The 65,015-nt window shown below is 41.3% G+C and overlaps 3 protein-coding genes and 1 long non-coding RNA gene across 4 annotated transcripts; 1 reads left to right on the top strand and 3 right to left on the bottom strand.

Annotated features, from left to right (window-relative positions):
- Nucleotides 1-2,743: 2,743 nt before the first annotated feature.
- Nucleotides 2,744-7,233, bottom strand: LOC104957670 (oxysterol-binding protein-related protein 1-like). Its single transcript, XM_010785326.1, has 10 exons — nt 7,211-7,233; nt 6,824-7,023; nt 6,574-6,641; nt 5,762-5,806; nt 5,250-5,323; nt 4,844-4,907; nt 4,609-4,710; nt 3,899-4,024; nt 3,698-3,776; nt 2,744-3,024 (listed from the first exon to the last, which is right to left on the bottom strand). Exons 1-10 carry the CDS (start codon nt 7,231-7,233, stop codon nt 2,912-2,914), a joined length of 894 nt encoding a protein of 297 aa, XP_010783628.1. The 3' UTR covers nt 2,744-2,911.
- Nucleotides 7,234-7,416: 183 nt separating this feature from the next.
- LOC104957669 (oxysterol-binding protein-related protein 1-like) lies at nt 7,417-9,141 on the bottom strand. The gene is made up of 5 exons (XM_010785325.1): nt 8,746-9,141; nt 8,562-8,647; nt 7,879-7,953; nt 7,589-7,700; nt 7,417-7,508 (listed from the first exon to the last, which is right to left on the bottom strand). The coding sequence occupies exons 1-5, from the start codon at nt 8,867-8,869 to the stop codon at nt 7,417-7,419; spliced, it is 489 nt and encodes a 162-aa protein (XP_010783627.1). The 5' UTR covers nt 8,870-9,141.
- A 9,954-nt stretch (nt 9,142-19,095) lies between these two features.
- On the top strand, nt 19,096-25,883 carry LOC104957661 (histamine H3 receptor). Its single transcript, XM_010785313.1, has 3 exons — nt 19,096-19,373; nt 19,963-20,129; nt 24,683-25,883. The coding sequence occupies exons 1-3, from the start codon at nt 19,130-19,132 to the stop codon at nt 25,433-25,435; spliced, it is 1,164 nt and encodes a 387-aa protein (XP_010783615.1). The 5' UTR covers nt 19,096-19,129; the 3' UTR covers nt 25,436-25,883.
- A 7,707-nt stretch (nt 25,884-33,590) lies between these two features.
- On the bottom strand, nt 33,591-51,518 carry LOC104957660 (uncharacterized). The gene is made up of 3 exons (XR_799687.1): nt 51,362-51,518; nt 45,495-45,610; nt 33,591-35,044 (listed from the first exon to the last, which is right to left on the bottom strand). It is a non-coding gene; the product is annotated as an uncharacterized lncRNA (long non-coding RNA).
- Between the last annotated feature and the right edge of the window lie 13,497 nt (nt 51,519-65,015).

Here is a 65,015-nt window from a genome sequence, read left to right as displayed (position 1 = left end):
AGATAAAACCCTCTGAGAAAACAGAATCATATAAGTCCATCAGGTTTCTAGAGCAAACATTTCAGGCTGCTCCAACTGGCTTTAGACTAAGCCAGTCCTTTATTACTATATACAAGTGCTTTGGTTAGCAAGTTCTAACTGTTAGTAATTCTATCTCTCGAAGTGGAGTTTAAGAGATAGTTTTCAGTCTGCGCCGGAAGATTTGTAAGCTTCTCTGTCTTATTTCAATGGGGAGCTAATTCCACCATTTTGGAGCCAGGATAGCAAACCCACTGCTTTTTGCTGATGGGAACTGGGTCCCCCTCGCAGTGCGGGTGCAAGCGAGCTGTTTGGCCTGTAGAGCGGAGTGCACTGAGGGGGTGACGGTTTATACCATGTCCTGGGATGTAGGAATGGGCCAGATCCATTCGCAGCATGGTGCGCAAGTAACCAGTGTCTTGAAGGTGGATTCTAGCAGTTACCGAGCCAGTGAAGGGAGCGAGGAGCGGCGTGGGTGTGGGACATTCAGGAAGGTTGAAAGACCAGACGAGCCGCTGCATTCTGGATGAATTGAAGGAGGTCGATGGCACAGCAGGTAGACCAGCCAGGAGGGAGTTGCAGTAGCCTGATGCAGGGTTCCCAAATTTGGGGGTCTCCCGGGGGGGTCGAGACCCTGAGTGGGGGTCGGCGAGATGATGACAAAAAAAAATGCAAAAAAAAAAAAAAACATTGATTCATTTGTTTTATAATTATTTATTTTTTGCATTATTATTAAAATAACGTTTGGCATAGACATTTTCTCCAGTGGGCGGACTAGCCATCTGTAAATTTCCTCCGCAACGAGCCTCTGTTCCTCAACTTACCAAAACAAATTAATTCCACTAGCACTCCTATTTTGACCTCTGTTGTGAAACGTCACAGGGTAGGAAGTGGATAGGAGAATTGCAAAGGATTAGGAGAGAGACTGCGGTACTTTAGAGAATCCGAATGCACTTTCACTATCCGACGTGTTTATGATTGCGCCAGCGGACACATATAATGGTGCGTCTGCTGGCTGTGGGGGAAACTATGAAACTAAGTGTTCCTATTACAGCGGAACCTACCAACATAATAAGAACGAGGGACTCATCTAGAGATCTGCATCCGTCTCGATGCTGTTGCTTTATGCTTTATGAACGTGGGCAATAACAGAGAACATAGTTCTCATGACCAAAGTTGGAATTGAAATAAAATAAGGAAATGTGGAAACTTATTGCTCGTCACCCTCTCCTCCGGTCCACATTAATACGAATGATCCCAATCGTATGATACTATGAAAAGATCTTGATAATAAAATCATTTGTATTTTGATTTTAAGATCTTTTCCATAGTTCATACGTTATTGGGATCTATCGTTTATGTGGACCGGAGGGGAGTGTGACGAGCATAATTCACTTTCCTTTTTTTTATTTCAATCAACTTTGGTCATGAAGAATATGTTTCCTCTGTTGCCCACCGTTCATAAAGCATAAAGCAACAGCAGCAGAGCACGGTGCAGAGTCTCTAGATGAGTCCCTTCGTTCTTATTATGTGTAGTCCGCTGTATAGAACACTGTAGTTCCATAGTTTTCCCACAGCAGCAGACGCACATTTATGAAATGCCGCTGGCGCATGCATAAACACGTCCAGATAGTGAAAGGCATTCGGATCTCAAAGTACCGCAGTTCTTCTCCTAAATCCTTTTGAATTCTCCTATCCACTATCCCTTAACCCTGTGACGTTTCACACGAGGTCAAGGAATAGAGATGCTAGTGGAGATTAATTTGTTGTAAAGTTTGGAGAACAGAGCCTCTTGCGGGGAAAGTTTACAGATGGCTAAGTCCGCCCCTGAATGTCTATGCAAACGTTATTATTAATAATAATGAAAAATAAAAATATAAAACAAAATGATCATGGTTTTTTTTTTTCATTTTATTTGTAATCATCTCGCGACCCCACTCCAGGGTTCCGCAACCCCCGGTGAGACCCCCAATTTGGGAACCCTGGCATAGACTACTGGCAACTCTCCTGGCTGGTCTACCTGCATGTGCCATCCGACCTCTGCAGCTCATCCAGAATGCAGCGGCTCGTCTGGTCTTCAACCTTCCTAAATTCTCCCACACCACGCCGCTCCTCCGCTCCCTTCACTGGCTTCCAGTAACTGCTAGAATCCACTTCAAGACAATGGTACTTGCGTACCATGCTGCGAATGGATCTGGCCCTTCCTACATCCAGGACATGGTTAAACCGTACACCCCAGCACGTGCACTCCGCTCTGCATCAGCCAAACAGCTCGCTGCACCCGCACTGCGAGGGGGACCCAAGTTCCCATCAGCAAAAACAGTGGGTTTGCTATCCTGGCTCCAAAATGGTGGAATGAGCTCCCCATTGAAATCAGGACAGCAGAAAGCTTGCACATCTTCCGGCGCAGACTGAAAACTCATCTCTTTCGACTTCACTTCGAGCGATAGAATTACTAACAAAGCACTGATAACAGAGCACTTATATACTAATAAAGGACTGGCTTATCTAAAGCCAGTTGAGTAGCACTTGAAATGTTTGGCTCTATGAAACCTGATGTACTTATATGATTCTGTTTTCTTCAAAGTTGTATCTTCCTGGTCGAATGTACTTATTGTAAGTTGCTTTGGATAAAAGTGTCAGCTAAATGCCATGTAATGAAAATGAAGCTGAGTGGACTGCAAATTGTCACATTTCTGCATCACAAGGATAACACTGTTTCACGTGCATAAAAACAATAATTACAACAATACACCATATTAGACTAACCTTTGTTTAAATGGCTGCATTTCTTTGTGTGTCAGGAATGGTATGACCCCAAAGGAAACTGTAATCTGTGGAGTCTGTTAGTTCACATGCTGATGCAGGCTAGTTTAGAAAGATGGAAGGTTCCCTATACCTCCTCCTGGTTTGACAGCAGTTCAAGGCACAGATGGAGAGCAGCACAGGTTTCACTGGAGAGCTCACTGGTCTCTTTGGCTTTCAGTAGAAGTGGGGCAGGCAGTGCTGTTTCAAAAACAAAATAAAAATAATACATATTCAGTGCAGATAAATTGGGCTACAACTGAGTTAGCATTGATTAATTTGTTGTTTTTGTCACGATATGTCAGAAAATAGGGTTAAACAAATCACAGTGGTGTCTACAAGACCAACAATCAAGACGCTAAAGATTTGCTCATTCAATAAAACAGATTTATGTTTTATGTGTCCATGCTAAAAGATACATTAAAGAGTGAGGGGTTATGTCACTGTGTCAACTAGCAAAAGGCTAAACGACTCGTGACATTTTATATCCATGCCTATTTGTGACCCCGTCATAAAGGTTGAGCATGTTTAGAAACTCAGAAGGTCAAGCGCTGTGGTTCTCAACCTTATCGAGTTTCACCTCCCCCGCAAACAATGATTAGATAAAAGTTGGAAAAAACGTCACTAAAATGTTACCTTCTTTATCGTTCTTTCCACTCACATTTATCCTAAAGCCCCTTGAAAGGACCCGACACCCAGGTAAATAAATCGCAAGGTTAAGGTTTGGTCTAACAAAATTGTTTTTTAATTCGTTTTTCTATCCATTTATTAAATAATCAATTATCAAATCATTTCAGCACTAGGATGAAATTATCGGAAATAAAAGGACACTGAATTAACAGCAATAATACGGGAACAATTCCAGGACTCCTACCACTGTTCTCCTCATTCTTCACCATTGAGAGAAATATTGACACTTCACTCTCCAATTTCTGCTGGGAAGCGTTGGCTGCCTGCAAGAGCGGAAGACAAAAAGGGACACTCACTTGGAATCCTCCTCCTTAAAAATAGCACTTCCTTCCCACTGCCACCTTATAAAACACCTGATTAAAAAAAGGTCTGACATTTATTTTACCTGAAGGGCTTGTGACAGATTCCTCACTGTTTCTTCAGCACAACCATTGGCATCGATGATCAATTCTTCTTGGGTGCAGTGGCGAGTGCTGTAGGATGAATGTGCCTCAAATGCATCTAACCATCTCTAAGTGCACAAATATCAGAAATATTTACAAATGTCCACCCTTTCGGATTCACTTAGACCAGGGGTGTCCAAACTACGGCCCGGGGGCCAAATGCGGTCTGCGGACCATTTTGATTCGGCCCTCAGCAAATTAAAATGGTATAATGAAATATGGCCCACAAAGGAAACTTGTGCTTGTCTTATATTACACAGTAGTATTCACGTGTTAATAAGACCACTTTTCAAATAAATTCAGTCAATTAAAGTTGGAAACATTTTCTAACATATCTTAGTTGATAAGAATAAAGCCCAATAACTTATTTACATAACAAGCTTGAAATACACCCTTCCTATTTCTCCTTTTTATAATCAATCTGAGGCTTCTGTTTTAAGGGATGAGCTGCCAACACTCACAAACATAATTTTGCTAACTTATAACTGAACTTATGAGGCAATATACCTCTAGTGAGTGGCCCAGCCCTTCGAATATTTTTCTGTATGTGTCCCTCGGTGAAAAAGGTTTGGACACAACTGACTTAGACAAATCAGTCAGATTGTTCAGAGAAGAGATATTTCATTAGCACAGAAGGTGAATATCAACTCACTTTTCTTGTTGCCACTGAATTAGTCTTTGAGGAGACTTTGAAATAATGTACAGTGTCATCAAAACACTTAAGCATGAAGAAGCAATGATCCCATGGTTTGACCTAGAATGACACAATTAAATTACTTAGAATCACGCTTGCTGCACGATCTGTCAAACATCACCATGTCATCACAACGGAAACATCCAAGGGGCATTCTTGTATAGTCATGAATGTTCAATCAATTACTACTTACCATGCAGTAGGCTTTTGTTAGAGACTTACACCCTTGTTTTCTGACACCAGCCAGGGCATCAGCCCTGAAAAAAAGAAACAAATGAGAGAGCACATAGACACACTGTATAATAAAACTGCACTAATTGACCAACAGTACACATGTAGAAGCTTTTTAAAGTTCCAGTTTCCCTGAATGCTTTTGGAGCTACTGATGTCGGCATCTCCAAAGATATTTATTTGGAGAAAATTGGACAAGGCATCGTCTGGTTAAATGTAGCTTAAAAAACAGAGCCAATCAAGGATAGCAGGAGCAGCTAGAGAGAAACTTCTACCATGACAAACAGTAGCATACATAATGTAATAAAAAACTATATATTTGTTATCTAAACAATTGGCATACATGCATACAAGTTACTGTATCTCACTTTCTGGGATACCAGGAGAGCGTTCCATCCTCAATGACCACCCAGTGGGATCGCCATCCAAGAAAGCGGGAACTCTGTCAGAGACATGTGGAGTAAAATCAGAAACTGTTTTGCAAAAGTAGAAGATATAAATGGTTCAATATATTATAGAACATATAGGTTTGAATATATTTTTTAATCCGTTTTGATAATATTCAAAATAAACTAAGTCATTATATACAAAACAAAGAATAAAAAGGGTTTTGAGAAATTTCTTAAATATATAATAATGCTATTGTGTGGCATCATTTATTGTCTTCTGTTTGCGATTGTAGTAATGTGTTATTTATTATTTGCATGTACAGCACTTTGGCTCGACCAAAAATCGTTTTTAAAATGTGCTATATAAATAAAACCTGATTTGATTTGATAATAAGAAAAAAGTAAAGTCTATACCATCAAATGTGTCTGAAAAAGAATCATTGCCTGACATATTGGAAGTAGAAAAATAATACACTTCAACATCTGGGTACCTTCCAAAGAGGGCCTTCAATCTTCTTCACCCCACTGCTCTCATCCTTTGTGGAGAAAAAATATATAATTCTCAGACTTGTGTACAGACCATGGTACAGACACAGGCTGATTGACAGGCTTGAAGAGGTTTTGTTTAGACCAGACACACTCAACTCAGTTTTCCTTTTGTACAGTATTACAGTAAAACCTGCATTGTGTCAGAAGTATATACATTTAAATGTTCTTAGTAGACAAGCACTTGTTTTTTCTTCATTACAATGACTAAGCAATGTTCTGCAGTGAAGCTGTGCCAATTACAGTATATTACACATTGAAGCAAAAACAAGGACGGCTGACTTGCAAGGCTTTGCTCCACAGCCACCAGACCTCAAGTTAAGACATTTAGAGATATATGAAAGAGGAGAGTGAACAAATATAGTTGTGTGGACCTTTATCTTAGCCCAGAGTAAGATAGCAATAAGGAGAAAAATACAAACACCTAATAAGGTGCTAGAAATAATTAATTTTGACTCATAGTCAGAAATTCCCTCGTGGATAACCCAATTTTGAAATGTTTAATCTACTGGGAGATGTGAAGGAACTTAGTTATTTTTACTGGATATTTGTTTATTAAACTGAGATTTTTCCTAGCTAGATTTTGCCAAATGGTTGTGAAAGAGCAGATGCCAGAGGATCACAACAATTCCCTGCTCCTATTAAATGTAAGGGGTGAGAAATGCACTACCTTAACCTTTATATATTTTTTCCTTATTTTCTTTCAAAAGGAAAACTTCATTACCTTAAAACTGAAAAACGACTTATCTTCACCTACCTTGACTTGATAGGCTGCTAGAATCAGTCTCAGTTCATCACTGCGGGTCAGGTCTAAAGCAGTCTGGTCTGCAAAAGTTAGCCATGCAATAAATTACGTTGCAATACCCAAGCACAAAACTAATAGAACCTACTGTAGTATTTACACAAATGTATATTTAAAAAAAAAGAAGAAATATTAACTTCAAAATGACCAGATTAAACGTTATGCACTAAAACTTCATTAGTAAGAGTATAAAGAGATTAATTACCATGGGTGTTTTTGATACTGGGGCTGGCTCCAGAGTTGAGCAGCTTTATAATGCACTGCTTCTGCCCCCTGTAGGCGGCACAGTGTAAGGGAGTGTTCCCCACAGAGTCCCTGCAGTGAATATCTGGAGGTTCTTCTCTACTGAGCTGAAGAACAGAAGACAGGGGAACAGCAGAAAGCAATTTAACAAAGCATAAAACGCTGACATATACTTATTCAACATGTAGAACTGAGTGTCCACCTTAAGCCAGTGATACAAAACACAGAAAGAAAAGTAAAATGATTTCCCTGATTTGGTTTTCTGGAGAATCTGCTTAGGTCTGCTGAACAATTCAGTAAAGAATGCACATTATATATTGTTTTAGTTGTCTATGATTCAATCTTTTACCATTCTTCCAAAGCATCAGACATTATTATATTAAAATGTTGGATTTTTGTGACCAGTATCTGGAATGTTAATGTAAACCTGTAGCATAACCCATTCAATCTCAAAACACAGCAAAACCTGTGCAAGGCAGTGGTTTCATGTGAAACGTTCTTTAAGCAAGAAAGAGGCTTTCAAGTGTAATATATTCTGCAAAATTATTAGAAAGGTCAGACCAGTTTAGACAGAGTGGAGATGTCCCCCTCTCTGGCTGCTTCCAGAAGCTTCTCCTCCCACCGCCTTGTCTCTCTCCTCTCTGCAGCTGCACAAATCAAACACCATTTGAGAACAAAAGGCAGATGATCCAAAGTAATGAGAAGCAATCAGCCTTTAAAAAATTACCCTCCAGCATTGTAATGATTTCATCATCCTCTGTCACATCTTTAGGGATTTGAGCTGTTCCATTGATTATGTTGGAACAGGCATCATACCGCAGCAGCAAGAGAACAATCTCCTTTAAGCAGAGAATTTTTTTTTTTTTTTTAATCTGACCATCATTTGTCATCATTTAAAAGATTGAATACTATCTGGTGGTGTCTGAGACAGTGAATTCAGCTCACAAGTTATAAAGCAGGGCACATCTATATAGTAATGGGCAGGCAAGGCACTCAATGTTATTTTATTTTGTTTACCTTTCTCCCAGTAAACGCTGCTTTGTGTAGAGGTGTGTCACCCATGTTATTCTGCAAATTTGCATCAGCACCTGCCTGCAAATATGGTAAATATATTAAATACAACTGGCTGCAAATACTTACTGGAGATAATATATTTATCTTCTTTTTTTTTTATTCTACTAATTCAATATTATAACATACAATCAATGAAACAGACAATCAAAAACAAAATAAGAAGAAACGGGAGGGCAGAAAGCAGAGCTAATTAAGAAAATAGTCCTCCCCTTACTCATCCAGTTTTTAACTATTTTGGTCAAGGATCCAAATATTACGGCATAGGTTGGTTTCCATGTATGCAAGTAAAAACACACATAAATAAACAAAATGCTATGTATACAAACACATACACATATACTATGTACATGTACTACACACATAGGCCTACTTCAGGTTTCAAAGTATGATTTAAAAAGGTCATTTCCAGGGCAAAAAGGAAATACAATACCAAAACAATGAAAAGCAAAATGAAAAATAAAGTAGGATAAAGGTTTTTTTTTTTTATCTTAAAATTTATACTAATCCATGAACATAAAATATAAATATATAACGGTCCTTTTTTTTTTTTTAAAAGGTAAACCAAAACACATAGACAACACAAAACAAGAAACAAACAAAAGGACCGTTATATGAACACATCTCACCTTAAGCAGCTCCTGCACAGCTTCCCTGTGTCCAGAGCAGCAGGCCAGGTGGAGGGGGGTCCATCCTAAACTGGCTTTAGATCTGGCTTTACAGACAAAGAGGAAGTGAGGAACATGATCCTCATACCTGAAGAAGAACATCAGTGCTAGTCGAAAGCTAATGGCTAATCTCCTCTATACTTACATCTGCAGTTGATGTTCAGAGAGCTGCTTTGGTTGATTCTCGACTGAAGGAGGCTCTGAATATGAGAACAACTGCCTTCTTTAGCGTAGAGGAGAAGCTTTTCCTCAAGTGTGTTTGCCTCCATCCCAACTTTACTTCCTTTTGCCCAATAGCAAAGCTAATGCAAATGTTACGGCTGTCACAGATATTGGAGACCAAAAAACCGTTTGTTAACTGATGCTAACACAACCAGTAAAGGTGAACAAAGCTTCTGAGTGAAACATTAACACATACAGTCAGTAGCCAACTTAATTTAACGTAGCTTGCTTTCTTTTAGCTTGTGGAGGGAAAGTTTAAAACAACAACAAATGTACCCCAAAGGCTAAGGTACAACACGAACAACTTAGCTTGTTGCCTAATGAAATACACGCTTTAGACTTACAGGGAAAGATTTTAAACTCCTACTTTAATCAACTTTCCCGAGTGTGTTTGAGGGTTCAAGCCACAGTTTAAAGATCAACCAACACTACTCGAAATTTGATCATGTCAATCAGCTGACAGCTGTTGGGTCGTCATGTGACCAGGCAGCATGTGTGTGTGTGTGTGTGTGTCGGTATGTGTGCGAGTGTGGACCAGGGTAAGACAATTCATAAGATATAGAGGTATGCATTAAATAAAAAGTAATGGTAGACTATTGAATGCCATGCATGGAAAAGTGTAGTATCTAATAAAAACATACAAATGAATACAAATGTTCTGATATATATAAAAAAGTATTACAAGTCCTAGTAAAGTTCATATAATCACTAACAGACATGTTATAGTAGGCCATAATGAATAAGAGGAATTAATTGAAAAAGTCCTAGTATTTTATGTCATAAAAGCATCTTATTATAGTATAAAGTCATATGCCATAATTAATTTCATTTAGTAATTCTGGTGAACATTTTTTGTGTTTTACTTTGTTTTTACTTAGGCCTACTCCTTTACACATCTGAGTAAAGGAATGGTTCATCCTGTTAAGTCATTTTAATGCTTGTATTGCTTGTGCCATAAAATGTATGGCACAAGCAATACATCATTTATTAAATGATCACTTCAGATTGAATCTAGCAATGTGTCTTTGTGTCCATATGTCAACATACTACACTGGTTAGAACACTGTATTACTGTATTGATTTTATAGTCTTTATGAAGCCCTCAGAAGAGGCAAATTCTTCTTTTGTACACTAGATGGAAGTATTTGCTGCACCAGGTGAGGCCCACACAGGTTAATGCTCTGTTTATTTCCTGAGCTTCTGTCAAAGAGACTTGTTCAGGAAAAACATAAATAAACGTTCACATCGCAGCCACATTTCCATACTTTTTTTTTGCATTGAAGGTCAATCCTGAGTGTGTGGCTTTGATGGCCCTGCTTACTTTAAGCATTTAGGTCCCCTGGGATTAGTGCATATTTGACAGAGTGGGTGAGTGAGAGTCATGCTGTAATGAGGGTACAGTAGTGTGAGGGGCGACTTCAAAGACCACCTGTGAAAGGAAAGGTGTCTTTTTGAGAGGCTGTTAAACCAGGAACTTCAATCACAGGCTAGGCTAATAGTCCAGCAGCAAGTCCTCAAACAAGGCTTTAGTTTTCGAGATACCCCTACCCGAGGTAGAACAAATGACAACAATGATTTTTCTTATCTTTAGGGTCTCCCATTAATGAAATTGATTGTTGTCAAATTTTATTTTGGGGGAAAAAATGTTTTTTTGGTTGTTCTTTAGAACTACCCCAATCCCTGAAAAAGAGCCAAATTAGACCAGGCCGAATATGGGAAAGGTGACAAAAAAGCCCATAACTTGAGAATGGCAACTCTTTTCCTCTTCAGATTTGCTGAGGTATGAACCAGGTGGCTGTCCTACATCACCAAATGGTCAGACAATTATTCAACTAAAAACATACTGAATTATAGTCCTGTAAACTTAGCTTTAGTTTAGACGGAAATTGTACTTGGTTGGTGATAGGAACATAGGAACAATCACTTTTCTGTCACTTATCAGAAAAACAGTAATCCCTAAAAAATATACCATTACTGAATTGTCTAGGGTGCTATTGAACACTAACCAGTAGTTGTATGGAAATATCTGGTACAGTTCTATTGTAAATGAGATTTCTTTAGACATAGGCCTACCTCTTCTCTGATACAGTCAAATTCTGAATGGGGGAGAAGTGGCATAATAGCCTATAAGTTAAGAATGCTCACTCTGATGGTCATTATATTTAGAGAGGGAAATACCAGGTGGCTGAACTACATCACCAAATAGTCAGAATAAGAGTAACCCAATACAATAAAGTGTATTAGTTCTAAATTGCAAGCCTCTAAAACATAGGTGTAAATACAGTAGTACGGGTTTTATTGAAACTGGAACCTTAATTCAAAGTACAGTATACAAATCATCAAATAATTCTGTGAGAGGTCAAGTATATAGATACTAGAATATAATGTTAAATGTCAGGTTCCTCAGAAACGTTAGGGGACACATGTTGACATTCTGCACAGCAGGTGCAGAACTCCGTACAGGGAAGGCCAACAGAGAGGCACTGGCACTTTCCATTCTCTCCAAACTTTGCATCTTTGCAATTCAAGTGAGTAATGTCTCTTACTTCGGTGCTGGGGTTTTTGTAAATAGCACTGGTTGAATGGCCCCATCTCTGACAATCCACCCCTTGCCAATAGGACTCCATAACAAGGGATTGGGTTTGGCCTGTGACACCATATCGCTGTCTGAAACATTGCATGACCATCAGAGTGAGCATTCTTAACATAGGCTATTATGCCACTAATCCCCCATTCGGAATTTTGACTGTCTCAGAGAAGAGGTAGGCCTATGTCTAAAGAAATCTCATTTACAATAGAACTGTACCAGATATTTCCATACAACTACTGGTTAGTGTTCAATAGCACCCTAGACAATTCAGTAATGGTATATTTTTTAGGGATTACTGTTTTTCTGATAAATTAGAGAAAAGTGATTGAGTCCTATGTTCCTATCATCAAAAAGTACAATTTCCGTCTAAATTAAAGCTAAATTTACAGGATTATAATTCAGTATTTTTTTAGTTAAATAATTGTCTGACTATTTAGTGATGTAGGACAGCCACCTGGTTCATACTGTACCTCAGCTAATCTGAAGAGGAAAAGAGTGATCATTCTCAAGTTATGGGCTTTTTTGTCACCTTTCCCATATTCGGCCTGGTGTAATTTGGCTCTTTTTCAGGGATTGGGCTAGTTCTAAAGAACGACCAAAAAAAACATTTTTTTCCCCAAAATAAAATTTGACAACAATCAATTTCATTAATGGGAGACCCTAAAGATAAGAAAAATCATTGTTGTCATTTGTTCTACCTCGGGAATCTCAAAATCTGAGGGCCCTTCCTGCTAGACTACTGTATAATACCCAGTAGAGCTGCAAGGGATAGACAAAATAAGATGAACACTCTGTGGGATAGTGCTTAAACACTGAAGCAACTACATCACTTCCACAAACATTACCACAGAGGATTGGGTTTGGAAAGTAAACAAGGCTTGCAGCTGTTAAATTTGTTTAAATCAGCCCTATGTTATACGAATGTTCAAAGTACCATGAGATAACCAGCACAGTTCCAAAGACGCCAACACAGCAGTGCCTCAAAACACACAGGGAATTCAGGGTGTACACAATCATGATGTTTAGGCCAAACAAAGACAAATTGCTCTGACAGAGTTTTTATATCTGGTTGTTGGTTCTAATTACTGCAATGCTCTAGCGCTAATGCTTTGGATAGGAGAACTCTCTTGCATCAATGGAGAAATGGGTAATGTGTCAAAGGTGGTCTTCTCAAGTCATTATGTATATATGTTTATTTTCATTTTCATTCATTTCTTACTTCATAGTTTATATGACCCGATATGATGCTCATTTAAATTAATTTCTTATTCAGTTTTTCGTTATTTTTATTTGTATCTTTCATTTTATAAACCTGTGTGAATCTGTGCTGTCCTGTTTTTCATCCTTACCCTGTTGCTGTTTGAACTACTGAATTTCCCCATGGGGATTAATAAAAGTCAATTTGATCTCATCTTATTATGCTTAAACTGATCCTAATTTGCTTTATACTCTTGTTGTTTGTACTGATCATGTTTGTATTGATCTTTCAAAATAATGCTCCTGCACTAGTCCAACACCTAAATAAACCCTATAGGACTTAATACAATTCTGAATAATAGATTACAAGTCATTCATTATTGGTTTTATATTTAATTGTAATATCTGGGAAGTTATGGAAATACAGACATTAATCATAGCATATTCATCAAATCAGGTCTGGTGAGGGAAAGAAGCACACTGGGCTAGTTCTTGCTAATTAGCATGGCAATTATTGTAAGCTGTCACAGTTCTTAAGCAACAGGGTGGACTGTGTGTGCTCCAGAGCGTAATCCCTCACAAATTACAAGATAATAGAGGCAAAGAGAGACCTTCGCTTCAAAAGAAACCAGGAGATAAAATCCCCAGCAGGGACATTTTAGGGACAGTCATGGAGAGAGACGGCGAGTGAGGAAAAAGGTAAGGGAAAGAAGGACGGCATGTATTCCCTTCACATAGAGCTGTCTGAATAGGACATGGTTATTTGATTGTGTAGTTAATTGAATGGCTTCAAATGAATCAAATCTGATATGTTTTTCTGCATTTGACACATTATGCTTTTTCTTTCATTGTAATTTACATATTTTAAAGATGATATCTGTCAATATATCCCTTTTAATTCTACTTCATTTCATGTTGTACAGCATTATTTTGCCTAATAACCACAGATCGATAGTCCTCTCTCCTTGTCGCTTGCGGTGCAAAACACATTTTTCAAAGCTCCCTCGAAACATGGATTCAGCTGCTTCTCTTGTCAAGAAGCAAGAAAAAGATAATTGTATAGAAGGAAGGCAGCACTTTGCAGGACAACAGTATGCTGCAGCACAGTATACATTGCTGCCCCATATACAGTTTAACATATGTGGTTTATTTAGCTGTGTCCTACCTTGACTCCCTGCACAGCTACACACCTGCCGTGATCATGAGGTCACCAACCTTCATTAGAAGGATCCAGGTATGGCCTTTCAAAACTGGTAGGTCAGTCAGATTAAGGTCAATCAAGCACCGTCAGTACACACCCATATAGTCCAGACGAGCTCCAATCAGAAAGTGTGGATGGGCCATACTGTATGTGTATCGGGGCACAGTAATAAACATATATAACAAGCACACGGAATGAGTTGTTTTCTGTGTCCTTAAAGTTTTTTTATAGATGGAAATGAAAGTTTATAGTGTTTAATTAAGTAACTTTGACATCAAATATGACTCATCTACAGACATCGGCATTGTTTTTCTAAAATGCTCTCAAATGTATTATTTCCTCCTCGAATGAACCCCAGTGGATCTTAATGGTAAGCTATTATTCTAGCAGGCATGTTGCAACAGCACAGATAGACGTTAGACACTAAATAACTTATTCATGGGGGATAACCATTTAAAAAAATTGCTCTACTGTCTTGAAACAGCAGGATAGATGTGACCACTGTTCTGGGATAGATTACCTCTGGTTATTTGTCTGCTCAATATTAGCAAGGCTATTGAAGTAAACAACCTTTTTTCCATGGCATTATTGTTGCATTGTTATCACCACAATAGCTGAAATGTATTCAAAAATAAATGAAAGAAATGGAAGCAGCAAGTATTCCTAAAACGTCTCCAACGAACCAACCAGAGCTGTGTACATGGTGAAAACAAAATATAAGATATATAGTGTTACTCCATGATTAAATAATAAAATACCACATGTCTTTATTTTACAATACACAGCAGCTCTAAACACGCCTGATACATTTTTTTTCTCTTAGCCTAAACATGATGAAATAATACATAATTATTACAGTAATAATAACTGCACTGGGATGTTAACAATAATAACCTGCTCCAACTATAAATGTTGCTATAAGGGTGGATAGATTACCCAGCTTGGAGCTTTTGAAAACGAAATGAAATATTTAACAAGTCAAAAATACTGTGACGAAGAGGCACACCCAATGCATCTCAATGAGCTTCTGTGGATAGAGCAAAAGGTAAATGCCAACACCCTTCATCTCGCTGCAGCTCTGCTTAAAGGACTGCGACGCTGTGAATCTATCTGACTATGAGTTCAGTTCTCTCATTTATCATTAGCATTTATTATGTAAACGGAACAGCTCTGATTTGATGTGGAGATGAAGACTACCAGGGGATGTTTCTGTGTAGTTCAAATTGCAATTAGCCCATACCCCAGCATTTAAAAGCATATTACTCAAATATCACAAGTGAATTCTCCCTCATCCATGATGATGCAGCATTATGTAATGACAATATAAGGCCTTTTTGCCCCAACTACTAAAATTGCATTACCAAAATGATCAAAACTCAAACTTAAAGGGCAGCCTGGTTTCACACATCTTACCGTGGATTTAAAAAAAATGCAAATCGAGTACAGACAGCTTGCTAGCTCACACACAGAATGGGAATCTGCACTGCACACCTAACCTGCTCAACATTCATGCTTAAGGGAGTCTTCTTCTCTTAGTTATTTTTTTAATGTTGTTTTTCCATCATCCACCAGCAAAAGTGTTATTGACAAAATTGTGGGAGCATTTCCTGATTACCAAATCATACTTTTAGTATTTATCAGAGAATTGCTGTAAGTATGGTTGTTAAACAATCAACAAGTTAGGAGGTTTGTTTTTCACCTGTGTTGCCTGACTTGAAGGTCAAGTGTCTAACAAGGACCAACATTGAAAAAAGCTAGAATAAAAAAGTGTATTAGTATGCAAGGAATGTTTTTTTGCAGTCTTGTTTAGCACACATATCTTTTCCTAAATCCTAAAAAAAAAACCTTGATAAAAGAAAATTGTCAGGTTAACAATATAATAGATATCATGAAATACAATGCATCAATTATTGTTATACGTCAAAATACAGTATCTTCCTCAGATATGAAGACAATTTGAAACGTTTTGTACCAAGAATGATGAATACGGCCATGGATATTAAGGATTGAAGGGAGGAACGGGATATTCTCATGTATGTGTTAACATTTAACTTAAGCTGTGATTACTGTGGATAGGCACACTGTTACAGTATGATAGCATCAGTTCTCCAGCCCAGCATCCAAACACAAACACTTCAGTACTAGAGTAATGGAGAGCCGCAGCAGGGCACAGTATAATCAGCAACACTAGAGCCTCTGTGTACCCTCTGTGGCACTGCTTTGTTTCTGAGTGCCCTCCATTTTCAGATGAGTCCCTGCACTTGTATTACCAAATCCAGCGACAATGCACCTGCCAAATTCATTGCTTGCCTGACACACTTTCCTTGCATTCTGTTTAATATGTATGCAGTACATTAACATATTTTACAAAAGGAAATATAATATATTTCGATGATGAACATTGAGCTGTAGATACCATGCTCGACATTTCCCTGTAGCTCTCAGTATGATATAAAGATCGACTTAAGAATGACCTTTGCAGTAATGATCTAATATTAATGTTGGGTTGGTTGACACACCTGCATGATCTTTATATTATGGCATATATTATTTATTGTTTGTGAACATTTTCAGTCTGGTAGAGGCAAATCAAAATCAAAAGCAAAATCCTTCCTTTACTTATGATGAGGATTTTTCTTGTGATTTGCACCTCATGATGGCATACATTTGTTTTTTTGGAAAGCATTTGTAAAGCACTGGTGTAAACCTTTATTTGTGTGCATTAGTTTCCATGACGGCACAGCGTGAGTTTCCATGACTACTCTGAGCCTTTGTTGTCCACGACACAATTCAAATATAAAAACCGTGTTTTTCAGTCATCCTGTAGAGAAAAGTAGTTAATCATGCTATTTATGTATCTAGTACACTAAGCTACTACTTTATAAAGTATTTAAAACCAAACTGTATTTCTTAAACTGCCCTTTAACAATCAATAACAAATGTTCTAACATTTGCCGTTGATCAAACACATCTTCCAAATATCAATTTCTAACCATTACTGCCAAAGCTAGACTTCTTCTAGTTCTTTTATGGTTTTTGTATGTTGTTTTCCCATTCGCCATCTGCCAGATAAGGTCTTGCAACACAACAACATTGTACATTATGCAGTTCTTGGTTACGTAGTCAACAATTTCAGTATTTACCAGAGATTGCCTTAGGGATGGTTTGTGAATAATTCATCTTATTTTGTAGTTGTATGTTTTTCACCTGTCATGACTGACTTGGTTATCTGTCATGTTAGCCTCTCTCTCTGACAAGGTACAATATTTAAAAAAAGGTTGTTATTTATATTTAACAAAAATGTTGAATTTGATCATCATTCCCATTTCTCACATTATAAAAGCACAGAGTCATTTTTATTTTCTCAAAAGGAAGAATGAAGATTGCCATGGGTCAGACTCTAAAAAGCGGATTTAAGTTTTCATAATGTAAACCACATTGGTGGATCTGAATTGAAACTCCTACAGTTGCTGTGTGCCTTTTCCTGCACTGGTTCCTCTGGTGCAACTGTGACGTGGCTAACTCTGTAAAATTGCGGTGGCTCCATTTGTGAGAAAATAACAGTAATTCAAGCTGGGCTCCTTTTGTCACTTCTACTATTCTGTAGTGTTTCTCATTTCTCTGGACCACAGCTGGGGGACTGCCAGGATAGTATCAGAATGCAAATAAGGTCTACGGCTTCTTCCACTGTGTGCCACTGGGAGGTTATACACCCACAAGTATCTAAAAGAGTACATGCAATACATACATTTACACATATTGGAGGTTTATAAGGGGCCAAAGGTAAGACTTTTACTGTGATAAACTGTGAATCTAACAAGGAGTATTGATGAGAGTTTCAGTGAGATACATCCAGTATGTGCCTCACACTCACTCCTGTTTTGTCTACCATGCTGTTGCTCTCTTCTTTAGCTTTAAATGTCTGTCAGATTAAAGAAATAAGAGGAAAATACAATATTTATTAGGTGAGAAATATGTCTCTAACTCATCATAAAAATCACAAAAATGGATACAACCTTGAATTTTGATGAAACAAAGCCTTCTCCAATTTCCACGGACTGCAGGAGAGGCAACAACATAATACACAAAGTCTGCTGCACTGTAGGGGATCATAATACCCTGTACAGCGTATACAGATGAGGTTAAAGGGTCATCCCAGCATGCTTTAGCAGTTGTCCATATTCATGTCCTGTATCATATCTTCTACACCCACGTAATGCTCGGTCATTCTACAGAAAAGGTGGAAGTGCTGTCACTTACTTTTGCAGACACCAAAATACATGACGTTGACCTAATACTCAAATTCATATATATGTTGAATAAATTGAGATTGTCTTTGCAATGGTACTAAATAAAAAAATGAAAAAAATTGTTTTATATATAAATTGCAATTTATTTAAAATTGACTGGTGTTACCGTCACTGGTGTTACTTTTCTTCCTGGTAACACGTAACACCAGTGACGTTCCTATGTAAATAAGCTTTGTATAATGTATAAAAATAATAAAAATACTTTAAGCTCTACTTGTTGTGGATTAATCAAGTTAAGAGTTAGTTATTGCTATTTAACAAGTTTTAGATGTGTTTAGAAGGAATATATTCCAGCAGATTTGTATCACCCAGATTCCACCTTTTCTGTAGAATGACTGCTTGTCTGGTGGTGTGCATATGCAAGCCAATTGTGTGTGTCTGTGGGAATCAAATGAGGATCAGTTAATGGATAATGGCAGGGAAAAATCCCATGGATCAGTTTACCCTGCTGACAGCATTGAGAAAAAAGAAAGAGAGAAAAAAGTGCAAATATTAGTGCAAATAATTTCAATCATGAACTTCCAAAACCTATTTTTTCACCCTGTTGCTTTAATACGACAACTAACTTGTTGATTGTGCAGAAGAGAACACAACTTTTCTGTGGCGTTTTATATTGTAAATCTCCTCGAGCCAGTTGATTATCTCGACAATACACATCGTGTCAGTGTTTGGAATTACTTGACAGCCATAAAATGGCATTACATACAATGTGTGCTAAATTAAGATATTCTTCGCTTGAAGAAGTACATTAACGCTGTACCTTACCTTTCGCTATAAAATGCGTAATTCATCAAGTGTCCAGACAGCGTTTTTTGAAGCGCGTTGTGCGCTCTCTCGTGGATTTTCTTGAACATTGTGCTCAGTTTGAACAGGAAAGCGCAGCTTTCAGAGCATGCATGGGGGTGTTGGATGCAGTGTCTATTCGCCTGGCACCTGTTGCAGGCTTACTATTATCAGCGCTGGTCTACTGAGGATATAACGACAGCAGCCTCACCATTATATCAGGACCATGGTGGAACAAACTGAATCCAACTTCAGCGGGTACTATTTTGACAACACTTCAACTAGAGTCCAGAGCAGCTTCGTCTTTTCAGGACCTATGTTTGTCATTTTGATGGTAATGATGGTGACTTTGGACGTTGTGATAGTTTTGGGCAACGCACTGGTCATTTTCGCTTTTAAAGTGGACAAGAGTTTGAGGACACAATGTAATTACTACTTCCTGAATTTGGCAATATCAGATTTTCTTGTAGGTAAGTCAAGCATTTGTTTTTCTGTAGAGACCGGATATTGAGTGAAGTTTAATGCATGCATATTTAGCTATTTCTGAAATAAATACTATTTTCATGATTTGCTATGATGTACCCATGTTGATATATGCCTGATTACTGACTGATTATGCCTGCCTTGGTCCTCCCTGTAGTCTAAATGTGTATACTACTAAGTATAGCTGAGTAGGACTTAATTCATGAATTAGGCAGCTGTTAATTAGTTTAACAGATGGAACCAATATAATAAGTGGAAAGTCTTGGAAACACTTCCCATTGTAAAGCGTCCTTGGGTTTCGTGAAAGGCGCTATAGAAATTGAAATTATTATTATTATTACTTCTTCTCTCTTTCATTATTTGGCACTAATGAAACATTTTGTAATGCAATATTTCTATGACCTTTCGCATTCACTCACCTTATTCCCTTTAGTTCATAAAGGTAAACATATTTTAAGGTATCACTTTACTTAAAGGCGCCCCACCACCCCATCCCCATTAAGCATTTTTAATGTGCATAATTGAAGACGTTCTGTGTGTATGCCTTGAAATCCCTCACACTAATTGTTTCTGTAGGGGCATTCTGCATCCCAGTGTACATGCCTTACATCCTCACAGGAAAGTGGACACTCGGCCGCAGACTGTGCAAGCTGTGGCTGGTCATGGACTACCTCCTTTGTTCTGCATCTGTCTTCAACATTGTCCTCATCAGCTACGACCGCTTCCTGTCCGTCACCAGAGCAGTGAGTGGAATATCCTGCGCCTCACATCTGTACTGCACACAGCCATTAAAAGTAATTCAGGATTGTGACTCCTGGCGTACTTACCGGCCATATTTATTAAACAATCTGAAATTATGTCATAGTCACATTAAGGTAAACTTACTTGACTTTCCTCGTCTCAGACCGTAATAAATTGGCTTTTTCTTTATATGAGTAAAGGATTCATTCAAAGCATAATGTCAAATGTTGAACAGTCCTTTTCTTTGAGCCATATAAATGTTTACTGCTTGTGGCCTGTGGCTTAATTTCTGACCGGTGACCCAGCTAGAAATGTTTGGTTCTAAAAACATTCAGAATGTTACCATTCACTGTTCTAGGAATGTTTTCAACGGGAAGTTTTCTTTTGGTTCCCAGTGTGTTCTTCTGAAAGGTAGGATAACGTTCTCTAAAAACATCCTTAAAATGTTTGGTGATAACTTTCTTAAAATGATTTTGATAACCTTCTTAAGATGTTTTTGATAACATTGTTCAAACATTATGCCCTACTGTTCTTAAAACGTTTTCAGCTGGATGTTTTATTTTAGTTCCCAGAATGTTGTTCTGAAAGGTATGATAACTTTCTCTAAAAACATTCTTTTTTTTAAATGCGACTAGCAGCTAGTACAAGTCTAATGTACTGGAGGGGACCCAGAATCAGCCTCGGAATCAGCTGGTGAAAGTAACATTTGTTTATTAGAAAAGGGGAGCTGGGAGTGGAGGTTGGTTATGGCGGCAGTGTAAACAGTTGTTCCAGGGTGGGTAGAGAGGCCTGGCTGGTCTTAGGAGTGTGGAAGGCCTTGGATTCCTCCTGGGAGAGACATACCAATTAGAGTGAGGCAAAAGCAGTCAAAGTTGTCAAAGAATATGCTGGCAAAAAGCTAGTGCGGCACGCAACAAACCGTTCACGGCAACAATCCGGAAGGGAATGAGTGCAGGCGGCAGGCTATCAAAGTGTGGCTAATGAGCAGGTTGCAGGTTCATTGGAGATAGCTCAAAGCTGTGTAGAGCAGACCAGCGGGCAGGGGGGGGGGGTAACGATTTTTATCCACTATGCATAAACAGTGGACACTGTTTATACGCAGCCCTCACAAACCACAAACGGACAGATAGCTTATCTAACAGTTAGAACCTACATACGAGACACAACCTTTATAGTCAGAAATAAAGTGTGATTATTTTCTGATATTTTACACATATGATATTATGAATACTGTGGGCCTACATACCTTAGTGTGATTATAAGTGCATGTGAGTGAATATTGGCTTGGAAATTCGTGTTTATACGTCCTATTCATTGTCTCAATGCACTCATACATCTTAAGAAAGTTATCACCAAATATGTTCAGAATGTTTTTAGAGAACGTTATCCTACCTTTCAGAAGAACATTCTGGCAACCAAAAAAAAACGTCCCGCTGAAAACGTTTTAAGAACAGTAGGGCATAATGTTCTAACAATGTGATCAAAAACATCTTAAGAAGGTTATCAAAAACACCTTAAGAGGGTTATCACCAAACATTTCAAGAATGTTTTTAAAGAACGTTATCCTACCTTTCAGAAGAACATTCTGGGAACCAAAATAAAACTTCCTGCTGAAAACATTCCTAGAACAATGAATGATAACATTCTCAGAATGTTTTTAAAACCAAAAATGTCTAGCTGCGAACTCACACATGCCAACACAAACATGCAATATCTGCTTACAGCTTATCATCAATTACATGCTTGTTGTTTTTTTTCAAAAGGAAAATGTGGTGACATCAGATTTTTTAAAACATCCTTTTCAAATGCAACAAGTTTGTTTTTTAAAGCGCTCTAGAAATAAATCTTACGTTGACCATGACTGTGTTAATATTTGCCATCACAGGAACGTTTTATAAAAAAAGAATAACCTCCTGAAAACATTATCCGAATGTTGCTTTGAAAATGTTCTTCTTTTGTTATCATGTAATATTGAGGGAATGTTTTACCTTAACAACGTCAAAAAAACATCCTCAGAATGTTGCAGGCAAAACGTTCCACCTTTGTTAATACATCAAATTAAAGGAACGTTTTATAAAAAACTTTCTGTCATCTCAGGCCTCAATAACATCTTCAAAACATCCTCTGAATGTTGCAGTTAAAACGTTATCTCATAGTTCACCTTAAACCTTATAGGAACATTATTTGAAATAATAAAAATCCTAAAAAGGTTCTTTGAACATCAGATTAAAACGTTTCTTTAAAACATTATTAGAACCTGTAGGTAACGTTAGCCAAAGTTGTGAGAACGTTCCCTGCTAGCTGGGAGCAGGTCATTGGTAGGGGCAGAACCACCTCATTCTCCCAAAAGTGCCCATCTGCAGAGGTTAATCATTCCTGACCCATTCAGGCCCAGTGCCACCCCTAATTATAGCCCTTCCCCATGACGAAGATGAAAAAAGTCACATTTTGACTTTGGACTGCACTATGGCTTACCAGAAAATACGCAGGACGCCAATGGTGTAATATGTATACTAAACTTAAAGGCACAATGAGTACGATTTTCCTAAAAACAATGTGTAGATTAAAAAAACAATACCTCACAACTTTTGTACTTCAGGAAACATAGCAATGAGTGAGGCCGAACATATTTTGTTAAAGGTATAATGGAGCCTTTCTCTAAATCAATAAGCAGTAGAAGTTTGTGGTGGTGTCCGTGATCTCACCTTCTGCCTGTATTTTTTCTTTTCATTTGGTAGTATGTGGGATGTGACTGAGCTTCAACCTCTATAATCAGATGCCACGTCATAAGTATGCATCTAAACTACGAAAATGGGACCGTTCAAAGAACATACAAACATAACAAGACAAAATGACAAAGCTTGTAAAATACGAGAGTAAATCTGACCTGTGATGGGGGCAACTTTGAATGTTGTGTTGACAAACTCAAAATAAAAAAAACTTCTTTTGTGCCTTAAATTACTTATTATTACCGCCTCAGTTGATTAAAATCATTTAATCGATGTCTGTGCAACGCTCCTCCGCGGCATACCTTTTCTGAAGCCCAATTAAATAGCATCAGTTATTATCATTTTCTATTTGCTGCCCGTCTTGGCACATATCTAGTGATTAGCAAACATGTCCAAAACTCTGCAGCTGTTAGAACCTCTCGTTGGGGCTTGTCTGTGCATTAGCTGACTGACTGCATCCTACACACGTGTGTAAACCCAAAGGTGGGATGAGGCTTGGCATGGGAGACAAAGAGAGTGTTCTGTTTCCTTTCACAAGCAAACACTTAACATCAGAGCAATGAATACAAATAACACCAGAGAGATGGAAGCCTCTTCTTTAATTAGCTAGCTTTGATCATAGAGATCCTCCTCCGTGCCATGGTCCTTCCAACCTGGAGAGATCAATCACAGCAGAAACAGGCCACCGGCTGCCAAGCAGCATTTTCCTAAAAGCATTCTCTCTGAACAATGAAAGACAAAGGATCGCCAACAACCACATGACACAAAGTTATGCTTTTGACAGAAAAGACAGAGTCATATTATATGCATATGTTTGTCCATTTATGTCAGCCCATTAACAAACTACACAGTATTATAAAATATATTGTGTATCTCACAATTATAGGATGGGGCTAAAATTAATCCCTATAAGCTCTCAGGAGGAGTCTATATTTTCCTATCCATCTTTTATTATATTCATTTTATAAAGGAACATCTATCTCGAAAATCAATGTCCCCCAAGGAGGATTAAAGTACTTCTGATTCTGATGAGCACACCTGATTCTTGTCCATTCAGGGCAACATAACCACATGAACCAGGGGCAATAATTACTGTATACCGATTAATTTATACAAACATAAGTGGAACCATTTTCCATCTTCTTTGTTGGAACTGCACTTCATTTTTTGTCATTCAGAACAGGGGCATAAATTCAAAGCTGGAGAGGGGTGAAGTACGCTGCCCGTTGAACAAGAATGTGGACAGGGACATAGGATGTGACACTAATTCAGACAAGTGTTCATAAGAGGTGTACCATTGACTTAGTACTAATTTAAACACTTTTCTTTAGTGCATGATGTCAGGATGTTGTAAAGTTCACTTCCGTTTCACAACATGCTATGTGGTTCCACAAACAGATCATTATATTGTGAAACTCTCAGATCAACTTTCTGCTATTTGAGGAAATGTAAGACTTTTACTCCCATGCATTTATCTGCCAGTTACAGTTACACCACTACTTATCATGCTTACAAATTAATGCATCACTATGTGTTTCAAATTTTAGACTGAATTATATTACTACTTTTATCACTTTATTTAAGACAGTCACATTTTGCTGGATACAAATGCACCTTTTTATACTGTTTAACTCCCCTTTTAATTTGAATACCTCTTCAATCGCTGCTGTTAAATGAACATTGTCTACCTTTTTATGGCTAAACACATTGTTATTTTCCCCCATTTCTACAATAATGGTAGGATGCAGCAATAACTAATACAATTGTGGGACCCCCTGGCGGTACCTCTCAGCATATTTTCTTATTTCTCCTTATATTTACTGCAGGTAAGTTACCGTGCACGACAGGGCATGACTCACCAAGCCATAATCAAGATGATTGCTGTCTGGGTGCTAGCCTTTGTCCTGTATGGCCCAGCTATCATATTCTGGGAGTTGGTGGTGGGCAGAAGCAGCGTTCCAAAGGATGAGTGTTTTGCGGAGTTCTATTACTCTTGGTACTTCCTGCTGAGTGCCTCCATGCTGGAGTTTTTCTCTCCTTTCATCTCTGTGGCTTTCTTCAACCTCAGCATTTACCTCAGCATTCGCAAGAGGAGGTTCCACAGCAGGGAGGCCCAGCTCCACCTTCAACTGAGCAAAACTGCCTCTGCCCAGGGGAAAGATATCCCCCTGTCCCACAACTCCGAGGTTGGGATGAAACTGGCTGTAAGAGGCTCTATCCACTCCCAGTCCTCCTCTCCCAGCTTGGGTAAACTAGATCACTCGACCAGCAGGGCTGCCCATCCTAGCCGCCTGTCCAGGGACAAGAAAATTGCTAAGTCCCTGGCCATCATAGTGTGTGTGTTTGCCATCTGCTGGGCACCGTACACCCTACTGATGATCATCCGTGCTGCCTGCAGAGGGCGGTGCATCCAGCATCATTGGTACGAGGTCACCTTCTGGCTCCTGTGGCTCAACTCTGCTATTAACCCGTGCCTGTACCCACTTTGCCACAGTAGCTTCCGCAGGGCCTTTAGCAGGATTCTCTGCCCAAAGAGGCATAATACTCCCCAATCATCTGTCCTTCGTCTTGGCCAGTGACACGCAGATACCCACAGAAGCATGGGGATGAACATTGTGCCAGAACCAACCATGGAAATATTCTACATCCAAACCCATAAATTACAACGTTTCAGCAGATGCAGATAAACTGTGCATCATAATTTGTCAAAAGTCCATAATATTTAGTTGACAATTGTGCTTTTCAGTGTTTAAATGTATAAAAGGTTGATGTTGTACAGTAGTGTATGTATTTACTGTGTTTACGTATACAATGTGTAACAGCATGAAAGTAAGTAACTGTCTAGAAATCTGAACACAATCACAAACATATGGTGATTATTAGTGCAGTAGAGTTTTAACATGTGAGAAAAAGTTCTAGAGTTGGCATTTGTCTTGATTGAGTGCAATACGGGCTAGATAGTGTCACTTCATTTATGTTGTTGAGTTTATGTTATGCTGCATGTACCTTGTAATTGAAAAATATATATATTTAGGATTTGTGTTCATTAAAAGATCTCACTATGACAACCTTGATTCATCTTAACTAAAATAGATCGCTATCACCCTCTACTGTTAGAACGTTAACTATTGATATTACAGAAGCACTGTGATGAAAACAAAAAGTGCAATTAAGTATAAATGTACGTAAATCAAAGTGTTTAATGAAACCTTATATTTCTCTATGTTTGGGGCACATTATTATACAGTAGATAAATAATGGATTTCTCTACAAACTGAGTACTGTCTGCTCATTAATAATAAACAAATGGATTGGTTGCTGTTCTGTAAAAAAAAACTAGAACAATGTAAAAATGTTTATTTTAATGGTTTTTTTCCTTCTTTAAGTATGTATGATAGAAAGTATTAGGCTTTAAATGAGAGAAGTCAAATGTTTACAAACTATTTCAAAATACAATTTACTGTGATCAGCGGATGCATGTTTAAGTATGTGCCACTAGATGTCACCATTAACCCGTACAGCTTCCTGTGTGCGCAGTGCCTGAGCCTGTCTCCAACGCTACATGGAGTGAAGTCAATCTTCGAGATTGGCGACGGTTTCCATGAACAGTTTTACTTTATTGTATTTGATTGAATCGCCAGTTTAATGTGTGTTATATTTCTGCAGTAGGACCTTGACTGACTACAATTGTAAAGCATAATGTTATAATATACCTATAAAAAGGGATCATGCTCCCTAACACTTATCCACATTGACAATTTCTCTGTCACATACTATAACTTACTTACTTGAACAGGGATTGTAATTAAAATCCTTTAACAAATTATTTACCTCAAGTGCTGTTATTTTAAATATATCTTTGGTACCTGTTGTAACTTAAATATAACGGAAGCGGCATGAATGCTTTCATCTTGATTCAGAGAAAAACTAAACTATAATGTATAATGTGAATATATTTTTGCCTATTTTAAGTGTATTATACCATGATTAAAAAGATAAAAACATTTTTGTTACTGCTTTAGGATCTTAATGCACATAATAAATAAACAATTTAATCTCTCTGATGTATTTTAAATGTAGATGCTGTCTACCTGATGGCTAATTGGGTCAGTGCCAAGTGCAGAGTAGCTTTTGTTTGATGTGCAGATGAAATGCTGAGAGAGCAATAGCATTTTTAAGTATTGTTCCCTAGTCTGGGTTGGTTTGATTTGATAGATTCGATGAGTTATTTCCAGATGTAGACTTGTTAGACCTCTAATTACGCCATCATGTTAGATAGTGGGGTTATATTTGCAGGTGCCTGGGTCCCACAGGGGACTTACATTGCTCAAATTTTTGCTTTTGCCCGTGTGCACATCTGGGCCCCTGGTCAGGTGCGGGGAATAAGGGCACAGCTGCAGGGACAGGCCTCTGCTCCCCCTCCCTCTCTGCCTGTGGCGAGGTGGGGGGACAGAAGCACACTTTGACCAGAGGGATGCAAGCACATTTCCCTCGGGACGATGGAACTGCATTTATCAGCAGAATGGCGAGCCTGGGTTTACTCCCTGTGTATCTAAATGCGACAGCAAGAGCCGTATCACTGTGAGGAAGGCTTGCACTGTGTGCAGTTATGTTAGAGGGACTACTGCAATTGATTTTGTTGATAGATTGAAATGTCATGGCATGCCAGGCTGATGTGGCTGCTGACTGAATATGTTCGGGATCATGCCAACTTAAATTGGTCTTTGATGAGTTGCACTAGGAAAAATACAGATGTGATTTTAATAATGTGCGGTTGCAGAAGTGTGCGGTTGCAGAAGTGTGCATTGCATTGCAAATCCTATTCAGTGTGTAAACGTGAATGTGTTTATGGGGGGGTTGGATGTCTGTGACCCCAAGCAATGTATCTAAAAGCTGTGACCCCAAATTGAGCGCACCTGTGCCCCTTAAGTTTATAGAGTCCCATTAGCAGAGACTCAGTCAGTGATCAGAGGGGGGAGAGGGCCTATATAACTTCCCCATGAGATTCTCTGAATAGTTAAACTCTTGGAATTTGCACTTAAGCACTTTGTTAGGATGACTTAATGCTGAATAACATCTCTGATCCACCCAATGGACAATAAAAGGTGTAATGATGCCACAGTAATATTTGGAATAAGGAAAAACTGAAACTACATTTTCACAAACCAGTACACTTTGCAACAGCATATGCTACACAAGTATTTTCAGGTTATGTTGGAATATAAAAGTGAACACAGAGACAAGTCCAAACCACTTTAGTCAGCAGATACAGGTCAAAACAGTGACCTCTTTTCAAGTTGCAGCATCACTTAGTGTACGCCTTTCCCCCGCATAGACTGTTCACTTTCTCAGCTAACTAAATGTAAACCACAGTTTAATATTTGATGAGGTACTCAAAAGAAAAAGAGACTATTTCTGCTTCATTTTTGCCTTTTTCTGTTCTTCCGTTTTTCCCTCTGCTTTTTCCTGCAGTGTACTTCCTGACTAGAGATTAAATAATTCCATTGGAATCCTCTTAGGATGGGTTCCCAGCACTTGGCAATTAAACAATTACATTTAATCAGCATGGGGCGACGCTTCAAGTCACCCTCATTTCAGACGTTGATTAAAAGCAATTCTGCAGTGGTTATTGCTGTCGACTTTGGAAACTGTGGTTCACTTAGGTTTACTGCATCTGTGGGGTCAGGTTGGACAGCAATATGGCAGGTTCAATGATGGTCGAGAGCTGTATCTGCCTGCGGTGGGTAAAACAGTAATCATAGAACTCATGGCAGACCTAATATTGTCCCTTAAGTCAGAGCTAGTTAGATTACTTAGAGACATGTTGATCCTTCAGCAAAGAAGACTCAACGAACAATAGAGAGGAGAAGGACATTGAGTTACGCATGTGGGAGTCCAGATGTGTGAGCGTGTGTGTGTGCACATTTTTTCTATGTGCATTTGACTGTGTCCATACACAGCATTTTTTTCTGCATCTACATTTAGGTGCATCTGCAGAGAATGAAATGCACCTTGACATACGCAATTTCATCATGCCATGCAATAACACATCCCTGTGTGATGGCAAACAAGCTGCGAGAGAGCACAGGGGCAGGAAGGCTTTTGTGTGAGCCGTATTTGACATTATGCTTGAGTGAAAGAGTGCTACGTGGCAACGCGCTGGAGCAGACTACAGCCAACCCCCGTGCAACGCAGATGAGTTGTGATGGATACCCGGCCCCCTCTTGTGAAACCCAGGTGCCCCTGTTTCATAAGGCCCCCCACTGGCTCCCCAGCCCTCTTAATTAGCCGCTTCCGTCAGCTGGCACCCAGGCCTTCAAGCACCAGCCACTGGCCTCTGCTGCTGAAACCAGTTCAGTCCAGATCTTCACCTCTTCTAACAGATGGATACATGGGCGGGCTGAGGCATCAAGGTTCTCGCAAACCTGTAAATTATCTGTGAATTTCCGGATCAGATGCAAGAATAAAAGGAGGAGAAAAGGCAGTGGAATGTTTCAGTCAGTGTGTTTCTTTGTATTAATAAATATGGGTGAATGCAGAGCATGGGCCATGGGTTTGAGTCTGCTTACAAGACATGATGATTTTTATATGATGAAGTCAAATATAGATAAAAGGTTTCACCAGGACTGGAATCTAGCCTTTTACCCAGTGCAAAATCACAGCAGCTCAGTAACAATCATCTCTTCTAATGACATTCCCCAAGTAACTTCTTGCCTCTACAAATCCCATGGGGGAAGCGCTACAAAAAGTGATAATTACATGAAATATACATAGAGAATAAAGGGAGCATGTTTACATAACCAGGCCCATAAATATCTGACGGAGAAGACATTGTTCTCCGACTCCTTTTAAGCTGATCTCCCAGGGATGCCATTTTAATGACATGATGGTTTAAAGAGATGCTGCTCCATCTCGTTCCATATTTAATTAACTTTTGCTTTTCTGACGCAGAGGAAAAACAGAATAAAGAACGTGTGATAGAGACAAACACACGATAGCGGGGAGACAATAACAAATAGCTGGGAGAACAGAGAGGGAGGCAGGGGGAACATGTGCAGAGACCTTGTCATGCTTTTGTGATCTGTTTACAATACAAGAAGATGCAAAGGGGGGAGGGGGGGGTTGGAAAAACGACAGGGAGAACTAAACTGACATGGGTGAGTGGATGGTATTGAAGGATGAAAAGACAGGACAAGAATGAACAGGAAATCATGGATTTCTTGAAAAAGAAAGATTACATTTTTAAAAAGGAGAAAAAGAAGAGACAAGAAAGAGAGGAACACCTCAGTGTATGATGTACTAGTTCCCCCATGGGGCTCCATTATGAAGCATGTTTTAGTTCACCACCAAGGACAAGGAAATAAATGTAAAACCTACAGTGTGTTAAACTGAACTCTAAGATTCACTGAAAAGAAATGCAATACACAATGAAAATGAAATGAAATCTAAAACAAAGCCCTGTTTTTTATTCCACTTTGGCATCCTTCCCCACATTTTCGGCAGCACAGAGCCATGTTGATCTGCCACGTGTTCATTAAGTAAACACGTGGCAGATGGAAGTGAGCAAAGATTCATCAGTGTTAATAAGTACGTCTGTATACTGAGATTTCTAACCACATTGAAAGCATTGAATTTTGGAGAAAAAGTAGACTGTTCTGCATATTATGTGGTGACTGAAACTAATAGTGCTGAAACACATACATTGGTTTCAGCAGTCACGATGAACTCAAATCATCTAACCAATGAATTCATGTTCAGCCCAGAATTTCGGTGTGCCCTTCCCCTCTCTCAGACAGTGTGTTTTCCATTTTGACTGTCAGCTGTGTATGTTGTACGCTGCATTATTGATACTTTCTTTCCCTTTTCTCTCCTCTTGTTAGACTCTTCCCTTGTCCTCATATCATCACATTGGCCACATTGCCTGCAGAGCCTGGAGAGTTGCAGTGAATTTGACCCCACCTGGTCTATATTTTATTGCTTGGTGTTTAATACATTTTTGAAAACCCTCCCACCTCCCATCTACAAAAGAAAAGAATAATCCTGTGCCTTGTCTATTTCAAGTGTTTGTCTTGGTGAGGCAGAGGAAGATGACTGGAGGGGGATACTCACCTTCAGCTCGCCTAGTTCAGCAGACAGGGGGGTTCATTATGAGAGGCTACAGAGGAGGGAAGAGTGGGAATGTGTTTGTCTGTATGTGTTTTAGTATGGTGATGGACTGACGACTCGTTCAGGCTTGCCCAATGTATGCTGGGATTGGCAGATGGGAAGTCCCCTTTGACCCTGAAGATGTTTAGAAAATGTGGGGAGGGATGAAAGACACATTTTCCCTGTATCAAAATAATACAATGCATGTACTAAAATTTTCCAGTTTTACAGCTTGAAGTGTAGGATGAAGATGGATATCCTTTGAAGGCGATAATCTCTTCTGTAGATACTTTTATAACTATAACCGGAAAACTGTCTTTTCCATTCAAATATTTGCAGAAAAAGTTTCATCAAAGTAACTTCACTCTGATGAGGACTATTTGGGAAACAGCTTTTACAAACTTTTTATAAAAACCCTAACCGTAACCCTTGTTTTTGACATTCCTACAATGACATTTTCAAAAACACAGAAACAGTTTGTATACAAAATTACTCAGGATATAAACAAAAGACAATAGCGAAGGCCCTTAGTTGTGCTTCTCCATAAACACTGTGGCAGGGCTACATACTGAGGTTGAGGCGTCCATTTTGCTGACACAGTTCTGAAGTGAAAAGATGGCTCTCTGGATGTGGAGTGCCGGTGTGAGAGATTGGGTTACCCCAGACACTCCCAAAGGATCTCCCGGCCAAATGGATCTGGATCTCACGCTTGGGCGCACATATTGAATGCCATAAGAGGTCTCTGAGGTCTCCTTCAAGGGGAGGAATGCACAGCCTAACAATGTGGAGTTTTCACCAAACTACATTTTGCACCAAAGAAAAGTGATAGCAAGGACACTGGATCACAAGGGACAAAACACCGAATGCATACCTACATTACTTCAGGTTGTTCATACCGTATAATGTGGCACACTTTCAGCCTTGTGGGAAGCAACATACTGCACAGGTTGGATCTCATAATTCTTTAATAAAGTCTTAACACAGGCTGCCACATTTCCTCAGGGGGACTGTGGGTATTAGGCTGTCAAATGAAAAAAGCCAAAATGCCATTTCACACACATCCTGAAAAGAACAATGGCATTTCAGCTACTCCCAAACATCTGGCCCGGCTGCCCAGTTTCACCAAGGACTGGCCGGGCTCTTAGCAGCATTGAGTGCCACTCGCATCGAGGTTACGATCAGGCGACGACACCGCAGAGGATCAGCCAAGCTAAGTTATCTCTGAACAAGCCATCCATTCTGCTGCTTTCTGATGGAAGAATACTTGGGGGCTGTGTAATTATATTGCTTTAAATGAACCCCTGAGAACGCCCCTGCCAAAGCGCCCACAAAGTCTCACACTTGGGCGAGTGTCAGAAACACATCGCTTGTGTATGCACTCGTGTGTAGCTGTGTGTGTGTTTTGCTGCTTAGGCTGGCGTTAAAAGGGAGGCCACAGTGGTTCTGATACGCCTCACAAGTGAATTTAATTAAATCATAAATATGAGCTGGAGGCCGCCACCCAATTTAATGTAATGGATGATGTGGGCCAGTCCATCTCTGGCAAAGCAAAGTTCTGGACCCATTCAAATGCCCTTGAAGCTTATTAAAAGTGGTTGGCACAGGGAGATGCTAGCAAAGTTGTTTAATGGATGCCCAGCTTGCATTAAGTATGACAGTTAATACTGGGTCGTACCATCTCTGCTTTGGACGAGGGGTTGTGCCTTCACTGTGGAAGTCTGTCATAGTAAGATGCCCCCTCCATTCCTCATCAGATCTTTATTATAGTGGTGTTGTAAAAGCAAATAGATGACAGGCAACATTTACATTTGATGTTGCACTTAAAATTAGAAACATTGAATAAGAGAAGCTTTAGAAACTCTGATGTTTGACATTTTGTGATGTTAAATGGTCTTTAATAATAACATCCAGTGGGGTCAAATTTATATCGCGCATAACAAATCAAAATGATGGGAATATTATTGTGTCTCTTAGTATTCTCATTTATGACTCAATATTCAAACATAATTGATATTATGCAGTATTTTATATATTATGAAATACAGTATCTTCTGCTTATTTAAAATTAGTCATGAGTTCACAGTAATTTGTTGTTCACAGTACTTACAAGAGCTGCAGCGCTGAGCTTTTTTAAAAACAAAACTGAAAGCTTCGACAAATGTTATGCTGCTCGCATGTCACCGTTGATGAATCATTTGCTGGGACAGACAGATGTTGTTTCGTGGGTTTCGTCCCATCCCGCAAAGGCAGAAGAATCTTTTTCTCCGTCTCCCGGAGTGCTGGATTCTCCCTAAATAGACCTAGCGCAAGGGTGTGTAGAATGGGACCGCACAGGGTGATGGGTAATGGAGTCATTAATAACACAGACCTCCCTTAAGATGCTCAGATGTTTGTTAGCGAGAGCCACAAGGGAGCGAGGAAAAATAGGATCCAATTTGATAAAAAGAAGAAAAGCAGTGTAAGCTTTTGATGATGATCGTGTTTGTGCTGTCAAAGGTCTTGTCTGATGGGTTAATTATGTTCACACACACACGTTTACACACAGATACACATATTTTATATAAAGCAGATAATGAAAGGACAATGAAGCCAGTTCTTCATACAGTTTTTAATATTTCCATCACATGTGCAACACAAAAAAATGAGGTCTGCCAAATACAGAACTCAATACATTTTAATAACATCTGAGATAACTGTCCTTTTGCTGCAGGAGATGGTGATTTCCTGTAAACTGTGTACGAACAATTCTCAATCAAAATGTCAAAACATTAAAGTTTTATACAAAAGTGCATCTCAGGTTCAATGAATGCAAAACATTTACATAACAGAATGTTTTAAAGTTTCATATGATGCCACAGTGGCTTCCAGCTTGAGCATAGAGCAATGGGACACTGCAAAGAAACAAGGAGTACTCGGGCACTCTCCAGGAGAGCCAGGGACAGAGTTTTGTAATTACATTATATCCCCAGAACAGACTGAAATTATGCTCAGTCTTCATGACCCCCAAATCCAAATGGATTTACTCCCCTACTGCGAAAAATATGTATAGATAACAAAACATAAAAGGGAAAATAATTCCAGTAATCTCCAGGCTTCAACGAGCAGTAAACATTGACAACAGAAATGTACAGGTTGAGTCAGTGGGCCGGAGATTTTCCCCATGCTCTGAGAGCCACATGGGAGCTTCACGCCTCTGTTCACGAGCCAACCAGAGGAACTAGCCTTTTCCAAATCTGTGTCACTGCGTTTGCATATATCAGCATCCTGTCCTGTTTTTCTGTGTTCTTTTTTCTCTCTTTCTTGTATTTGTATTTTTTTGCCTCTCATCTGAACTCCAGCGCAGGCAGTGCAGATTAGTCGCACCACCGTTCTCAGCTGGTCCTCTGGCAGCCACGAAACGACGGACACACAGTCAAGATCTCAGCTTATGCTGGTGAATCGAGCTTTTCTACCCCGTAATGATTGACCATGTTAGGATACATAGTGACATACTGCGCAGTAGGAGTGTCGCTGATGAAAAGAGTCCTCCTGACAACACTTGCGGGATCCTACAGCTTCCTACGCTCTCAGTGGCACCCTGTTTCTCCTTTACACAACTGTGAGTCCCATCTGGTCTGATTGACAATGTCATTGATATTTTTTTCCCCTTCTCTTTTTTTTGGATAAACATTTTTGAACTGTACATTGGCAAATACTGTATAAGATTGCAATATAGCTGTAGTTAAGCAACACATGAAGAATTCTATGTACAAACAAGTTGGCTTTTTCTTTATTTTTGAAATAATGGTTAGTAAAGAACCGGGAGGGTTATTTTATGTTCTTTCCCTCTCTTTCTTTTATTTTCTTAGCTTTTCTTTTTTCTTGCTGTGGCGTGGTTCCTTGTGGTGAAACTGAATCGAAAGTTCAGTGCAAGACAGTCAGTGGGAAACTGCACTGACGGTAATTGGCGGTCCGACATTATTCTCTGCGTCATGTGATCCTTGTTTTCGGCCACGGCGCTGATCTTTGCCATGTTAGCTGCTGTGCTGAGTCAACGAGTGGTTCTGCAAGGACACACAAAGAAACAGGGGAAACATTATGATCACATACAACAAACGCATCTTTCATCATCCTATCCTTTCATTAAAAGTACATTGGGAACAGTATTCATCTTCCATACCAAGGACACTATTGCTTTGCACCTTGAAATGTGTTATAAATGTTATGATAGGCAAGCACTTTTGATTCTGTTGACATTTGAACGTTGCCATTATTAGGCTTTCATTATCCGGATCCAATTAACTTGCACAGGAGTCAAACCTGTGTGCATCAATATCAGCTGGTGTTAGGATTAGGCCTAGATAAGTCGTGGTCTAACACAAAGGCACACGACCACTGACAGATAACATTCTGCCTTCCGATCAAAGACTGTGTCCATGGAAACAAATCCATAAAAAGGCACTGGTACACCTGAAGGAATATCATCCTTAGAGTCTTGTTTATTCAGAGCCTACATTTATAGAATCTGCTGCAAACGGACAGTGCAGGGAGGGAAGTTCAGAAATACTTTATGTGCAGGTGAGGCCGTTGACGATTTGATCCTCCACACTTCTGTAAATATGTAACGGTGCACAATTCCCCGTGACAGGATAACAAGCTGACAATATCACTCCGTTTTGCTGTATCTCCCAAATATATGCAGGCACACACACACACACAGGCCGTTGAGAGTGGTTGTAGTGGGGCAGCTGTGCCAGGTTCTTTAAAGGGAGTGTGGACCAGGGGGTGTGTAACTGGTGTCCCTGGTGGGCTGAATCCAGGTCATCTTTTGAAGTGACTGCTAATCCCTTTAATGCAAACTACATGCCCCACTTGCTGTGCTCTGTTTAAAACACGGCCTTGGACTCTCTAAACTGGCATGGACTAGACACACCTGTCATGGAGTCATCAACACACACATACACTTTGTTCTGTACACCGACACAGCATTAGGTGCACAAGGTTGCAAAATGACATTTGTACTGCTTAACTAGTTTCAAAATAAAATGGGGGGAGGAGGGGACAAACAATTATTACTGCAACCTCAGTGACAAGGTTTACCAAAGCAGTCACCTTCAGTCCTGTAGGTGCAGAATCCCTCAGGCAGTAGCTGGGCGATGACTATTAGCCCCCCTTGCATTCATTCCTTCCCTTTTACCCTTTCAGCTGCCTCCATATAAAGCATTTAAACACCTCGACAGCTTTCCTTTCAGCTAGGGCGATTACTTCCCGACAGGTGGGGTAATAAGCTGTTTGACGGGGAGCAGGAGTGTGACCCCTGTAAGGGTTAGCGTGGCTCGTCTGGGCCCTGCTCTCTTTTTTTAAAGAGGCGGCCCCGGACAGCTCCTCTGCTTCCCTCTCTCCTCTCTCGCTAAAATAAAGCTCCTTTAAGTGAGTCTGGGAGGAGACTCCCCACGGGACGCTCTCTTTCTCTCTCTCTCGCCCCAACTCACCTCCTCCCCCTCCTCACACTCCACCAACCCCCTACCCCCCCGGTGAAGACATCCTTGGTGTTGCTGAGGAGGGACAGGAGCACGGCAACCTTATTAATGAATGCGGCCCATTACTCGTCAGCCCGGCTCCTCGGCGACTCCCAGAAGCCCCTGCAGTACGTGACTTCAAATGGCAGGATATTGACACGAGGAGAGCAAAGCGGCTAGGACTGAGTGTGTGTGCCCGTGCGTATGTGTGTGTGTGCCCGTGTGTGTGTGTGTGTGTGTGTGTGTGTGTGTGTGTGTGTGTGTGTGTGTGTGTGTGTGTGTGTGTGTCTGTAAAAAAGAGAAACAGAGAGAAGAATTGTGTTCAACTGAGTGTGCATGCCTTTGTGTAAGTGTGCCAGTGCGTCTAGGTGTGTGTGTGTGTGTGTGTGTGTGTGTGTGTGTGTGTGTGTGTGTGTGTGTGTGTGTGTGTGTGTGTGTGTGTGTGTGTGTGTGTGTGTGTGTCTGTCTGTGGACCCCAAAGGAACGTAGCTCCTTGGATATAATGTAGGGCTCGTAACAGCTATTAGAGGGGAAAATAACCTCTCTGGGGAATGGCTCCCCCCTCTGCTTGTCCCAGCTCTGTCTGACACACACTGCATTCTACCTTTTCCTTAAACATGCCAGGAGTTTTCTCACTGAGGGCTTTCTCAAGGACGGTGTTAAACGACTTCAGTGGCTGTGGCAGCCATGCAGACGAAAGGGAAATAAAGGAAAAGAGGGGGGTAAAAAAAAAAACGTTAAAGAAAATGAAACTGATACTTTTATCTCTGTGGATACTGAACTCCTCAGAGAAGCTATAAACTGTTCTGTGTATGAGTATTGAAGGGAGGGTGGGGGGGAATTCACTTTCCAATCTTCATCCTTGTCAAGTTCTTCAAGTACCTCTGCAGCGGCGCTGTGTAAGTTAAATACTTATAGTTACCCAACCACAAATGTCAAATTAGAAGTGAAACACATAATTCTCATCTTGTGCGAGAAAATGACTGAAATGTCCAGTGCCCCGGTAAAGAGGATGTCACTAATGGTGTCACACCAGAATCACTGCAATTTAGGATTAGATGCCCTCCATTAAGCCTTTTAGCTCCCATCCTAACTCCCTCCTTCAATGCCATCCTATTCCCCCAGAAACTCTGCCATTCCTCTTATCATCCATTTCCTTCCCTTCTATCCAACCCTTAATCTCCTCCTCGATCCTTTCAACCACCTGCTGGCCACACAGGCCTGCTGCAGGGCCCGGCTACCAGCAGTGTTCAGGTAAACCATTGGAGTCGATTCTTCACAAAATTAAATTTTGCTCTGATCAATAATGAGCACCCGCTTCTCTCTTGAAGACTGGCTGCATTGGCTCGGAGCGATCCTCCTCTTCCATTATCTCACCGGCTCTGTGCCACGGTTAAAACCACCACTTTCATCTGATTACATCACCCTGCTGCAACGCCCTCAGGGGTAGTGGGAGAGGAGGGGGAACATCCGGCAGGGGTCTTGTGTACCCATGCAAACAGGTGCAACACGTCTTAGGAATTAAACATTGCTGCAGAGAGCGAGAGGTAGAGAAAAAAATGGGGAACGATTGGAGAAGAGCAGAGAGCGAGAAACAGCAAGTAGGCTGGGGAGTTGATTTATTAACTAATCATTCTTTATGTCGTTCCCCATTGCTCTGGTCTCCATCGATAGCACCCGGTCTCCAGTGAGGCAACAGAGGTGCATCTCTTACATCAGCTCTGCAAAAGAAGTCCAGCAGACTAGCACACACATTCTCCCTTTCATCTGATCCCGCTGCATTAAAGACAATCTTCACATTGTCCAAGATCACAGAGGAAGGATGTAAAGCTTAATCGCAACTCTAACAATGTTTGATTAGCATGATGTTAATACCTGCAGAGCACATGTTAAGTAGGCTACAATGTGTCTGCACATCTACCTGGTGTTATGCAGCATGTAACATTAAACCCCGGCTTTATCGAGTTGTCAGGCAGCTGAGTGAGCATTAACGACTTCTTAAGCCATGGCCTATTCAAAGCTCCACAATCAAAGCAGTATGCTCTTCGTCTAGAGCTGACCACTGAATTGAACATAATGGTTCACATTAGGTAGCCCTCAAATTCAGTGATGCATCTTTAAATTATAGCAACACCATATTATAATGATTAATTCATAATACCTGCTAAAATGTATAAAAAGCCAGGCAGGAAGAACTGCAACTATAAACCAGATTATTAGCAGTGCGGTGGTACATTTGACAAAAAGATAACTTATGATAAAATGTAAAAAAAAATACAATTTGGTTAATTATTTTATAAAGTATCATGACATTTCTGTGTGTCTGTTGAAATGCTAGTTCAACAGTAAAGCAATGATTTGATAGTGTGAGTCAAGTTAGTCTTAGTTACAGAAAAGACGCTCATTAAAGAAACTATTTAATTAGAAGAGTTAAGCACATTTATTTTAACCCCTGCAGCTAAAGTGTCTTATTCAGTTTATCTATAATCCAAAAATTGAAGGAACAGTTAAAACTGTAAACATCCCCCTCTAAGCTATGATTAAAATTCTTATCAGTGTGTGTGCCGAGTTTCTCTATTTCGCTGCATGGCTGGCATACGGTACGTCTGCATCTGGAGCACGGGGAGTGTGCACAAAACCACTGAGACCTGTGCATACCCGTAGTCATCACTCAGGAATTTAATTAACACATAAGTCATCAAATGATACTAAAACAGGGTTAGAACCCTTGTATCTTTTTAAGGCTCCAGTCTGCAAGGTGACTTAAAGTAAAAGTAATGACTTGGATATTTAAGCTTATTTATGTTTTTGTGTAATGATTTAAATATAAACTGCGGACAGTAAGGAGCACATTGTTTAATTTTGTGATTAAGAGTTTCAAATGCTTTCTTATCGCTAACACTGCCGTGGCGAAAGACTAGAGTGCTGTATTCAGTCCTGATCTTTAATGGTGTGTTGAACCTGGTCCAGTATTGACTCAGTTTTCCCTTTGTGCCTTCCCTACTGTTGACCGGTCCTCTGAGGGAGTAATCCTTTCCTGCTCTGACCTCAGGCCAGGCTTACTGCTGGCTAGTTTAGCCAATGAAGAACACAATCAAATAAATAAATAAATAAATAATACAGCAGGCGGCATTCTCCACAGTCATCACTTATCAGGCCGTGGGGAAGGTTGACCCCAAACACAGTTGTGCCACTACCGTCCTGGTCACCATGGTAACAGACTGTCTTATTTGAAGTGAGGTGTCCGGGGAGTCGTGGTCATACAGTAACAGCGCTAGGTTAGGGTGGAGTTGACAACAACGATGGATTTCAATGTCTTCCATGTGTGTCGTTTTGCGTCCGGTGATTTGCGCACTGAAAGCTGGTAAGAAATATATAATAAATCCACAAAGCTTGAAAAGCTTTGATTAGATGTCTAACTACCCCAAGCAAATGCTTCTGAGGTGTAACCGGAGATGACGGACCACCCTTTTTGTGGGCCGGTGCTTTGTAGCTCCAAATGATACTCATTACCCTGTCTAAGTAGACAAGTGAATGGTACTAGAAACACACTATGCAGTGATCCCGCTGTTTGACTGAGGTAGCAAAACAACTGCACAACTGCTGTGTTATTATGGGGCCTCATTAAGTGAGGAGAGAGTGGGAGAAGGGGAGAGGGAGCGAGGGAAAGCAATAGAGAGAGGGCCGGTGAGAGGAAGAAAAAAAAGAGAGGTAGAAAAAAAACAACACAAGAGAGCGATACAAACTGTATTCTGAGGTGATAGCAACACACGGATGCCTTTCCAGCCAAAATGAAGACTATGACTAAAGAACCCAATTAAGGGCTTTCTTAGGGGAGCCATCTTGGGAGGGGGATGGGTCTTCCTGGGACATGAGCCCTGGGCTACATCCTCTAATTAGACAGAGCGAGGGGGGAGGAACTCTGCCTGTCACTGGGAGGGAGATGGGGTCCATGGGGTTCCACATGTCAGTCCCAGAAACAAAACACAATTACTCTCACATTTAACCACTTCAGTCAGGGACAGACTTTGACTAGGGATGCTACAGAGCGTCGTCGCCCCCCCCCCCCTTCCCTCTGCTGTGCTGCTAGATATGCCACTTCACAAATACAGAGATTTTTGAGGACTACATTTTCTCCTGCATTTCCACGCTTCTATGGGAATGTTTTCCTATCGAAATTGAAGAGCGAAACAGAAAATGAGCTTTTAATTGACCAGTATCATTTTATAATACTGAAGAGTTAAATTACTTCCGTGGTGCGATGTGTGAATATGAAATTCGAGAGGGACTAATTGTTCTAATGCTGTTTATTTTGGCCTCTGCTGCATTTTGTTAACATCAACAGCATAACAGACACTTGAAAATCAAATCACTACAGGCAGTCAATTAAGCCTGTAGTGGATTTCCAGAGATGCGCTTAAAATGGCATTTATCAAAGTGGTTGGAAAAGTCAACTAAGAAAAGTAAGAGAGACATCTGTGAGGGAGAGATCTAGAGATGGATTCCAGCACAGCACACCAAGCGTCTCCTCTTTGTTTGGATTTAACTTTCCCCAGTGGTGCAACACAGGCAAAAGAAAAAAAGAACAGCTCAAAGGCTTCTGGGAGTTTTTGTCATGTCTCCCTCCAGACAATGTGTTTGCATGCACATATCAGACCCTGGGAGGGAAAGACACAAAGACAAACACATACAGCACACACACAGATGTATATACACACACACACACACACACACACACACACACACACACACACACACACACACACACACACACACACACACACACACACACACACACAGTGAGAAATAGAGAATATCCTCCCAGGATCATTAGGTCTGTCATGCTGTCTAATTCTGATCCAACTACAAAACTAGAACACCACTATTGTGATACATCACTAGTCATCTAAGGGTGTTTATGTCCCCATTTACAGTGTGTGTACAGTGTTGAACATAATTATAAATAAGCTTAAATATGAATGATGGCGCTTCACAAGCAGCTGTTTTTTTTTCCTAATGCATTGTTCTTTTATTTTGTAGTGCAACTTTTTGAAATAGTGACAGAATTCTGAGCACCTGGGGTGATGAAGAAGAAAACAAGTTGTCATATAAAAGGCAAAATAAATATATATACAACTTTCAAAAGCGTTAGGAGCTGTCATACTTGGCAGATCAAGATATTCAGAGAAAATGGGGTGTTTGAGAGTCGCTTAGGGACAAACACATGAAGCTTTGCTTTTGTGAGACACTTTTGGGACGCAGGGCAGTTGGGGCGTTTTTCAGGGCATATTTTAAAATTCATAACAAAATAAAACAAAAAAAGGAAGGTAAACTTCTGGGGAATTAAGTCTCTGTGCTTCATACTGAAGAGTGCCATTCATAAGATCTCATGAAAAGCAAGGGCGGAAAATAAATGTCTAGGATATAGTTTTGAAGAGCCATCATTCACAGAACTTTAGTTATTCCATGCATTATGATATGGATACACACTTTGGATACATTTAACCCATTTCATGGTCTTTCTTTCCTACGCCCTCCAATTCCGCAACTGTCCATCTCTAATTTGTTCTGCCTATTTTCTGTTAAAGATGGACGCCGTGACATGCATAGCTGTTTACACCTGGTGACCGTGAAGCCTATAAATATGCTTAATTAAAACAGTGGAATTGGTCACAGCTTGGCAATAATGGCTATCACACGGGGAGAGGAGAATCTCATTTGTGTGGGGAAGTAGAACATGATGCAGATGTGCTCTTGTCACTTTCAGCACTCATTAAGGCCAGGGATCTCTGGATTGTCTTTGAAGGAATCCTTTTAAAAGACACTCCAATTAAGGTACGTGTCCTGCGGGCGTCTGAGGAGAGGGAGAAGTCGTACAGTACCCCAGTCCTTCCACTCCTCTGTCTATCACGGCACAACTTAACACATGGCTTACAATCTTGTGTCACTTCCAAGGAATGATAATGAAATTGGAGGGTGGAGGAGGAGAAAAAAGACAGCCCAGCTTAAAAGGACCAAGGGAATCCGGTGCGGAAAATGTCATCTTCACTGTTGTGTAACTTCAATCTCATTGTCTTGTCTTTAGAGGCGTTGGGATCATTGGGAGAGATACCTCAGATTGCAGCCCTCCGGTACGCAGCGTCGCTGGAGGAGCTGAACTTGTGTTTTTTCTCAAATGAACTGCACTTGGAGAAATGTCAGATTTAAGCTGTGGCTAATATACTGCGCATCCATCAGTTAATGAATCTGTCTAATTAATCCAGCCTCGCAGCATTGTCAGAGGCTCAGTTCCCCTCGCATTGTTAAAAAGCTACTGTATCTGAAGCCGCCACCGCAGAGGGAAAAGGGAGTTTATTATCAAGTTTCACATTGCAATGTGGCCTTTGCTAGAACCCAGGGACTTTTTTTTTCTCATAAGGGCCAGCTGCTTTAAAAATGACAGGACAGTGGGTATTATTTTGGAGAGAAGATATAGTGAAGCCGTGTCTCCCAGTTGCTCAAGGGGTGGGCAGTAGATGAGGGTCAGAAAAAGAGCTGCACAGCCAGCCTACTTGCCCTCCCCATCAGCACCTCATGAAATATCTAGTCTTTGCTCCATATTTTAATGGGGTGAGGGAGAGGGATGCGCAGGGTGGAGGCTGCGTGAGTGTGTGATGGTGGAGGGGAGTCCTCTGGAGAGTTTCGAGGGGAATGGTGGTCTATGCATCTCAGTGCTTTTTTTTTTTTGGTTGTGAAAGAAAGAGGAAAAAGGGAGAGAAAGGGAGAGCAAGAGAGATTATTCTCCTTTGGAATCTGGATTCTGGGGCACACAGGCCCAGGAGTCAGTCAATCTGACCAGTCTGAGGGGGGCGGCTGGGCGGGGGGTCCTAGGAGGGCTGATTAGACGGATGCTCTCCCATCATCCATCTCGACAGGCTGGCGAAAATTGGCTAGCCCCTTGCAGGGTAGAGTTCACGGGGGGGAGGCGGTGGGGGAGGATGTGGTGCGGTGCACTGGATACCTGTCACAGCCTTTGGTCTGTTTCAGGATCTCAGCAGCAAATTAATAAAATATCGTTCCTGCTTCCCTTTACCTGCCGTGGCAGCTCTCCCTCTTGCTGCTCCTTCTCCCAGCTTGCACTGGCCCTTTGACCCCTCCGACTACTGTGAGAGATGAGGAGCCCAGGCAGCCTGCGAGTGGGCCAGAGAGTCAGGGAGAAACAGGGAGAAACTCCAAACTCCAGACCTGGCAAAGAGAGAGAGCCTCCACTTCTCTCGCTGCTGGAAGACAGCTCCACTTCACACAGACTGACAAACGACTGCCCCATGTCAGCGAGACATTTTGAAGTGTGATGCATAGAAAATGGCAACTGCAAACAAACAACAACTGAAAACAAGACTCCAACGTTCACTCTTTGTTGAAGGATTCAACCATAGACAAGGCAAATCTACCATTACAAAGTAGAGACGTTGCATCTCAAGATAAAGGAAGAAAAAAGAACATGATAAATCTTTGAGTTGGTCACAGTCTAAATAAACGTTGACATGTATTTCTGTGTGAATATAAGTTAGAAAATGTATGCACGGGTTTCTATAAGCTGTGTAAGAGTGAGTGTGAGCATGCACTCACATGGGACTGCCTTTAGAGGATGGCACAGGTTGAGTGTAATGATTGTTTTTATCCCCCGAGCTCATTCCTGCTCTCCTTTCATAACCCCCTGTTTCACAACAAGCCATAGGTCTTTCATGTTTTACTCTTTTCTGTTCAGTGTAAAACAATATAATCATGCATGAAACAACACCGCTGGGAGGGGGAGAATGCTTCAGTCCAAAAAATGTCAAACAAAAAAAGTAGGAAAATATCCCCAGGTTATTTGAGATTGTTTGCAGGCTCCTCCAACAACCCGTTCTTTATAGAGAACACTGGTACCAATGAGAGAGGAGCATGCGATAACTATGAGGCCTTGTCATGAATGAAAAGACTCCATGATGGTAGTTGGTTGAAGGATGAGTGTTGTTAAATAACCTTCTTTGTGGTAGAGTTGCATGTAGGTGGATCAGGACTTGTTTTATTCATGGATGCTTTGCTCAAATGACTAGCAGATAATGATCATATTCACCTTCCTCCTGGCATACAGACGCCTCTGTGTTTACAACCTGAATCTCAATATGAAAATCGTTGCGGATCAATGAGCCGGCCAAGCCCTGGATACTTCCTCTAGCTACCTGCTTATACATAGACCTGCTAATCCTAAGTTTCAGAAATGTTGTACTTTGAAGATGTGGTGAGGAGCCTTCGGTTTCTCTATGCGCTTTAAGGTAATTTAGGATTAATTTCAGTGATTGGACTGAACACCACGGTTTAAGACTTAATATTTTAATGATTCAGTTTCTTAAGGTAAATAGAAAAAAGAAATCTGGATATGAGATGTGCGCCATGTGTATGGAAGAGAATACCCCAAACAAAACAAAGCTGCTTGAAAACACCACCACAGTGAAATAATATAATAAGGTCTGTTTCATTTTTTCAGGTTCTCCAAGGACTGGAGAAAAAGATTGCTTGAAAATGGATTATCTCTCTAACGTTGCGAGTTCATAAGTCCAACTACTAACTTTGTTGAAGGGCAGATACGGTCTCCCAGAGGACAAAGCTCATATTTAGCCATGAGGCATCCTCTGTGATTAGGAGGGCAGATGCAAGCATATTGACTCAACTGTGTTTTTGCCTCTGCACTGTATGTAATTACCTCTTCAAAAACGCACATTCCACTAATCCTCTAATTCCAGATATTTTAGTGCTCTGCTGGTCTAATAAGCAAATCATATCATATCTGCACATCACAAATGAGTTTTGGAAACGGACTGAAATAATTCCTTCTGAGTCTCTTCTCCCAGCCGAGATGGAGAGGATAGACGGAGAGCAGTGAGCTGTGTTTAGTGTTTGTTAAGCTGTCATGTGTGATTAGCGGTCGCAGCTTTTGCTGGTGGCCCTTTTGCTCCGCCAGCCCGAGGCTCACCTGTAACTCTGTCTGGAAGAAGAACTTCTGTGGGCACTGCGAGCAGTCGTAGATCTTATCCTCTTGGCCGTGTGTGGAGAAGATGTGCTGCTGGAGCTTATTGGCCTGGACGAATACTACGAGGAAAGGAGACAAGGCAGAAGAGGAGACATTTATGAAATGTTGTGCAAGACTTTAAAAGTGTTTGATACCGCACAAATAGTTTTGACTGTATAACATTGGTACTCTTTGCCTCCCATTGTTGACTGTGGTAAATTAGAATAGAGCCTTGTTGCATGCATTAAGGGAACAAAGGCAAAATCATAATCGCATCTGCCTGAGTAAAAATTAAAAACAGACTATGTCAAATGGCAAAGGAAATTACTTAATTACAAACAAATGAATGCACTATCAACAATAAAAAAACACTGTTATGAGCTGTATAATTGGAAGAAAAAAACCCAGAACAATTTAGATGTTAACAGTGAAGCTAGAGTGGTCATATTCATGGCACTAGAGCTAGCGCATTCATAATATTTTGGGAATAATTATGGTCTTTATTTAGCACAACTGTAGGGACAACAAGCCAGAAAATAAACAACCACAAAAAACTGGCATGGCTTCAAGTGCAAAACATGGCCTCCATTAGTCTACATCGCTAATTATATTGACAATATAAATATTCATGTTGTTGCACTACTTATTCATGCAGACTGAGACTACACTCACCATCATATAAACACACAACTCGCTGGCACTTAAAACATATACCATACATTTGTGCTTTAATTAAGCCAAAGTCCACACTGGAAAAGACTAAGGGGGAGGCAATTGTGCGTCTTGGGTGAATGTGTCTTGCATGTGTGTGTGTGTCTGCATTCTCCAAGGAGCACTTCAAACATGCCGTTTGTTATCCCAGACCTTTGTGCTTTAAGGATGGCTGTCTAATCTCAAAGGTCTGGATGCTCTGGAAAAGTTAGCATGTGGGGGCTTCATTTGAATTTCTTACAGCTTAAAATAACTTTTTCTTTTAATGCATGCACCGTGGGCCACAAGGAGAGGGAGGAACAACGCACAGCCACAAAAGGTGAGGTTTGTGTCGGAGATGGCTTAGGGGTCGCTGCAGCCCCGTGGCGGGGCTCTGCAACATTAACGTGTCCCAATTTGAGCTCACCTGGGAGAGCGGTTATTAATTATTGAGCTGCGTACACTTGAGACACACTCTGCTTCATTGAATGTCACACTCCTGACCTGGGAAATAAAAGTTAGATTCAAAACAGACACTGCAGTGGTGCTTTCAGACTGCTAATGCCTGGGTGACAGCTGTCTCTGGAACATGCAAGCATGTTAACCCGAAATGAACAAACCTCCTCTAATGAACAAACAACAACTCTATGGTCCATTTCTGAAACTAATGACCACAACAATCTGAAGGCAAACATAATAGCAGATAGATGGCTGGTTTTACAGTTTGCTACAAAACATTGCGCTCAAGGTTAAGGCCTGGGCCATCATGCACAATTGTGCCTCTGTTATGCTCCAAAAACGATGACAATTTTCTTTGTGGGGAATACATGCTCTGAAAGACAAAATGCGCTGATAAACAATAGGTTTTTTTTCTTTGGCTGCGTTTTGTCTGCATATACTGTACAGAAGCAGGTCACAGCAGCCGCAGGAAGCCTTCATTATGTCTTTGGCTAGCGGAAGAAAAAGTCAATACAGCAAAATAAAAATGGATTTGAGACTTGGGGGGCCTTCAAATGCTGTACAATAGGGCCAAACACAACTGAGATGTCAAGTTAGCTGATGCTCGCTGTTTACATGGATATTTGGTCCACTTCCAGTAAGAGACACATTTAATCAGCTATGCATTTATCAATTTATAGTGGAAAATGACAGCTTAGTAAAAGGGCCAGATCCTAAAGTGCCAGAGCCTAGAACCCACTAATGGCACTTAGAAATCTCCTGTAGGAAAAATAAATTGTAAATGGACGTATGACATTTGAGGCAAAGATGCAAATGGTATCTCAACTACTTTTTCAGTTATTTATATCGTTGAGTTTTGACATTTTTAAAGGCTTGGTTGTATTTATAATTGCTATAGATGAAATTGTTAGTTAGTGTTTGCTAATACAAACTGTTTTAGCCTTTTAATTAGTGGTACACATTTCAGTAAAGCCTCTTTTTGTGTCTTGAAGCAACATGTAATAAAATGATAAGCTGCATTGGGCAATGAGGGGACATTGTATTGGTATTTGGCAGAGTGAGTCACATATGAAACATGCCATTGCAATGCCCATTTAGAGGAGGAACAGAGGCATTTCTTCCAAGAGGGTTAAAATGAGGACATAGAGAAATGGGGAAAGAAATAATCCAAAACCACATCCAAACAGGATCAGTGGCTGGCCATTGTGTCTCTCCCTGCTGAGAATGAAAGAGAATAAGGGAGAGAGAGAGAGAGAGACACAGAGAGTGGGAACTTTGTGGAGTTTGTTGGCTGTGGAGCCAGAGCAGAGCGGAGCTGAACAGAGCGCTGAGCCGGGTTGGGCGTCAGGGGTGTCAGGGCTGAGGGGGCTGAGGGGCCAAGGTCTCCTCGCTGTGGGGGATATTAAGCCCTCTGATTAGATCTCAGGGGCCGCCCATGGCAGACGTCTCCTTTACTACAGGCCCCAGCTCATCTTTATTTTGGCAGGGTGGTGCTCTCTGCAGGCTGCACTGCACCAATACTAAGCTGTTTGTGAAGGGAGGAAAAAAAAGTTTATCCTTTTTTCCCCTTTCTCCTTTTCATTTATTTATTCGTCTAGCCTACATGTGTTTGCTTCTGCTTAATCCAAGAGTTCACAATGCAGAGGCTGATCCCAGTGTTCTGAGGCACAACACAAACAAGTCGACTGCGAGAGTTGATTTGGAGCCTTCAAGTGATAATTACTAATTTTGAGTCTGTGCTAAGTCTACGTTGTTGTTGTTGTTGCTGCTTTTGGATGTAAGATGTCATAATGCTAACATGCAGCAGCAGATCCGGACAGCAACGAAACAAAAGCCAATTAAACCACTGTATTTGTCAAACTCTTGTGGATTTGCATCCTGTAGTTTTTCAAGTTTGTGCTTCACGCTGTGACATAAGTAAAAGAGGAAGCGCACACACAGAGACACACACTTACGACTTTCATCAGGAACACTTTCTTCTGTTTTGTTTGTCTTAAGCACATATTCCCAATCACAATTTCCACACCAGCCCTCACTACTGTTCCTAAGGGTGCAGGCAGACACTTCTAGCTGCAGGCTCCCCCACTTCTGAAACCTGTCAAATCTGTCCTGGGAGAGTCAGCCTCCCTCTCATCATCCAGGGGCTTATGGACCTCTCTCCATTTACCCTCCCTCCCCTACACAGTTCTCTTTTCCTCCTTCTCTTCCCCGCTTTCATCTCACATCCAAACTTGCCAGTTGCAACCTTCTCAGCTTCCACCAAGTTTTGTCTCCTTTTCTCCTCTATTTTGTCTCCCCTCATCTACAACTCACTTTTCCACATTCTTCCCTCCGCTCTGTTTTTGTTTGGTTTGGTTTGTCCTTTTCTCGTTCCCTTCGGGGCAGATTGAGGATAATCAGGTATGTCAAAGAATGACAATCACCTCCTGCCTCCCACCAAGTTTACTGGGCCGCAGGGGGGTTTATCAAACTAAAATATGGGCATCAAGGGGGGATGATCTTTTGAACAAAGAGTAACCTTGGTAATCAAGTGAACACAATGACCCAGCCATTATTAGTTGCACCACCTAGTTTGATCAAAGCCTTTATAATCAGACTCATCATGTCTGTACTGTATGTGTGTCAAAGGGACTCTTTCTCTAAATAATAAAAAAAAAGGGTTCTGGAAAAATCAAAGTAACTATTAAAGTAGTACCTTTACTCCTCCCCTAATTTTATATTTTTATACTTTTATATATTGTTCTGGTCAAATGTATTGTATACACACTTTAACTTCGACTCGGACTACTCTATATGTTTTGCCAGTTAAACGTTAAAGGTTTACCAAAGGTTCACATCCTAATTCCCCTGTGTGGTTAGGTTAACATAACAAACCCACTAGGGTTAATTAAAGATCATGGTTTCGGGTGAATGCAAATAAAATACATCCCGTCTTGTGCACTCTTGACTTTTTCACAATTTATCCGAGACCATATTCGTTCCATAACCTTAACTAATTAATGTGAGTGCCTGAACTTAACAATTAGAACATTCTTCTGAAGCATTTAGTATCATGTTTGTATAAATTGCCTTCAAATAAATGTGCGTTTGCAAAATAGAGATTTATAAAAGTAATATCCTATCCTATCCTATACTAGGAGATATATATATGAGAAATATATGAGGTACTTTTTATTAAATGTTGGAACTTTGTTTCATTGCTACTTTTACTGATGTTGAATAACTGGATTGTGCTGCTGTATAAGAGAAATTGAACTGATCATAAAAAATAAGCCTTATGCTAACACAACTTATATTTATTGAACAATATACTGTAAGTAAGTGTATGTTAGGCTCTAAAAGTATTGTCTTTTCACTACTTTTCTCTAGGCTTAACTTGAAGAAATATATTCAGAGACAGCTGTCGGCCAAAGTCTCAGTTCCTCCTTTTCCTCCGAGTGCTCTGACTTCAGTCTGCCTGTCCCCTGCATCCCCAACAGAGGGAGGCCTTTCAGCCCATGCAAACTCTCCACAGCCTGCCTGCCCCGCCACACTAGGCCTTCACCCATCTGTCTGTCTGCTCTGCGACCACTGTCCTGAGGGTGTACTCTGTCTCTCCCTCCTCCTCCCCTTCTCCCTCCCAGCATCCTTCTCTCTCATGCGCCGTGATCGATATGGACGCGGAGGGAGAAGGGGGACCTGTCTGTCAAAGCCGGCGGTGGAAAATGAAGGCTCAGATGAAGGAGGCATGCTCTGTATATTAAATGCCCAGACCCCTGCGAGGGGTGGAGGGGGGTTCGGGGTGGGGATATATCAATAGGCTTCTGCTAAAAGAGAGATAAGGCCAAAACAGCTATGAGAGAAGTAGAGCGGAGTAGCGGGAGGTGAGAGGAGAGAAACAGAGATGAGGAAAATGAATAAGGAGCTGAGCTGAGCTGATTAAGAGGTAAGAAAAACATATATTGACACAAAATCAAAAATGTCAGCGAATGATGTTAATTGGTGTAGAAAATGAAGAAAAGACAAATTAGTTTTTTAGGGCGATGGGTGTATTAGGAGGAGGAGGAGGGGGGGGTGCAGGAAGCGCCAAAGAGAGAAATGAGCTGAGGACCCAAAAATTGTGAGGAAGAGTAAAGAGCTGAGAAAGGAGAAAGAGTGAAGAGCTGAAGTTAACGACTTTGCAGATTTCATTATAGAGATAGTTAACCCTGTTGACACTGAAGGAGGGCGCTATCCTCACAGGAGGAGTCCGGTCCTTCCACCTCCACGCACAGAGACAGATGAGATCATTACAGCTATCAGCACCAGTGCCATCCACAATTAGCACATCTTCTTTTCTTTCCTCACTCCTCCATCCCCCCCATCTCCCCTCAGCTCACACTGCCTTCCCCCCTGCTCTCGCCCTCCATCGCCCTCCATCGCCCACCCACCCTCACCTCGTGAACCTTCTTTGGCCTTGATTTGGAAGCAATTTGACTAAATAAAAAGCCACATGCAGCAAACTGTTCTAAGCGTTAGCAGAGCTGCCGGCTTGACCTCTCCCAACTCATTTAGAACCCATTCGGCAAAAAAAAATGCAAAGCTATGCATTTTTAAATGTAAATGTGAAAATGCATGTAAAGAACAACTTCACCTTCGTATCAGTCAGTTGGACTAAGAATCAATGACACACACACTGTAATACACACACACACGATACATACCTGTAAAGCAGACCGGACACTTGAAGGTTCCCCCCATGCCCTCGAAGCTGTGCTCAATCAGGTGGCATTGAAGCTTCGCCGGTGAGTCGAATGACTGACTACAGAGCTTGCATTCATGGTTCAATCCTTCCTCTGCAGAGAAGAAACAACAAAAACAGATAGAAAACTGTAAGAAATAAAAATAAGCAGAGCGTAAATGCCAGAAGTCTCACTCTGCCTTGTTTTTTTTTGTGTTTTCTTTTCTCTCACATTACAGTTTTATTCAACACATTTTTGGCAAAGACCCCTGTCTGTGATTTTCATGAGACAGGAAGTAATATAAAGTGTGATCTGTTCCCATCAGGCATCATTTAGCTGACCAGCCGGGGTTCTAACGGCTCAGACGAGGCCTTGCACTTTGAACATGGTGAGCGTCATCTTTTTGATTAACTTGCATGTACAATCATTATTTTTAGAATCTGCAATTTAAAACAGAATTTGAAGGGAGTCTTAATGAAGGAAACATCCAGGTGTGCTATGAAAGGTGATTTAAAAATTAATAATAGAGAAAGAGTCTTATTACTTAAACTGCAAGGACAAAGGAATATTAAAGAATAGTTTCCGAAACCTTCAGTTTATGTCACAAAATTATCTAAGCACTTCTTCAGTGTACAATGCCTTTAAGAAGGCACCAAAACAACTCTCCTTTATAACATGCTCACCTGTCCACATTTCTAATACAGTGATTTGCTGGTATTTAAAGAGCAGGACAGATTCTCAGTTTATCTGCTAGGCTTAGAATTCCCTACACGTCTATCTAAACATTACAATTCCTCAGCCCAGGCCACTGATAGCTTAAATAAATGTCGTTCAGACTGTCAACCTGCACAGTCATTTGCAGCACAGCAATCTGCTGACTCAGGCTTCCAGAAAACTGCCCATCTCCTGTGCGTCAATAAAAGGCCTATACACTCTGCCATGGGGCCAGACTGGTGCTCTATCAAACCCCTGCCAACCCTGAAATTAGGCCAGCTTCTGCAGGGGGCAGGGGTACAGTACACTGGGGACTGATCTAGGGTTTATCCCCAGGTCTCTATACAGGCCAGCGCCCACTACATAGGCCCTGGGTACCAGAAGCACAAACACAAAATACCGCTCAGCAGCTGTGCCCGGATCGAGCTATGCCAGGTGGAGGGTTAATCAAAGGCGCTTTAGGCGAATCTGGCAAAATATGTATGTGTGTAAACTGAAACGCAGTGAATATAAATAGGCACTTCTTACTTTGTACGTAGTTACATTGTACAGAGGTATTTGTTTATTAACCACTAAAAGTTAACATAAAACTAACCTTGTGTTTCAAGTAATGTTTATATGTAGGGCAACTGCTTTGTAACTCATGTTTGCTTTGTTTTTTTTGTCTAATTTTCCAGTTTTTAGCAAAAAGCTCACGTTATAAAGGGTTTATTAAAAAAAACATTGATTCTGACTCATAGTGACAACTGCACCCCAATGACCCCTGATGTTCTTAGGAAGGGAGGGAAATGGAAAAATCTCCTTCATTGCCAAAATAAACAGTGTAGGCAAATTGAGTTTTCTCCTGTAAAATATTACCACATGTCCTTTTAAAATCTTTTCTCAATAACATACACATATGGCAATGCATATTGCATAATGTGGTGTCTACAGCATCAAGATAAGTAAGTTTTGCATCAGCACAAGCTGACAGACTATGTTCCCCAATGACTGTCTAGTAAAAGCTAAAGGCCGATCAAAGCAGCTTTGAAAGGGACTGAGTTGATGATGTGTTCTGCAATCATGCATTTGACAGATGAGATATTCTGTAGCCTACATGTGCGTCTGAGTGTAGCAGCAGGCATCAGCAAAGAGGGGGAGGAGGGTGGCACGAACGCATCCACGCAGACATGCAGGAAGATCACTACCCTTTTTGATCACCATTCAGCCTGCTATCTGTGTGAGGGTGTACACTAAGGTCAAGCTTTCTGCAGGGTTCATAGATCTGTTCTTCTGCCATATGTGCAGCCCTCATTTGACCCAAGAGCACAACGCTGTCCCTTTGGAGACCTGGCCTGCTTCATTATGCAGATAACTCTGCACCTGCCTGACTGACCTTGTGTGCATACATGTGTGTGTTTAGTCTGTGAGCAGGTGCACCAAGCGAAAATGGCAAAGATATATTTATACAAATCACATTTGAAAAATAAGGCTGGTGTAATCTTTTGTTTTCTTTATTGTCATCATATACGGACAAAGATGGATTCAAATGTGTTTATCTGTCTCTACTTCCCTACCCTGTATATGGCGCTTGTTCCCAAATGTATTCATTCCTACTGCAGAAGTACACTTTTAACAACAATTGCACATTTGAAAAGGCTTCGTAATGTCGTAAAACAATCGGGCATTTTATCTTTTACCAAACATCACCAAAACAGGACAGAATTAAGCATTTGCTGGGCTGGGCCTTTTCGTGTACTGAAACACATTTGTTGTGCAAGTAGGGTGGTGTGTATCCGGGATTGGCTCAAATTAAACTACAGTGCTCATGTTCATTGTAACGTAGGAACATCTCAACCAGTGCACAGGTGTGGCCAAGTGATGCGTTATAATAACTTATGGACGACTGAGGTAGCACAGAGCAATGAGCTACAGTATTTGGCTACATACACACAACTTGTTAGGAGGATTAATTCATGTTTTTAGTCTTGTATTGGGACTCTGAAAGAGTGCCATGTGATGTATGGACAAATCTAGACATACGAGGAGAAAAGAGGCTGAGCGAGCGGTAGAGTGTGACTGTGTGTCTGTTATGAGTAGATTGAGCTCTGTTAGCCTCTGTAATGCAGCCTGTGTAGGCCTGGCTTTGTATTCGGCAGAGTAACAGGGGTTGAATCAAACTGGCAGCCTGTTTCTTAGTGAGAGCCAGGGGAGGAAGTCAGCTCGATCGCCCCTATGGCTGCCTCATTGGGCTGAGGTCACTTCCTGTCGCTCCCCCAGCCCTTCTCCAGGGCTGCCCAATCAGCACGGCCCTGCATGGGCCCCCACCCCTCCCCACGCACTGAGTAGGCTCTGGATATAGTTACAGAGCCACAGGGGACTGTCAGCTCTCTCTCTCTATGCTCTTCTCTGTCTCTCTCCCTCCTCTGTCTCTCTATTTCCGAGTCTCCTGAGTGTTCTCCGCTGCCACCACCCTGTCCCTCTGCACTCCTAAGAAAATCCTTTAGATGAGAACTGCTCCTGTGCTTGCTCCCTCTAAGCATCCCTGACACCAGCAAAGTAAGCCCATCTGCATATCCACAGGGCCTCGCGTTCCTGTGGCTCATGGTTTATGTATTTCGCAGCTCCTTAAAACACAAACGCCTAATATTTCTCCCATGTGGAGGACAGGAGAGGGAGAAAGGAAAAAACTACTCTCAAAAAGAATGGTCTTTATTTCTCCGCACTGTTTACGTTTTTATCCGGGCTGAAGTTCCTGTGCTGCTGAAGGTTGTTTAGGACACTGTGGCTTGCGGGTCTGGCATGCATAGTTTAGGGAAACCTTTATGTAACAACACGTCTGCAGCATATTGAATTCTGTATGTTTAAAGCAGTGGGAAAGATCTCTGTGAATTTGATGGAGACGTCTTGGTTTGCCAACAGTGTAAATGCAGAGCTGACAGTGAGTAAAACACTGAAACTTAAGTAACTAAAGACAGTCTAACGTTCTGGTAATAGTGTGTAGTTAAGTATAACACAGGGCTTTGCTTAATTAAAAACTCTCCCTTAGCTTATTCCTTTTCAACACCACCACCCCCCACCACCACTGCCCCTTACCCTATTTAAACAATTCTGCCGAGGAGCAGTTTGAATTGGAGGGGAATTCAGGACCACTTTTAGCATTTGGCTTTAGAAGAGAAAAATCTGATACTTAGATTTACACTCCTCTCTGGGGCATAGTGAATGGTTCTCTGAAGCTCACTCTTAGAGGGACCCATGCTGCTGGTGTCGCCAAAGCAGCACACTCTAACAAATGATATTAAGGACATCAATCAAGGCACTTCCTTGCTGAAAGTAATGAGTAAACAAGAGGTAGAACAAATTGAGAATATTTAGTAGGCAGGAATGGGTTGTTTTGGAAAAGCAGGAAACAGAACAACCGTAGTAATCAAAGTTAGGTCAATGCGATTCAAAGTTCCTTAACTGCCAAACCTTGCCATAAAGCCAGAATTACCTGCATGCAATGATTTTGTTTATGAGGAATATCACCTTCAGCAAGAGTTAGCTTTCCGTTCTACCATCTGTTTCACAATATTCAGCCTGATGTTGGAGTTGCGTGTTAATAAAGCAGGAAGATTTGGTTTTCAGCGGACCCACTGCTGTATATACAACCCACTACGGGATTGTGGATGGTAGCAGAGTAGACAGCTTCAGGCCTGTAAACAGTAGGTGGGTTTACTTCTCTCTTCTCTCCGCGGGAACTATCCATTAACAGATAATGGGGGGAAAATCAGAGTGATTAAGGCCCAGGGAATTATGGGTGAATATAAATTGACTCCACCTCCGTGTGGTGTGCTCTCTTGAGGTGGAAGCACTGCTCATAAGGAACAAACTCATTTCTGAAGTACTACAAGGCCCATTAAGGCCTGGAGAATGCTGCAGACGGGGGTGGGAAGGTGGTAGGTGGGAGCGCAAAGGGATGGACTCCCCCTGGACCAGAGCTGATTGGAGAACTGGCGCCTGGGGGGAACATTACTAATATCTATTTCCTGCCTCCTCAGTTTGAGAAGGACAGAGTGAATCAAGTGCAAAATGTCAAAATTAAAGTACAAGAATTAATCATAGCACCTTGGAAAATTCACCTCATTCTATCAAAGAGTTAATGTATTACACGGATAGTGATGGAAGTGTGAGTGCTATAAAATCAGAGAGATTGGAAAACTACCGCAGCATGAAAGGAGAGGCTGTACTCCAGTTTGCCTGTAGCGAAGTGGGCACGTAAAAGACAAAGTCTGGTTCTGCAAGTGAAAAGCGAAAAGGGGGAGATGAGCTAAGCGAAGCCCTCGTGTTAGGGTCCAAGTTCGGTGCATGCCTAATGCTGTTTTCCAACCTTCCAGAGGGAGAAGGAGGGGTGAGGTGTTGGCTGTGACATGTCAGTGTTGGTGACGCCCTCGCACAGCAAGAGCAAAGGATTCTGGGGGAACATGTCTCTGGGAGAATGTCAGCTCTGATGCATGGCAGCTCGTTGGAGGTGCTAATCAGAGCAGGGCTAGGCTCCTGCTAGGATCAGCCACTCTGCGCCTACATTAACCGCCTCACAGCTCCCCTGGCTACCAGGCCAGAGGTAGGAACACCAAACTGACAGGTTTTTGTGTCGAGATAAACATGCGTAACGCTTGAATGGATGTTACAAAAGGTTTAGCAGACTAGAACACCTTTGGAAGTTCACAAAACATGAGGGACAAAAACATAAGGACCCTTCTACTTCTCCCTTACATAAACGTACTGAGCAGACATTTCCACTTGAGTTATTTGCCAAGAGCCCCTGCGCATGTGTTTAGTGATACTCAGATGTTTTAACCCTGTAGCAGCAAATAAAGAATCTAAAGCCAAAAGTCATTTTTTCTGCATTCATTTTAGACAAAATGGTTTAGCATATTATTTAATATCATTAATATTATACCTGAGACTAGAGTAGAAGCCTGAACATTTATAAAGAACGTGAAGGGCTTTGTGTTTCTCTATGCATTGTGTTTACAAGCTTTTATGAAAAATGTGGCATAAAATCAAAGAGGAAAATAGATTTCATCTTTAGTAACACCGTTACGTCTCATTCAATATGATTTATAGATTACAGTTCTCACTCTACAGGCATATTTAATTAATTATAGCACAAGTATTACAGGCACACAGTGTCATTTAAATCCTTAAGTAAAACAGTAAGAACTAAAAAAACTAAAAGTTAGTCGTACACAAAATATGTCAAGATGTATACTGTATGAATCTTATTTTTTGGGGGTGGGTGGGTTAACAGGCTGTGGTTTTTGTGCATAACTATAACTGAAGGTAATGTTTGAGCCTGCAGCCGGCCAACAGGAATTGAAGGTAAAACCAGTTGAAGCTGTTGTTTCAGCAGCACTATTTTACGCTTTGAATGATATTCTGCCATTTTGTGCTTCGTCTGGACCACATTGGCAGCTATTCTTACAGCTGCAACCAACAATGGCTAAAACTCGGTCAAATGAACAGTGTGTAGGTCACAGAGGTAGAAGAATAGAAAAAACAGAGAAGAGAGAAATCCACAACAACAAAGGCAAGAGCCGAATACTTGTTAACGAATGATGTGTAGGCGCTGCAGCTGCAGGCAGGTATGGAGGTCCGTTGGGGACAAACAGTGCAGGCTGCTGAGATGGATTGCAAAGGAGCGCCGGACCCCCTGCAGCCACACAAACACCACTCTGCGCTGAAATGCTCTAATTTACTTTATACATGCCTATTCTAAACTGTTTTTTTGTTAGAAGGAAATAAAGGTCAAGTGGTTACGCCCTGACTTTCGAAGTGATTTGTACTTAATGAAAGTTGCTGTGAAAAGGGAGGAAATACAACAAAAAAAAAAACTGGGAAAGAAAAACTTTGTGTAAAGCCAAGTCAACAGAAGAAACAAGGTTTAAATCAAACCAGAATCTCTTTCAGTTCTCAAAAGATTAAGTGGCCTGAATGTAAAAAGTTAATTACTGGCACATGCCCGGCTTTTTTTGCTAGCCTCACTGTGGCATTGTCAGGCTGAGGTATGTGGCTCTATGGGGTCTGTGGTCCACACAAAGGAGCAGGGAAGAGAGCGTAGCGGAGAGGCCCCTTGGCTGGGCTCACGGCATGGAACACTGTACAATTAGCCAGCCCCTGCGTTCTGCCGGCTTATAATTATCAGTGCTCGCCTTAATTGACTCCCTTAGCCTGCTGCAGAGGGACCCCCCCCCCCTTTACCCTCCCCCCTGCTCGACGCAGGCCGCCGAGTGCCACGCCGGGCTCTCCAAAGTCATTTAGAAAAGCGCTCATATTTTCGACACAAAAAAAAGGGGAACATTTGGTGAGAGAGAATTCATCATCAGGTGTCTAGAGGTTTTCCTTAATAGAAAAGCTGAGTCCCACTGAGCGCGCTTCGTGTAGCGGCCAGCCACGCATGCTCAGGACCAGCAAGCCGCCATTCGCAGCGGGCCACGAGACATTAGCATAATTTTATATAACACAGGCACCCGCGCTGGAAATTTAATACATCTCAGCAAATACGAGACAGGCGTTTTGCATAATTTTTTTCCTATTCTCCACCTAGCTTCCTCCCTCTGTTCTATTGCTCTGTCCTCGCACCATGTCTCTCTCCTGTCTCGCCTTCGTCTTGCCTCGATCCCTCTCTCTATTGCTGCCAGTCTCCTTTGCCCCTGCCCTCCCCCCTCTCCTTACACAACCACCCCTCTCTCCTCACCCCACGGTGCTGCTCTCACTAGGAGAGGGGAAGTTCATTACCTCAGCTAAATCAGAATTAGTCCCTTCATTTTGACGGGGCGAACTTCATTAGAAAGGCCCTTCCTTAATCCAGCAGGGAGAACTGATGAATCTACATGGGGGCAATAATTTGCTTCACACAGCACATTCAGCCACTTCCTCCACACTGTTTTCCCCTTCCTTTTCTCCTTGTATTTGGCTTTATGTACTTATGGTTACATTTTTATTAGATCTAAAGCAAAAAAAAAACCTGAGAAAGGAAAACACCTGCATATAATTAACTAATGGCAGTGCTGAGGGTGTAAAGAATGAGTTATGCTGTTTGGAATGTCCCGTCTCCCCAACAGGCTTCCGGGCCTCTGGAGCAGCCATGGCTGACTTGGCCGGCACTCAAACACAGGCTGAGTGAGCCCGGCCGACAGCAGACTGAGGTAATATTCAAGATTTTACAATGCCATGATTAATTTCTAGTTTGTTTGAAATCTTTCCTGTACATGTGTGTATGTATATTGGAACACAAACAGACATAAGGATGCATCATATGCTGTTAGGAAAGTTAGTATCTTTTGTATTTAAGTTTTATTTTTTCTGAAACCTACACACATAGGTGGAAGAATTAATCCGATCTTGTACTTAAGTGAAAGTAGATATACCAAAGTGTAAATACTGTTACAAGCAAAATAGTACTCAAGTAAAAATAAAAATGTATTAGCATAATAATGTAAGTACTCATTATGCAAATTAGCCCATTTCAGAATTATATATATCATATGTTTTGATTATAATTATTGATGCATTCAAGTGTTATAAAGCTGGTAAAGGTGCAGTTAATTGTATTTACATTGTAAACTGCAGGGTAGCTTGGGAATTTGACTCCAGGTGTAACTAAAATCGTATTTAAGTGTTGATTACATTCATCATTATTATCATCATCATTAATCCAATTCTAAGTAACTAAATGTACTAAATAAATGTAGTGGAGTAAAAGTACACGAATGAATTATAGTGAGGGATACGTACAAAGAAGCAGAACATTGAGATCATTGAGTAAAGTCTCTAAAAATGTACTTTAGTACAGTAGTTGAGTAAATGTACTTACAGTAGTTACTTTACACCACTGCCTACACAAGACACATTGTTGCCAAGATGACTAAAGAAAGTTGTCCAGATCCTTAGAATAAACTAGGGAGTGAAGAGATATGAATCAGGACAGACAGCCCCTGTCTGCCATACCACAGCGCCTGGTGTCAAACAGATGTGCATCTTGGCAGCTACGCTCCCCGGAAAACAGAGAGCCCACGGATTCTAGGGCGGAGTTGAGTCGTGCGGCCCTCCCCCCTCTCACCACTCCCCCGTCCCCCAACAGTCCCAACTACCCCACACTGTGCCCCGGCAGTCTCCCTCCCTCATCACCTCCACACAGGGGTCCCCTGACTGGTAATCTTGTCCCTCGAATGTGAAATCTCCGACAGCGATGCCCCGCGTTTTTACCCCCTACCTCCTTGGCTGATGGGTAAATTGGAATGGCGCTCCCTGCTGGCGCCAAGAGCTCTGAACAGACAGCAGTACACACATGCTGAGGCACCCCTCGCACGCTCTGTCTAATATAGTGGACATGCACACTCTCTCCAAGCTGCAATATCCATGCACAGACACACGTCCACGTACAGATGTAGACATGGGAACAAACACACGTACACACAGTCACACGTACACAAAAGCTTCAGGTTAACCGCATACACAGCCTCATAAACACACACACACACGGATGCAAGGTAAGTGCTCCATGCATGATCTGTTCGCTCTCATCTGCATAAAGATTGAATATATGATAAATAAACAGATACTAGGAACTGAGTCAATATATGTTCAAATTTAAATGTGCATCATCTGGAATGGCTCAGCTTGGGTCCATTTGCAGAAACCACACCTGACTTCTGTTGCCATAGTTTCTATTATGAGCACAATATAAGACAGGACACACATATCAGACAATCTGTGCGCCGCTGAGAGAAAAAAGCATATATTAAAGTCTACAGTGTGGTTTATAAGCACTGCCAATGCTGTGTTTCAATAAGTATATTGGAAAACTAATAACGACAATCAGTGTAGAGGCTATTTGTCCATTTTTTTATTTTTTTTTGTGGCCAGGCTTCGTGGTAGGATTTCCCAGAGGGCTGGTTTAGCTGTCCGAGGCTTCCACTCCATCTGTCTATTTTTCTTCCACAGTCAATGCTCTGAAGCATGCGTGAATGGTTGAGTCCACCCTCAAATCGCAGGGACGTCCTGAAATAGTCAATGGGACCTGAAGGGGCTAAAGATCACTGCAGAAGAAGCCACTGAGGCCTTCCTGTCAAAGGCAGTGCTTTCAGGGGGCCAGGGGTGATAGGAAGCCAGAGGGAGAGAGCCAGAGACATGACACACATTTCATTACACTTAAACCAACTGTGGGTTCAACTTGGAGCCCTGGATTTCCAATGGTGTCTCAAAGGATGGAGTAAGTGGAGGTATAAGAGAATGGTTTCCACAAAGAACACAATGGGTAGGTGGACAAAGGCAGGCAGCCGGACTAATTGCTTTGGGGCTAATAGGAATATTTTCACAAGTACTTCTGTTTAAATCTCAATTTAGTGGCGTACATTACTCTGGTGAACATAAAATGTAAATCTGCTCACTCCAGCTTCAATTAAAAATGATATTATGATTAAGAATTATGTTTCACCATATTTGCATAAATGTGTAATTTATCTTTTTGTAATTGTATCTAAATAGGTGTATTTTCTGTCTTAGCGATGTACTGTAAAGACAAACTTCCTATCATCATTGCTTTAATATGGAAAATATAATTTACAGTCTAACCTACTTTGCTTTACAAAGAAATGTTTATTTAAAATTCCTTGGAGTGTTATCAAAAGAGCTATAGAATTACAAAACGCTATTATTATTGCTCGCTTGGGGGGAGCCCTCGCTCATTAAGCTTCTAAGATGTCGTGGGTTTTGATTATTCTATCAGCTTCATTCTCTCACTATAGTGACAAACTCCTGCTATTGTGTTGCCAATCTCCTTCCAGCTGTCATATCTTTTGAAAGATCACAAAAAACCTTCAAACACAGTTGTGATATGTCTTCAAATTCACCAGACGTCCCTTGATTCCCCCATTGAATTTGTTGGATTAACTTGAGGAAGAAACGTCTCATATTTCTTAACCGGTTGCTACGTCTGACATCAGAGTGTATGAGATTCTAGCATACTGCTATTGTCCAGGGGAGGGAACCCTCACTCTAACCGTCAGCGCTTCTCCAAGTGGGACAGAGATGATTAAAACACACCATGTCTGTGACTGACAGACTCCCCACCGCTTCTAGAAGATGACATGTCTCTAAGTCACACGGAGAAGCAACTCCTCTAATTTTAACTTCGACTACAACACCGACCCCCTCTGTCAAAACCCACAAACAAAACAGCCATGCTGAGAATGTTAACCACAATAAAAGTGATAACAACTAAACAGAGAAATAAGTTTAAAAACAACAATGGGGAGGGGTGGAGACAAAAGGGGTGAGAAGGCGCTATTTCCCTCAGGTGCACACAAACAGCAGGAACCTGTGAGCTTGTGACAACACCTTCAAACATTTCTGTTACTTTCACAGAAATATCTGATGCTGATGCTACGATGTGATGCTTCCGCAGCAGTCTTCTCCCAGTGCACATTCGACTTGGCAAGCTCTTGGTTACCAAAAAGAAAAAGCACTCTCCTAACGGACTGTGTTTGACATTTGTCATGACAGGAATACAGTGAGGGGGAAAAAAGGAAAAGAGGAGTGAGGGAAGGGAGGGGCAGAGGAAAATGGAGGAGGGGAAGAGGGTGATCGATGTGTGAAACTGTATCTGTGAAAGAAATAATTCAGCATTCTTTTGGTTTGTTGCAATTTTCATTTTGCCACGATAAGGAGGACAGAGGGGGGTTTCCTGTTATTGTCACGTTGTGTAGAGAGCTCAGGGTCGCGTACTAAATGATTCACAGAAAACGGAATCTTTTACATTGGCGTCAGCAATTCAGCCAGGCGCCCTTGTGGGGGAATTCTTTTTGTGTGTTTTTATTGAAGTCTGCACTGAGCGCGCCCAAAAGCTCTGACAGGGGGCCCCCGAGGGCGCTTGTCTTCACCTCCAAATCATAAGATGGAGAGACGAAGCTCCCTCTGTGCTCTCAATTATACCCCTCAACACCCCCTCTCACACTCGCAAACCCGCCCTGCCCACCCAAAAAAATAAAACAGAGGCAGAGAAGAAAAGCCTTCAGTAATACAGTCCCAGTGGAGGCCTCCAGGATCGCTCTGCGCTGCTGGAACAGCTGACAGGCTCGATGCAGCGGGTCCAATCCCTGCGGTTTGTCAGAGTTGGTGCTACAGCATGACGGTTAGTACTTCTCCGGGGACGTGTCTCCTTTCTGCCCCTACGTGCCCCCCACATGACAGGCCCCTGCTCTGACCCATGGAAGCACCGTGGCTTTGCCGCAATTGCTGCTGCGGGTAGGTGTAACTCTGGGTTACGTGCCCCCTCATGTCTCGTCACCTCGGCCATTTTCCCCAGTGAACGGGAGACCCATCTGAGGCTCCTGGCANCAAGAGATATAGGCAAAATCGTGAGGGTATCAAACTTGTTGTGGAATTAGTGCGGGATGCAATAACATCCCCGACTAACAGGAATAACCCGATTAGTCCGGAAACGGACTAATCGGGTTATTCCTGTTAGTCGGGGATGTTATTGCATCCCGCACTAATTCCACAACAAGTTTGATACCCTCACGATTTTGCCTATATCTCTTGATCAATTCACAGTCTTCCATTGTCTCCAAAACATTTCGTCTCGCAGCCATTTTCAGATTCTTTGTGAATAGGTCTTACTGAGTTAGGAGTCCTCTCGAGGACTTTTAAGCTCTCCTAAACTTAGGTGCTACTTTTAGGCCTAAAATACTTTGTGAATTGCTCTTCGTGAATAAAATTAGGAGTCCTAAATTTAAGACTGACACGCCCATTATGTTTAGGAGTTTCTCCTAAATTCGCCAGTTAGGAGCTACTTTTAGCCCTAAGATCCTTTGTGAATACGGCCCCAGATGAGCAGCTGCATTCTGGATGAGCTGCAGAGGTCGGATGGCACATGCAGGTAGACCAGCCAGGAGGGAGTTGCAGTAGTCAAGGCGTGAGATGACGAGAGCCTGGGCCAGAACCTGCGACGCATGGGTCAGGAGGGGACATATCCTCCTGATGTTGTAAAGAGTGTATCTGCAACAGCGGGTTGTAGCAGCGATGTTTGCAGTGAAGGACAGTTTGTTATCTAGGGTCACACCCAGATTCCTTGCAGTCTGAGTCGGGGAAACAACAGAGGTGCCGATGTTGATTGTTAGGTCAAGAGTGGGACAATCTTTTCCCGGAAGGAAAAGCAGTTCAGTCTTGTCAAGGTTGAGCTTGAGGTGGTGAGCAGACATCCACTGAGAGATGTCCGCTAGACAAGCAGAGATGCGTGCGACGACCCGGTTTCTGCAGCAGAGTTTGGAGGCAGGAGTTGGAACGAGTCAGAGGAAGGGAGGGCTGAGAGCACCGATGATGCAAGGGTAGAGGGGGAGAGGGAACGAAGGTTGCGGCGGACAGGTGCAGAATGAGAAGAGATTAGTTTGTTATGTTTGGAAAGGGGTAGAAAGAATGAAATGAAGAAGTGATCGGATGTGTGGAGCGGGTTTACAGAGAGGTTAGAAGTAGTGCAGTTCCTTGAGAATATGAGATCAAGGACATTGTCNATGGCTTTATCCTAGCCAGTGAGTGAATGACAATGTTTACAAATTGACAGCTGTATTTACGTAGCTCGTTGTAAAGGCAAATGTGAACTCAGCTTTTTGCAAACAATGCGTCTTGTGATAACCTGTAACTATGGCGAACATTTGATGATATTAAATCAATTTGAATAACTTTTACCTTGTAGAGATCACCTCGGAACAGAACCAGCTTACTCCTTCGATGCGGGAAGAAAATATGGTGGACTCCCCCTCTTTGTTTAAAAAAGAAAAGCATCAACATTTTCAAATAAAGATTTTTTGCAATTCTTTCTGCTTTTCATCTTGTCCATTAAAGTGCCATATTGTTCAAGTTAAATTACGAAACTATTAAAGTAGGGTTTTGAGTCCGACCA

Source organism: Notothenia coriiceps, unplaced genomic scaffold (assembly GCF_000735185.1).
Source record: "Notothenia coriiceps isolate Sejong01 unplaced genomic scaffold, NC01 NC01_scaffold00027532, whole genome shotgun sequence".
Classification (NCBI taxonomy): domain Eukaryota; kingdom Metazoa; phylum Chordata; class Actinopteri; order Perciformes; family Nototheniidae; genus Notothenia; species Notothenia coriiceps.
This window is presented reverse-complemented; position numbering and strand designations above follow the sequence as displayed.

Bases quoted from the DNA above. Each gene is read 5' to 3' on its own strand.
- LOC104957670 (XM_010785326.1), bottom strand. From the start codon at position 7,233: ATGTCTGATGCTTTGGAAGAATG. The intron at 4,908-5,249 runs GTGAGATACAGT...TCTTTTTTTCAG, and splicing joins CTCTCCTGGTATCCCAGAAA to GGCTGATGCCCTGGCTGGTG. The intron at 4,711-4,843 runs GTAAGTAGTAAT...GTGTCATTCTAG, and splicing joins TAACAAAAGCCTACTGCATG to GTCAAACCATGGGATCATTG.
- LOC104957669 (XM_010785325.1), bottom strand. From the start codon at position 8,869: ATGGAGGCAAACACACTTGAGGAAAAGCTTCTCCTCTACGCTAAAGAA. The intron at 8,648-8,745 runs GTAAGTATAGAG...TTGTCTGTAAAG, and splicing joins TCTGAACATCAACTGCAGAT to CCAGATCTAAAGCCAGTTTA. The intron at 7,701-7,878 runs GTAAACAAAATA...CTCTGCTTAAAG, and splicing joins CAGCGTTTACTGGGAGAAAG to GAGATTGTTCTCTTGCTGCT.
- LOC104957661 (XM_010785313.1), top strand. From the start codon at position 19,130: ATGGTGGAACAAACTGAATCCAACTTCAGCGGGTACTATTTTGACAAC. The intron at 19,374-19,962 runs GTAAGTCAAGCA...TTGTTTCTGTAG, and splicing joins AATATCAGATTTTCTTGTAG to GGGCATTCTGCATCCCAGTG. The intron at 20,130-24,682 runs GTGAGTGGAATA...TATTTACTGCAG, and splicing joins TCCTGTCCGTCACCAGAGCA to GTAAGTTACCGTGCACGACA.